The 72089-nt window shown below is 36.6% G+C and overlaps 1 protein-coding gene across 1 annotated transcript in view; it reads right to left on the bottom strand.

Moving 5' to 3' along the window:
- The window catches only part of LOC145694684 (uncharacterized), a 4314-nt gene extending 3103 nt beyond the window's left edge, over positions 1-1211 (bottom strand). Inside the window, exon 1 of the mRNA XM_081771190.1 lies at positions 8-1211. Within this exon, the coding sequence (XP_081627316.1) occupies positions 8-1061 (1054 nt within the window). The 5' untranslated portion in view covers positions 1062-1211. The remainder of the gene's footprint in view (positions 1-7) is intronic.
- Positions 1212-72089: the final 70878 nt, after the last annotated feature.

The following is a 72089-nucleotide window of genomic DNA, read 5'->3' as shown; positions in this document are numbered from 1 at the left end:
TCACTACCTGGTTTCTTTGTTGTGGCCTGGTCCTCCGGTCCACCGGAATCTGCTGCCATAAAGGAACAGTGCTGTTTCTGCTGGGCACCTTGTTTATTTGTTTTTGGTTTCCAGTGTCCTTCCCGAACGATCCTTTGTCCATTGCGCCTCTCTCTAGAGTGACTCCGGACCGCATCGGAGACGCTGGAATGAGATATAGGACGAGTAGTTTCCATTGGAGACAAATAATCCCTCCAAAATAGAGGAACAGTAAGATTCTTCTGTTCAATTATAAATTGTTTGGCACTCAATTTGATATCAGCTTTCCATTTTAAAAGAAAGTTATTTCCTAACAGCAAATCAAAATGTGGAGAGTTTATGATGTAAAATGTTTCACTGAATTCACAACCTTGAATTGAAAATTTAATTTCTGTGTTTTCATGAAGTTCAACCAAATGACCATCAACAGTGGTAGTCACTAATTCTGCTGAAGTAGGTTTTATAGGAACACGACACATAATTTGTCGTAAATATTTTCTGCTTATCAAATTGATACTAGAAGCTGTGTCCAATAAACAAGAGTTTGTGATGCCCGCAATTAGCACAATAATGAATAATATTTGTTTATCACGCTGCATATTAATTAGTGTTTTTGAAGGTGGCACTGATGTACGCATAGTTTTTCCACTAACACAGAACCGCTGAGTATGTCCATAACCAGCACATTTATAGCATCTAATAAGATTACGTTTTTCCGTTTGCAAGCCAGAAACTTGTTTTTGATTTTTAGAATGATTTTGTGATTCTTCAAAAATGTTCGGTATATTTATAGCAGGTGGCATTGTTTTAAGTGACATATAATCTCTTTGATATTTAACAAAATGATCGTAAGTTTGCGCTATGGTCAACAATTCAGAAACTGAAGATGGTATGGCTTCCCCAAAACAATTTTGATATATTTCTGGTAAAACCAGACTGGTTACAATATTACAAAATATTTGTTCAGTGTATGTCATACCAAGAACATTGGCAACACTGATTTTCTCTTGGAAAAATGTTCCAAGTTCTTCCCCATCATTCATTAATCGGTAGAAGAATTTTCGTACATATTGTGTACGACCTACTGTGGATATATATTTACATAACAAATTAGTACAAATTTCCTCCCAATCATTACAACGTGTAAGGAAAGAATGAAAGGTTCTGTTAAATTCACCCCTAGTTTGGGTTAAACTTGCTACCAAAATAGCTTCCAATTCTAAATCATACCTCCTTATAAGCTCATCTAACCTAACCAGAAAGATAAAGCAAGAATGGCTATCTGTGCCATCAATTATCGGTAATGACTTAATTTGCTGTTCCAATGAACGGAAAACACTTTGTCCTAGCAATTTATCAAAATTGCATTGTATAGCAGGACGTGCCATATTTGGCTGCATTAAATTCATCTGTGCCAATGAAGACGGCATTCTACTTTCATTATTAATGTACTGTTTACACTGCGTTTCATTTTCATTCCTATAAGACACAGTTCGTTCATTTTTCATGAACTGATCCTGCCTACCCTGTACATTGGGAGTACCTTTAGTATTGTGTTTTGAAAAATAAATGTTACGCTGATGTATATCTGGGCCTTGTCCAAGATTATTTTGGCCTACAGACTGTACATTCACTCCGCGTCGCATCGGAACCTTAGTCCAAGATACCTTTGATTGGTTTACATAAGGCTTACCTGCACCACTAATATTGCCACAACGTGGACATGGGTACCTAATTGTCTGTGAAAAATGTTCACTATTAAATGACTCACACGGAGCTTGTACATTTTGTTCAGAACAGTATTGTTCTCTAAATGAGTGTGCATTGAATTCTGCACCATATAACCCACTGGCTGTGTGTGCAGTTTGTTCAGCACGAAATGGCTCCCGTGAACCTCGTGCATTCAACTCAACATTAAGTGGCTCTCTAAAAACCTGAGCGTTTGGGTAACCCACACCAACTTCACTTTCAGTTTCAATATTTTGATTAAATTCACCTTTATCACTTTCATTACTCTCAGTTACTTCTTCATTATCTGAGAAAGAAATTAGGTTATATTCACTCATGTTTTACACTTAATATAATCTCTAAGGTGCTCACAACTTTCAATGATTTTTTTTTCCCCACACGATATCTCATCAAGAAGACAGCTGTAATTTTTTTATGCTTGCCCACTTGATGGACTTTGGATCTAGCAGCTTTATATATTATGTAACATGCTTGGCTTCTAGTAATTTCGTAAAATTGACGGAAGCCAGCACAGGTTATATAGTTAATATCGTGTGAAGTATATACGATTTGAAAATTAACAAATTTATTAACAAGAAAAATTTTACTTTTTTTTACACGTTGAGTAACAAATAGTGAATTCGTAACGAGTAACAACAAGTAATATATATATTTTTGTGCAAGACCGAAATAATAATTTAAATATAGATTTCTTCAAATATTTCTTTACCATAAAGTCCTTGAATACTCAATACTAGTAACAACTTTGTAAAAAGGATAGAAGTGAGCACAAATGATTCGTATGCAAATGGCCTCGTTGCAGGTTCACAATTTAGTAGGTTTATTTCTCCAAAAATATATTTAAATGAAGCCTTTTTATGCCGGGAAGATACCATAAGACTTCCTTTCCCATTTACATAGAATTTAAAAGGATATGAGTTCTTACATTATATAAATTATAACCTATTATAGACGCGAGCTAAACTACATCTCTACGTCTTACCTGCTAGATCCAAAGTGAGGCAGATTCGTAACGGCCCGGCTTAGTTCTCGACCTGGTACCGAAATTGCCCACCAGATGGTAGCTCACTTCAGACATAGGCCTATCAATGCTAGACTATCTCTCCCTCTATGTAGGTTTTATCTTTGCGCTCTTACAAATGTTCATATACAAAGCATACAAAAATTACATTTATTGGGACTATTACGTTACATGGTGGAATGAAGAAAGTGGGAGGATACGGGAGAGCCCCGAGAAAACCCACGAGCACGGTGTTTGTCCACCACAAAGTCCACACGGCGAGAGCTGGGTTCGAACCAGGGACACCAAGCACCGGAGGTAAACGCTCTATCACTGAGCCACCGCGCCCCCTTGAAGGAAAGAAACGAAAGTGTAAACATACATAACCATATCTGACTTTGCATAATCTATCCTAAACAACGATCACTAATCTAACAAGAAGAAAGTAGACTTTGGTAAATTAACTTCGGTGTCATTTTTCGCGAGGTAGTATTGCACATTTAAAATATGAATATTTAGGGATGCTCACGAGTCGACATGTGTCGAATCTCGACTGGAATCCGAGTCGAGACACACTTTGTAAAATTCGAGACGTGTCGAGACAAGCGTATTTCTCGACTCGAATGTCTCGAAAATCTTTTTATAATTTTTAATATTATTTTGAAGAAAGTATTCACTCAGAAACAGCCTTGAAACCAATTCCAGTATTTATTACTTTAGAAAGATACAGAACGGATTTGAAATAATAAACGGTCTCATTTGAAATAATAAACGCTGGTATACTTTCGAAGGCAATAATTTATTCCGAGTTAATAACATTTTAAACAATTTCAAAAACTGTGTTTGCATTTTTGAGACATGAGACGAGACGGGGCATTTCAAGAGACGTCTCGACTCGTCTCGGAAACCTACCCTCCGAACGAGGATATGATCAAGGTAGGGACTAAAGCATAGTTTCCAACTTTATCCAATGTAAATAAAGTAGGATTGAAACCCATTTTATCCCGTGTATACCAGAGGGTCAAGGGAAAGGCGATAATTATTTCATAACTTCACACACGGCACGATCAAGCACTGAATCTATTGAAATCTTACTACGTAATAATTATCGAGTGTCTGCACTTTTTCTATTAAAACTCATAGTATATTCTATCATAATATAAATTGTCACTCATGTACTGTATGCTAATGTAACTCATGATAAAAGTGTTTTGTTTTAAAACAAAATGAAACGGTTGAGTTGGGCTCTGGCAAGTAGAATACATGCAATTTATTACATCGCCTCCCAACCTACTTGGCCACACACTTAGGTTACATTCTTCACCTTTTTCCCATGGTATCTGAAGCATCGACTAATCTTAAATTTGCATTATCAATTCGGGTTTTCTAACAATTATTATGTTTCAACGTAATTTGGATACAAAATCCTGACTTAATTAGAATTTAAGAACTTTACAGTGTGCATTAAAATGATGACAGAAATATAGTGAAATCTCAGTTTCAAATTTTATGTCTACCTTGAATCCAAATAACTGTGCCGTCATTTCCTTCAATGTTCAAAGGAGCCGAAACTTGCAATAGATCTCAATTTTTCACTTGTATAATCTTTAATTTCCACTATTTGTTCATAAAATTTTAAAGAAAAAAATCAAATGAAATCTTTAAGTTTTACACCCCACGTTTATGCCGGTTAGGTTAAAGGAGACGGTGATGATGAGAGATGAATAAAATGGTGGAATGAAAAATGTGGGAGGAAACGGGAGAACCCCGACAAAACACACGAGCACGGTGTTTGTCCATCACAAATTCCACACAGCGCAAGCTGGGATTGAACATGGAACCCCAAGCACCGGAGGTGAACGCTCTACCACTGAGCCACCGCGCCTCCAAAATTTTAAAGAAATATTAGTTACTAACAAGTAACACTTCCGATGTGAAACATTTCGATTTTGATAAAATTTGGCAGGTAGATATTACACATGAAATAAACGAATAATGTATCCTATTTTCTGCGGAAAAACAGTTTTAATGGGCAAAAGCCCCCACGCAAAATTTTGAAAGTTGACGCCCGAAAGACAAAGAAATTGAACAGAAGTACACAAAATTTTACACACATATTGCAGACAAAATTAGGGAATGCGTGCTTCGTATTTTCCTTAAAAAAAACTAAAAAAAACGGTTACGTGGGGCACGGAACCCTCAAGCCTTTCATCACGAAATATTGAAAATGCTAGTAAGAGTATGTAAAATGTGTATAAGGGACATGAAGAATTTCAAGGAAACTTTGTGTAAGAACAGTACGCAAAAAATAAAGGAATACGGGTTTTTATATTCTGCGGAAAAACGGTTTTAGGGGGTAAAAGCCCCCACCCAAATTCTTTTCAAATTAAGGTCCGAAAGATCAGAGGAAATTAACCGAAGTCAATGGAATTGTGCACAGATATTGTAGACATAAAATGGGGGAATACGGTTTCTTGATTTTCTTGAAAAAAAGAAAACCGTTTAGGTGGGACACAGACCCCTCCAAAACTTTGATCGTGAAACATCAAAAGTGCTAATAACAGTATGTCAGAGGTGCTTGAAGGACATGAAAAATTGAAACAACACATTGTGTAGGGACAGTATGGAAAAAGTATACGAATACGGGTTTTCAATTTTCTGCGGAAAGAAGATTTTAGGGGCAAAAGCTCCCACCCAAAATTTTGGAAATTGAGGCCGAATGGCCAGAGGAAGTGAACTGAAGTGAATAAAATTGTTCATTGATACTGTAGACATAAAATTAGGGAATACAGGTTTGTTAATGTCCAAAAAAAAAGTTTAGATTATACGCAAACCACTCCAAAACTTTGATCGTAAAATATCAAAAGTGCTAATAACAGTATGTCACAAGTACTTGAAAAACATGAAGAATTGGAACAAAACATTGTGTAGGGACAATACGCAAAAGAAACGAATATGTTTTTTTATTCTGCGAAAAAACCGTTTTAAGGGGGCAAAAGCCACACCCGAAATTTTTAAATTTGAGGCCCAAAAGGCAAGAAAAACTGCACGGAATTGAATTACATTGTGCATAGATATTGTAGACGTAAGATGAGATAATTGGGTTTCGTATTATCCTGAAAAAAAGCGGTTGAGTGAGGCACGGACCTTCTACACCGTTGATTACTAAATATTAAAATTGAAAATAAGCATATGTCAGATGTTCTTAAAGAATATTTCGAATTGCAACGAAACTTCGCATATTCCAAAACAATAAATGAAACACATTTCACCTTCAGTGGAAAAACACTGTTGGGGCCTAGGTCCCATCTGAAAAAAGTAGATATTTCCGTAATAGCGCAGGAAGGAGTGGATCGAAACAAATGAAATTGTGTGTAGATATCATATACACCCTATTTGAAATAAGCCCTTTAGTGTTTCTCAAGTTTCTTTATCCGTTTTGCTTCAAATTTGGCAGATCAAGAGCAAACTGGAAATAAATCGACACGTATTTTGTTTATGCGAAAAACATTATAAGGGTTAAAAGTGCCTCCTAAAATTTTATTAAAAACGCTATACTGTTTGGGCTTGTAGTTGATCTGAAAAATTTAAAGAAATCGGATGGAGACACGACACATGTGAGACACGAAGGGCCATAGTTTACACACCCAATATCTACATACAATTTCATTCGCTTTGATCCATATCTCTCGCCTCTCAAAGCCTCGGTCCACTCAACAGTTTTTTTCTTTCAGGAAGAATACGAAACACATATTCTCTCATCTTACCTCTACAATACTTGTGCACATTTCATTCATTTCGGTCCATTTCTTCTTGTCTTTCTTGCGTCAACTTTCAAATTTTTGAGTGGGAGCTTTTGCCCCTAAAACCATTTATCCACAGAAAATAAGAAAACGCGTATTCGCTTATTTTTTGCGTATTGTTCATACGAAATCTTTCGTTCAAATCCTTCATGTTCTTTACATCTGACATACTGTTACTAGGACTTTTGATATTTCATGATCGAAGGTTTGAAGGGGGCCGTGCCCCACCTAACCGTTTCTTACAGCAAAATACGAAACTCGTATTCCCTCAGATTATATCTGCAATATCTGCAAAATTTCATTCATTTTGGTTCACTTCTTCTTACCTTTCGGGAGTCAAATTTAAAAATTTTGGGGTGGGCTCTTTAGCCCCCTAAAACCGTTTTTCCGCAGAAAATAAAAGCAACAGTATTCGTTTATTTTTGGCGTATTGTCCATACACAAAGTTATCTTGCAATTCTTCATGTCCTTTACACACATCTGACATACTGTTACTAGCACTTTCGATATTTCGTGATCAAAGGTTTGGAGGGGTCGGTGCCCCAAACAACCCTTTTTCCACGAATATACTTAATCCATATTCCCTCATTTTATGTCTACAAACTTTGTGCACAACTTCATCCACTATGGTTCGTTCTTTCTGCCTTTCGGGTGTCAACTTTCAAAATTTTTGGTGGGGGATTTTGCCCCTAAAACAAATTTTCCGCAGAAAATAAAAAACAGTATATGTTTATTTTTTGCGTATTGTCCATGTCTTTTACACACACATCTGACATGCTGTTACTAGTGCTTTCGATACTTCGTGATCAAAGGTTTGGAGGGGTTGGTGCCACAAATAACCCTTTTTTCCACGAATATACTAAACCCGTATTCCCTCGTTTTATGTCTACAATATCTCTGCACAACTTCATTTACTTTGGTTCATTTCTTTCTGCCTTTCGGGCGTCAACACTCAAAATTTTAGGTAGGGGCTTTTGCCCCCCGAAAACCGTTTTTTTTAGAAAATAGAAAACAGTATATGTTTATTTTTTGCGTATTGTCCATACACAAAGTTTCGTTGCAAGTCTTCATGTGCTTTACACAAATCTGACATACTGTTACTAGCATTTTCGATATTTCGTGATCAAAGGTTTGCAGGGGTCTTTGCCCCACCCAATCCTTTTTTGCAGGAGTATACGAAAGCCGTTTTTTATCATTTTACTTCTACAATATTTGTGCACAATTTAATTCACGTTGATTAACTTGTTTTTGCCTTTCGGGTGTCATCTTTCAAAATTTTGTGTTGGGGATCTTGCCCCCTAAAATATTTTTTTCCGCAGAACATAAAAAACCCGTGTTCGTTTATTTTTGCGTATTATCCATACACAAAATTATGTTGCAATTCTCCATATCCTTTACAAACATATGACATACTGTTACTAGCACTTTTGTTATTTTGTGATCAAAGTTTGGAGGGGTTCGTGCCCCACCCAACCGTTTTCTTCAAGGAATATTCAAAACCCTTTTTTGTCATTTTACGTCTACAATTTCTGTCCACAATACCGTTTACTTCGGTTCACTTCTTTTTGCCTTTTGGGAGTCAAGTTTCAAAATTTTGGGTTGGGGCTTTTCTCCCCTAAAACCGTTATTTCGCAGAAAATAAAAAAACGTATTCGTTTGTTTTTTCGTATTGTCCATACGTAAAGTTTCGCTGCAATTCTTTATTTTCTTCACACACATCTGACATCCTGTTACCAGTACTTTTGATGTTTCGTGATCAAATGTTTGGAGGGGCCCATGCCCCACCCAACCGTTTTTTCATTAAAATACGAAACCCGTATTCCTTCATTTTACGTCTGCAATATCTGTGCACAATTTCACTCATTTCGTTTCAGTTGTTCTTGCCTTTCGGGTGTCAGCTTTGAAAATTTTGGGATTGTCTTTTATATTAAACCTTTACATTATGTATTTTTTCTTTTTTATGAAATTCTTCTTCCGGATGGAAAGATGGAAATGGTTTTCTCTGATATCTGTTTCTTGCCATTCACCTTGTTTGAACTGCTTAAGTAAGATCATTTTCTAACTTTTGATGTCATCCAACTCCGTCACAATAATAAAGTTGTCATTCTTAACAATTTGTTTTATTCTCTTATTTGCAGTTTGCCACATTGATATATTTGTTACAAAATTGAGGTTTGGTCCAACACCTTTCGAATTCGCAACCAACCGAAGCGCCGAGCATTTTGGGTTGCCTGCTATTGCAGGAAAAGGAGAATTGCAGGTGGTAATGCACTTTTGGAGTCGTGTATACAACATTCTTACAGAATTTGAAATACCGAAAAAGCTAGATTTATTAAGTGTTTAAATGAATCCCAGAGTAAAGTCCGAGTAGAAAAATGCGAGCTTCCACGTCGAGATTGTCCTGAAACAAGGATATGCGTTATCACCGTTATTATTCAGCTTTGTTCCGGAGTACGCTATAAGAAAAATCAAAGATAGGAACCAGGGCCTAGAGTTGAATGGTATTCACCAGGTTATGCTGTATGCTGATGATGTAAATTTGATAGGAGAACAATCGAAAGAAATGCAGAGGCCTTATTAAACGCTTGCAGGGACATGAGTAAATGCAGAGAAATCAAAATACAAGGAAGTTCACAAGGATGCATTAAATTATGAATGCGTTAAAATATCAATTAATACTTTCGACACAGTGCATACCTTCAAATATCTTGGATTAGTATTACCAGCCCGAAATCATACCCACAAAGAAATTAAATGTCGACTGAAATCAGGAAATTCTTGTTATTATTCAGTTCAAAAGATTTTGTCGTTGCGAATTCTGTCAAGGAATTTAAAGCTTAAAATATATAAAATGATAATCATGCCTGTTATGATTTATGGTTATGAAACATGGTCGCTTACGCTGGGGGAAGAACGCAGACTGAAATTATTTGAGAATAAAATTCTGAGACGAATATTTGGACCCAACAGAAACGGGAATGGGGAATGGCGGAAACTTCATAAGGAGGAACTACATAATTTATACGGTTTATCACACATCGTTAGTCATCAAGTCTAGGAGGCTCAGGTGGGCAGGTCATGTACCCAGAATGGAAGAAAGTAGGAACGCTTTCAAAGTTTTAACTGGAAATCCAATCGGGAAACGTCCACTAGGAAAATCTAGGCCCAGATGGGAGGACAATATTAAGATGGATCTAGCAGAAATAGGAATACAGAGCAGAAACTGGATTAAATTCGATAAGGACAGAAGTCAATGGAGAGCTTTTGTGGCCATAGAGAAAGAGAGAGAGAGAATACATTTAAGTTAAGCACAACTGCACAACAAACATGGGTGAGTGGTTAGCTTTTGCGTTTCTGTCCTGAAGTCCGAGGCGTTTCTGTCCTGAAGTCCGGGATTCAAACTCGCATTCAACCATTTTGACAAAAGTTTTTCTTAATTCCATCTGTGAATGTAGAGATAGTGAGTGTACTGTGAGTCTTGGCCGACTTCCTTTCTAATCGCTTTTAAATCTTTGTTATTACTAATTACCAGCAGTGATGGATTTGCGAAGAGGGTTAAGGTGGGGATGTCGTTCGGATTGAAGCCTCTACCCCGAAATTACGGAATTTCTAAAACAAACTAAATATTAGTTTTGTCTTTACTCATAAACTTCAAGCTGTCCTCAAATAAAAAATTAGGAATTTTTAGAAAAACCAAACATTATTCAGAAAAACCCCTCCCAAATATTTTTCTAAATCCGATACTGATTATTTCTATCAAATGGTATTCAAGGTTGTGTCTGGAAGATTATTGTTAGATCATTGCACATCTACAGTATAATGGAAATGTGGAAGTACGCTCTGACAGATATATTAAAAAACGTACGATCAGATGGATATATTGAAAAAACGTAAGTTTAATTGTGTGCTAGAAGCTAGAGTACTAAGCTCTAAGAAGTTAAACACGGATGACTATAAAGAAATGATCTAGAGAACAAAAAAATGTCGATAATTCAGAAGTTAAAATAAAGTTAAATAGCTTCTAAAATTGCCCTCAAATACTACGTACTTTATGTTTACTTTAATTCATGAGCCATGTGCTCCATCCATCATGATGGTGAATTCCAGAGCGAAATATGGCATTTAGGTCATGGAATCTTATTTAACTTTAGAGTATACTATAAGAAAGCTATTTAAACAGAAAAATTATGAGAATGAAAAAAGCCAAAATTTCCAAAATTCTCGTTTTTTCCCAAAAAAAAACCGGCTTTTTATGTGCAAAAAACCATCGATTAAAAAACCTTGCTTAAGGGCAGAGTGAACATGGAACCTCCACAGAGAGTCATAAAGGCGTGTACGCTGTACGAGTTCAAACTGGGGTCAAACGCCGCTACAGCGGACGGAAGATATGCCAGGGTTCGTGACTACGCGGACATGCAGAAACCAGCACTGCACAATAAAAAGATCCTCCTGTGTGTTTGCTGGACTGCTCGCGGGCGTGTATGCTGTACGAGTTCAAAATAGGGTCAAACGCCTCTGCAGCGAGGCGGAAGATCTGCCAGTCTTTGGTGAGAGTGTTGTGACTACACGGACAGTGCAGCGATAGTTCAACAACTTTAAGGACGGCGATGAATCACTCGAAGATGCACCACGTGCCGGAAGACTAACACATGTACAAAGTGAAGATCTTCAGGCAGCAATTGAGGAGAATAGGGTCAAACATGTAAGGAACTAGGACTACAATTCAGCGTGAGTGGAGGAACCATTCGGCAGCACCTCCATCAACTTGGAAAGCATTGCATGGATCCCACATGATTTTACTCCGGGCCAGAAGGCAACGCGAGCAGACACCTGGTTTTCTTTGCTGTCTCGTCAGAGGAAGGAGCCATTTCTGGACAAGATGTTGACATGTGATGAGAAGTGAATCATGTACGAAGCTCCATGGCGCCGTCATCATTGGTTAGCATTCCATAAACCGGTTCCAAAATAGCCCAAACTAGCATAGCACCAGAAGGAGTCCTCCTGTGTGGTTGGCGGACTGCTCGAGGCATCGTGCATCAGGAACTGCTACCAGCTGGTCAGAGCATAATGCAAGTATGTACTGTCAGTAGTTGAACCGTGTTTTAGAAAAACTCAAAACTCTGGAGCCAGCACTTCTGAATTGCAAAGAGGTTCTCCTGTTTAAAGGACGTTAAGCCCCCACGTGGCTAGGATGACCCGGGACACCATTCTACATCTTCGATGGGAAACACTGTTGCATGGCCATACCCCACGGACATTTCACCGTCCGATTATCACATGTTCCATTCCTTGAACTTTCACCTTAGAGGACGCCAGTTCAAATCCCTAGTAAAGGTTCAAAATGCACTTGATACCTTCTTCGCTTCACAGCCCACCTAATTCTATCGCGATGGAATAAATGGCCTTCCAGAACGTTGGCAGAAGGTCGTCGATGCTGATGGGGACTATTTTTGATCTTCCAGGTACGTCTTAGTTGTCATATCGATGTTTGAAGTTGGTGGGTGAAAAAGCGACAGAAATTTCCTGGTTACCTTTATAATAGTAGTTCTTGTAGTAATTAAGATTTGGAAATTAATGCTGAAACTGAAATCGCAGAAGTCAGATAAAACGAAATTACAACTACTGAGCTAAAGTGAAAAGAAAAGGGTGAAGAAGTACTAAAGGAAGCTAATGAAGGACGAATCATGAAGATAATAAGAAAAGAAGAAACGGGATGCTTGGTCATCTTATTCGGTAGTTTGGTTGGATCACCGTGTTGACAGATGGAAAAGTAGAAGGAAAACCAGGAAGAGGAAGACGAAGGATAGAATATCTAGATGCAGTTACGAAGAAGATACCTTATCAAAGTATAAAACAGCTCTCCCAGGCGAAAGAAAAGTTTGAAAATTTCCATGTTGTCCACCAACCTAGATTGAGGTAAACAAGAAGAAGAGCTGAAGTGAGGGTAGCATACACTATGCAGGACTTAGGAATGAGGTGCGATGGGGATGGGGGTATGACTCAAAGTCTGCAATTTTAGTGGTGATGGAAAAATTAACCCTTTCAAATATCCTTGCCCCAGAATGTTGTTCCACTTGGTAGGTAGCGCACTTGCCTTTGGTGTGCGTAGTCCCCGGTTCGATCCCCAAAAGAAGAGCATTGGAAGCCTGATGATGATTTAGATTCCACCTTAAAAATAAGTCCACTTCTCATATAGCCTCGGCGATAAAAATGCTCGCTAGACTACAATAAGCAATATAAATATAAATAAATTTTTAAATAACTCTCTTTTTTGCCCCCGGAACGATCCTCTTGTTGATGACCACAGTGGGACCATAGCGCAAATAAATGGAAGTATATAAAAACAATATTCTAAATGAGAAATGATTGAACACAGGGCTAATAACTTTCAAACTGTTGTCTTAACAAAATAAATAAGCATAATAAATAATAGGATATCATGTAATTTACAAGACTGTAGGAAAGAAACAACTATGATGAGTTCAAAGTACTATACAAGTGGCATTTCCAACGATTGAGACTTAATTAAGTATTAATCCAATAAAGGCAACTAGTGGAAAATAATTCATTTTTCATAATCGTTTTGACACTAGTGTTGGAAAGATTGTGAATATGTGTTTGTGACAACAGATTCGTGGGTCTTTGACCGAAACTTTCAGATAACTTGCGCGCGCAACATCGTTGTGCACTTTTCAGCAACCAAACACGCCAGATGAACTGACAAAAAAAAAAAAAAAACTTACGTTGTGCCCGGGTTTTCTCCACCAGTTTTTTCATTGGATTGTACTCAAATGTTTTGGTGCTGAATTTCTTCCTGGTTCGGTTATAAAGAATATAGAATCGTCACTTCAACGTTCACCGTCAACATTTATATTTTTTTTCCTATTTTCATTTTCCGGAGTTCGTTGTGTAGGGTTAGGAGCGTAGAATATTCCTACGGGAATCACTCCTTTTATTTCCCTTTCCAAATTCCAAAAAAGCTGTGTTTTTATCTTATCCGTCCTTATCGTTGTCACCCTCTTCTTGTTTTTTCCCCTCTGTTTTCGTTCATCGCCGAGTTCTCTATTGGCATGGCATGAAGAGGTCAGTGTCCAAACGCAGAGTTGCCAGGACCGTGTATTAAAGAGAAATGTCACACAGACTTCCTGGTGTTTTAAATCGTTACAGCAACCTTTTCGTCTGATGTTGATGACGAAATCTTATTCACAATACAGCTAATATATAATATTTTTCGCTATTTTGAAAATAAGCTAGAAGACCACCTTGATTATCGAGATTTACGGGTGCGAGATATAGAACATTACATATTGAACCAGAATTACACTTAGTTCCGAGTCTCCAATCTTGAGGTCGAGTTCCGATTTCTGGATTTGATTTAGGTTTAGCGTCTCGTTCAGCAACGACGCTATATGAGACGTGGACTTACGGCTTAATGTTGGATCCGAACCACATGAGCTCCTGCCAGGAATCGAATCCGGGCCTCCCACGCCAAAGGCGTGTGCGCTATTCACATAAGTACGAGGTAGCTGAGGTAGAGCTTCGGAAGAAGAGTTGCGTCAAGGGGGCTTTGTGGTGGACAAACACTGTAATCGAGTTTTCTCGGGGTTTTCCCCGTCTCTCCCACTTTATTCATTCCACCATTGCTTCACTTTCTCATCGTTTACCCTAGCCGACAATTGCGGGACGTAAAATTGAAAGATTTCATTTCTTTTCAATTTTCGAATGAAGAGTGTATCCAGTAATGATTTCATACGATTTCCCTCGGAGAGAGGAAATTTCAGTGCAAAGGAGCTTAAAGTAGTACTGGAGTACTGGTAGTCCTTGCTGACCACGATCGGAGACTTGTCCCGTGGAGAAATTTCGTATGTCTTAGGGAAAATTTCTGCCGGGATCCCCACTGAAATCATCACTGATTGTATCCATCTATGGATGTACTCTTTATATATAAATATTAGATAATCTTGTCTTTTTCAAAATCTACCTCAATTTTTTTGCTTCAACACGCTTAACATTTTTCTTTGCCATATATGAGGTGTGTTCAAGAACAAGCAGAACTTTTGAGGTAGCGCACTAATCGGCAGAGGAAGCGCGCTGAGGCTACTAACCGCAACTAGTGGCAGGTTTAGACAACCACTTGTCATGTGCTGCTTTTCGCTACGACCGTTAGTAGTCGTCCGCGGTAATCTGTCCGTTCTGATAACTGTCATTGTCTTCTGATTCGTTGGTAGTGGACTATTGAACAAATAAGTAGACGTAAGTGATTTCTGAAATAAAAAGTAGCATTCAAAATTAAAAAGGTTCGCCACCCATGGTATATATAGTAGTAGTATATAGTATGTAGTGAATATAGTAAAGTATATGTTTCCATTTAAGTCTAGGTTTTCATAGATACTGGGCTTAACCATAAGGCTTGCAATATTTCCACAACTCAAACCACAGGCGTGTGTATACGCCATGACAGTCAGTTTTCAGTGGCAGTGAGAATGAGTGCTCAACAACTGTTGTATCAGTTTGAACTCTGTGGGAGCAACCTAAAATATTTGTCATCCGAAACGGGAAGAGGTAGTGAACCACGGCACAGCAATTCGTTGAATCCAAATATTTCATACATGTTGTAATAAATGTTGAAGATCAGTCAAGGTCCGACTGCCACAGGGTAACTGATTCTAAGGTCATACGATATGCAATTGAGAATATCCATCCACCCGCACACGACGATTGCCAAACAAACTCGGCATATCTCAGTCAATTGTAGTGCATCATCTTGACGAACTTGGGAAAACCATTATTAGCTGTTGAGTTTTGCCACACGAGTTGACGCAAGCTCAAGCTAAGAGTAGAGTGCCAACAACTGCTGCAAAATTCGCGTGAATTCGTGTCACACATGATGAAATACGGGTATTTTCCAAAATTTAAATAGCCGAAAATGATGGTTGAGCAAGGGCTTACTTGCGGAACCGGCTTGTCAAACAGGGTCGTAGCGAGCATAAAGGCATGCTCTGTGTGTAGTGGAACTACGAAAGGTGTTGAAACAGAAAAGGGCACAAAGGAAAGTAGGTGATATGATGTGCAAATATGATGGAAGATAAGATTTAGTTTCGACTGACGGATTGGATTTGTGTTTCCAGATTGTAATATGAGTTGTAGATGCTGAGATCGAGATTTTGTTGTGATTCGATAAATACCGATTAACGGATGTTATATTTTAAGGAGTAAAGTCATTGGTAGGTTGGTTGTTTGGAAAGTGAACACGAAAACTTAAGGAATTGGCTGAAGACCTCAGCAAATAGAAATTAAACTTTGTTTTATATATAACAATGAGTATATATATATGTCTGTTAAAAGAATTTAAATGTTTTTCATTATATATATATATATATATATATATATATATATATATATATATATATATATATATATATATATGTCTGTATTTTCATTTATGTTCTATAGTGTCTGAGGAAGGATATGTTAGATATCCGAAACCGTTATATATTATAGTTTAAAAATAGTGGATTTGAAGCTTTGGTCAGTGTTTCTTTTGTTAAAGTAAAGTCATCTGTCTCGGTGAAGATTAAGAATAAAGTGGCTTAATAAGATACATGGTGTTTGGTGTTAAGAAGTACTAGGTTACCTTTGATTTAGGATGCTTTGAAAAAGGCTAACAAAAGGGTAATTCACTTCGAACTCGTTGATAAGGGCCGAACCGGCAATGTCGACCTGTATTACGAACAGTTGGAGCGCATGTATTATAATACGCAAAAAATTTCTTGCGTTGGTAAACCGAAAGCGCGTCCTGCTGCAACAGGAAAAGGCAAAACTACAAATTCGGTTCTAAACACACGACAAAAAAAAAAAAAAAAAAAAAAAAAAAAAAAACCGGAACCGTCACCATGGGGGGGGGGGCAAGCCAGGGACGCCAAAGTAAAGGGGGACGCAAAATTCGAGAGGAAAAATGTTATGTTAGGAAAATTCATGTGCACATATATGGAAGGAGAAAAAGTAATAAAAAGTGCTCAAAATCAAGGAAAAGCATAATTTTTGAAAATTTTCTTACACTTCGCGCCAACCATGGTGGCACTTTGCGGCTGATCAGTCGACCTCACTCATATATACGGGAGCGCCGTAATATACTCTAGCCCTGGGCGCTGATTTTCCACGGCACAGCAGGCCCGTATCCACGGGGGGCTAGGGGGGCCGGGCACCCCCTAAACTTTGGCTGACCCCCTAAAAGTTTCACGGTAGGCTTGCAAATGAACTATAATATGGTGATTAAGTATAATGTGATTGGGTCGGGACCCCCCTAAATTTTTGGGCTGGCTACGGGCCTGCGGCACAGTACTGATCAAAATATTGCAAAACTTAGGACTATTCCTTGCAAAATTTTTGTAATTAATTGTAATTGTAACTAGTATTAAAATAGTTTCCGTCTTCTGGGAGATTCTTCCTTAATTAACCGTTCCTCCTATCGAATTAATCAATTTCCTTTTGCTCTTGATGATTATTAAATTGATTCCTTTTGTAAAATAATGTTTGTAAAGATTAAACATGTTAAATATCAATTGTACGATACCCCTTTCTTTGGTTCGACTATCGAAATATATTTCCTGCTGACAATTATTTTTTCGCAATTATTTCATAAATTTACAGTATTTAATGTAATTGTTACAATTTTATTCAAATTATTATATTTTTCTGTTATTCTGTTAGCGATTATTGTTCCATTCCTCATTTATGCCTGTTGTTATTTTATTTGAATGTCGAGTAATACACTTACTGTATAGCCTATAAACGTAACGTGTTAATAAAAATTGTATGAAAAAATAAATATTAATAATTTGTCTAACTTCAAAAAGTTATTCAAACCATTTATTAGCCACTAAGCCCTTACAGATTTGAAAAATTCTTGGTAACGATCACTAATTTTACAAGCATTATTTACCCCGTAGCTACAATAATCGCGATAATCAAGGTTATCTCTGTATGATCGTTGAAATTCCTTGCGAAAGATTTGGTGCTAAACATAATTTTTCTCGTTTATCGGCAACACTGGTAACAAAATTCATGTTCGACAACACGTGTTGAATGACACAGCCTTCCATAGATGGTCACTCAGGCACAAGACGAGAGAATGTAGTGCTCAACTCTTCCCAGTGAACTGGCTTCACATTGAAAAAAAAAAAAAAAAAAAAAAAAAAAAAAAAAAAAAGGTTGGTTGATAGCCGAGTGTCAATTCCAACAGAACGGTGGACATGGGAATAGTAACTGCCGCCCACACGGACGGTTTAAAGATTGATAGACGGAAGAAAACTTGTTGTATCCAGTAACAAATGACTGTCGGGGCATCTTCCGCAGATCAAAGGAATCGGTCTTGAAATGTTAAGAGCGTTCTTCTTCCTTCATTCTTGACCAAGCAAGACCTAGGAGCTAGGAAAGAATCCAGGAAACGCTTCTCAAATACACAAACACATAGGATACCAAAACCTTTATAAAATTCTCCATGGTCAGCTGTGTTTTATTATCCATTCCTCTCCTCCTTTAACATTTATTTCAGGTCTCAATTGTAACATACCCAATTCCAAGAAATGGATTTCTGTTTCACATGTTGTCGTGAATCCGTTTGCTTTATTTCTGAACCTTGTTGTTTGACGTCACGATTATAAAATTCCTTTCTTTCTCTTTCTGCTATTCGTTTTTTGTCTTAACATTTTGAGCCTTCCCCTTTATTGTTGCTTTCGTCAGAACAGGCTGCAATTTATAGAAAGAATTCTCAAATATAATATAGTATATATAAATCTGTATTAGTTTATATATATATATAGAACAAATAAGTTCACTCCTACATTGTCAGTAGATTTTTTCTCGGAGTTTTCCTGTATTCTCCCACATCTTAATCAACATGCACGGCAGTGCATGGCAGCTAAGTTCCGCGAAGAAAATGAAAACTGGCCTGCATTGCCGTAAGCATATTATACAGGAACAAGAGTTTTGAGTAAAATCGCCGATTTCGAGGCTTTGTAAAAACGATTCTATTAAGGGTAGAAACACGAAATTTAGAATTTAAGGAGATATCCGAGAGATGTACTCATATGCCAAATCTCACATTCCTACCTTCAACCATATTCGAGTACTGGACCCCTAAAATATGCAGTTTTCAGGCTCACTGACTCACTGACTCACTCATCAAATTGATTAGGTATTTCCCAATGAGATAGATACGTGAAACTTCGCATAAAGATAGCCTATAACAACTTGAGTATGGAAAAAGTCCGAAATCTCAGGAATATGCTATGGGAAAGTTTTTATGGGCAAAAAACTGTCCTTAGCCAGGAAAAAAATAGTTTCACTCACTCACTCATCAAATTGATTAGGTACTTCCCAATGAGATAGAAACCTGAAACTTTGCATAAAGGTACCCTATAATGACGTTAGTATGGAAAAAGTCCGAAATTTGAGGAATGTTCTATGGGAAAGTTTTTATAGGAAAAAACTGTCCTTAACTAAGCAAGAAATCGTTTCACTCACTCACTCATCAAATTGTTTAGGTACTTACCAATGAGATAGAAACCTGAAACTTTGCATAAAGGTACTCTATAATGACGTGAGTATGGAAAAAGTCCGAAATTTGAGAAATGTGCTATGGGGAATTTTTTATGGGCAAAAAACTGTCCTTAGCCAGGAAAAAAATCGTTTCATTCACTCACTCATCAAATTGATTAGATACTTCCCAGTGAGATAGAAACGTGAAACTTTGCATAAAGGTACCCTATAATGACGTGAGTATGGAAAAAGTCTGAAATTTGAGAAATGTGCTATGGAAATTTTTTATGGGCAAAAAACTGCCCTTAAACCAGGAAAAAAATCGTTTCATTCACTCACTCATCAAATTGATTAGGTACTTCCCAATGGGAAAGAGACGTAAAACTCTGCACAAAGGTACTTTATAATGACTTGGGAATAGAAAAAGTCAGAAATTTGAGGAATGTTCTATGGGAAAGTTTTTATAGGAAAAAACTGTTCTTAACTAAGCAAGAAATCGTTTCACTCACTCACTCATCAAATTGATTAGGTACTTCCCAATGAGATAGAAACTTGAAACATTGATTAGGTACTTCCCAATGAGATAGAAACGTGAAACTTTGCATAAAGGTACCCTATAATGACGTGAGTATGGAAAAAGTCCGAAATTTGAGGAATGTTCTATGGGAAAGTTTTTATAGGAAAAAACTGTCCTTAACTAAGCAAGAAATCGTTTCAGTCACTCACTCATCAAATTGTTTAGGTACTTACCAATGAGATAGAAACCTGAAACTTTGCATAAAGGTACTCTATAATGACGTGAGTATGGAAAAAGTCCGAAATCTGAGGAATGTGCTATGGGAAAGTTTTTATGGGCAAAAAACTGTCCTTAGCCAGGAAAAAAATCGTTTCACTCACTCACTCATCAAATTGATTAGGTACCGGTACTTACCAATGGGATAGAAACGTGAAACTTTGCATAAAGTTACTCTATAATGAGGTGAGTATGGAAAAAGTCCGAAATTTGAGGAATTTTCTATAGGAAAGTTTTTATGGGCAAAAAACTGTCCCTAGCCAGGAAAAAATGTTTTCACTCACTCACTCATCAAATTGATTAGGTACTTCCCAATGGGATAGAAACGTGAAACTTTGCATAAAGGTACCCTACAATGACGTGAGTATGGAAAAAGTGTGAAATTTGAGGAATGTTCTATGGGAAAGTTTTTATAGGAAAAAAACTGTCCTTAACTAAGCAAGAAATCGTTTCACTCACTCACTCATCAAATTGATTAGGTACTTACCAATGAGATAGAAACGTGAAACTTTGCATAGAAGGACCCTATAATGACGTGAGTAGACCTCTATAGAAAAAGTCTGAAATATGATAAATGTGCTATGGGAATTTTTTTATAGGCAAAAAACTGTCCTTAGCCTAGCAAGAAATCGTTTCATTCACTCACTCATCAAACTGATTATTTACTTCCCAATGAGACAGAGACGTGAAACTCTTCATAAATGTATCTTATAATGGCTTAAGTGTGAACAAATTCCGAAATGTGGGGAATGTGCTATGAGAAATTTTTCATGTGCGAAAAATTGTTCTTAGCAAAGCAGAAAACGGTTCATTTACTCACTCATCACATTGATTTTCTAGTTTCCAATGAGATAATGACGTGAAGCTGTGCATAAAGGTACCTTATAATGACTTGAGTGTGAAAAAGGACGGTAATGTGAGGAATTTGCTATGAAAATTTATCATGGGAAAATTAAGAAATGTGCTGTGGAATTTTCAATGGGCGAAAAACCGTACTTACTGAAACAGAGATCGGTTCATTTACTCACTCTCCATTGATTCGGTGCTTCCAAATGAGATAGAGAATTGAAACTCTGCATAATGGTACCTACCTTACTTAATGACTTGTGTAAGTAAAAGGTTCCAAATTTAAGGAATGTACTATGGGAATTTTTATGGTCCAAGAACTGTTCATAGCCATTAGGTACTTCTTAATGAGATAAAGATGCGAAACTCTCCATGAAGGTACCCTATAATGGCTTGAAAATGAAATTTGGGAAATTTGCTATGTAAAATTTTTCATTGGCAAAAAAAAAAAAAAAAAATCCTGTCCTTACAATCAGAAATCGGGAACGATTCCGTTATTGAACACATCATGTGTATAGTGATAGTGTTGTCAATCGTCCGAGTGGTCGAGTTGGTGCCCTCCTCGCTGGTCTATTGGCTACCACGTCCACCTTTGGTGTATGGGGTCCTGGGTTCGATTCCCGGTAGAAGAGCCTTTGGAGTCTTAACTCTCCTCAATGTTTCTGTGTTCGTGTCCCTGTCGTTCTAGGTTAATAGAAAAACCAGCTATGGTCACTGATAAAAATCCGTTATCCGGACAGCGGTATAGTGTACAAATATACGGGGTCCTTATGTTTACTACTGAAATCAATACTTAACATACTTTATCCATATGCTACATACGTACTGCCCTCTTTCCTGCTTAGATGTTACACAATGTCGTTGCAGGATGTTTGACATCTAACAGTCTTCCGTACATTACGTACGTCAGCTATAAGTTACATACGGCCATCTGTATGTGAGATCCTGACCGCCTACATAAAGTCTTTTCGTTCGTGTAGAAAGTACGTTTATTCGGAACACTTATACGGAAAGTACGTTCAAATATACTTTTTCAGTTATACGTTTAGTGTACGCTAAGTCCAACAGCTACAGGATTTACACATGTAACCAACGTTTTTACGTACGCCACATACATTTTTTCTCAGTGTGCGAGTAAGATAAGTGAAAGCTAGTAATAAGTAGTTAAGCAAGTTAATGAGGCATGTTCTATGAATCTGTTAACTTTTAGAAATGTGGGCTAAGACACGTACATACTGCCCTAGATTCGTGGTTGGAAACCCAGACAAGGAAAGCCAATATTTTTTTCTGTTCTCGGTGAAGATTTTTCCTTTATTGCAGTCATTGCTATTAATAGATATTGAAATTAATTTGATAAGTAAGATAATGTTGAGGTGAGAATATTTGAAGTTAAAGTTTTCGAAGAAATGAGAAATGAGAAATCCAATTGTTCGAATTTATGTGAGACTAGCAACAAAATGTAACTAATTTCATAAATATATTGGTACCAGGAGTTATATTATGGTTACCACAGTCGTTATGTAAAAATGTACTTGATGCTTCGTGCCTCTATCTGTGAACATAGTGCGAATCTCTTTCGTATCAGCCTTTTCATCAACAGTGAATTTCGTGCATTTGTTCTTCATATTTTCTGAATTTGCTTGCCCTCCTGGGGGTTCGTCCCCACACCCTCGCCTTTGTTCGGCCTACTCCTCACACCTCTTAAGCTCACAATTCTCGAATTTCAAGTTTATTTTCCTATTTCAACTATCTAAAAGATAAGAATTTGTATTCCAGGAAAACGCCTATTTAAATAACATGGGGATTTCTTCATCTCCCTTTAGACTCCTTAAAAATTAAAAATATTCACTTTTAGCAATTTTCCTGTAGGTTAGTTCCAGAAGGATACAATCGTGCCAAATTTCATCATTCTAATCCTGCCGGAAGTGCCTAAACATTTTAGAGTGTAGAAGACGTCCAATATAAATAACATGAAAAAGGTTTTTCTCTTACCCATAAAACCACTCTACAGTTGGAAATTTTTATTTCTACTGACTTACTTAGGTAATACTAACGAAAACGTTCAAGCATACCGAATTTCACATTTGTACTCCAATTTCAAGTACCTAAAATATGAGATTATAAGTCCAAAAAAGGCCCATTTAAATAGCATGGGGAACTTCTTCATCTACCCTTTAGACTCCCCAAAAATAAAAAAATATTCACTTTTGGCAATTTTTCGGTCGGTTAGTTCCGGAAAGCTACTATCATGTCAAATTTAATCATTGTAGCCGTACAGGAAGTGTCCTATAATTTTGGGGTGTAGAAGGTGTCTCATATAAATACCATGGGAAAGATTTTTCAGTTCCCCATAAAACCACTTTAAAGTTGGAATTGTTTATTTTTACTGATTTACATAGGTAATACTAACGAAAACGTACAAGCATACCGAATTTGAATTTTTTATTCCAATTCCATGTTCCTAAAACATGAGATTATAGGTCCAGAAAAAGACCCATTTAATTAACATGGGGAAATTCTTCACCCCCTTCATCATTTCAACTTTCCACGTCAACCGGAAGCACCCCATTAATTTTTGTCAGTTCATGTAGTTTTATATACAGTTAGGATATGTTGGTGGCAAATATAATTAAGATTAAAAGCTATTTGAAAGGTGTATATCATTGGAAAGAAAACCCGAGGCAGTATGAAACTGAGCAACATGCGCGTCATGTAATGAACTCCGTAATTTCGCAATGTGGAAAGGTAGAGAACAAATAAGTATATTGAAGCACCAGCTATGTCTAGTGATGTAGCAGCGAGGATTCAGCATCAACGAGGTTTTGGGCCCTGTTGATACTCTTCGTATTTAGGTAATGAAAAATGAGATATTAGCGATCGTGATTTTGTAGTTCGGGTAAATGAATTAGAATCTCGTTTGGACATAACTGTCAGACAGATATTAAATAGAATAAATCCTCCCGCTGTTCTAGTGGCTAGCATGTGCGCCTTTCTTGTATAGAGTCTTGGGTTCGATTCCCGGTGGGAGAGCCCTTGGAAACTAATGTTGCATGTGACACATTATGACTCCTTTAAAAATGTACAATTTTAAATTTAAATCCAGCAATATACCACAATTGAGAATCCCAATGTACGACATTGACATGGTGAACTACAAAAAGAAGTGAAATATGAACAAAAACACCAGAGGTGCAAAAAGTGCAGCCAAGTTCGTCAGCCTCAAAAAGTGTTGAGATGAGGATGGATGAGCCAAGTTCCTTGGCCACTGCCTCTCAAACAAACACTGGAACTTGGCGCGAGGTGTCAAGGAAAATGATGTTAAGGAACCTTAGGGATAGTGGTGGTGGGCGTGATGGATATGGGACCACCACCAACCTTAGGAATATCAACTTTTCTAAGACGCTAAGGCATATATACAGTATACTACAGTAAGATTTGATGGTTCGAAACCCAGACAAGAAAACCTTATATTCCTCCACGAAATGTCAAGTAAATTGATGTTAACGAGCCTTAGGGATGGTGTTTGTGAGCGTGGTGGATTTGGGAGTCACCACTAGCATTAGGGCTGAAATGTCCCGGTCGTGAAACTAGGAACATACATCTTAATGTATTCGAAAATGTTAGACCTCGCGCCAAGTTCCAGTGTTCGTTTCAGATGCAGTGGCCAAGGAACTTGGCTCATCCATCCTCATCTCAACACTTTTTGAGGCTGACGAACTTGGCTGCACTTTTTGCACCTCTGGTGTTTTTGTTCATATTCTAGTAATTATTTCATAACCGTTTACTCAAGGGCGCCGATCCTGGGGGGCGAAGCCCCCTCCCAAAGCTCATATGGTCCACCCATATATTTTTATGAATATGAAGCTTTCTATGTATTTGTTATGATTATACAACATTTGGCATAATTTGAATTAAATTTGTCTTAAAATCCTGATATATATATATATATATATATATATATATATATATATATATATATATATATATATATATATATATATATATATATATATGCCTTCTTAGACCCTTGTCTGCAACCACACATATCTGAATGCCCCTTCCAAAGTTACAGAGAAATCGGCGCCCTTGTGTTTACATCTATTAATCTCCGTCTTCTTTAGTCTAAAAAGCATAAGTGTGCTACGTTAATTAAAGATTTGCTTTTAGATTACTGCTACTCTTAAAATGCTGGTTATTTATTTTGATGCATATTATCTTATTTTTTGTATTTTATTATAAATATGTTTATATTGTACACAAGGGTTATCGAAAATTTGATAATTTAAAGCAGATACCTCACTTTAGGCTCATTATTTAATGACGCGATAAATTACTGGTACAACCACACTCCAATTCTCTGACAATTTAAGAGTATTTCACGTAACCAATGAATTTTCAGACTAAGAAATCCTACAATTTTTGTGTTTTACGTAGCCAATAACCGTGGATCACTTCGTCTATAAAATGAACGGTCAAGCTCTGAAATTTTATGGTTATTAACAAATGAACGAAATTATATAGTGTACTCTGCAAGCATTTTTCTATATCAGATTTGTTCAGTTCCTTGCACACAGCAGTAGCACTGGGAAACGTACAGACACTGTTTTTCATGACTCCGGAAGTTTTATCTTATTGGCTGAAATTGGCGGGAGATTGTAACGTGAATTAAGCCAATCAATTCTGAGGTTAATGAACTTGATTTTGAATGGGGCATACACCCCTATCCCCTAAAACTTGCGAGAGGTGGACTGATCCACACCCCTTAAATTTGGGAATTTTAAGAAACTAAAGCTTTTGGACGGCTATATGGCCCCTAGGCATGGAGTTTTGTGTATTTGGAGGTCCTAGCTCGTTTTTTAACGTTATTTGTACTCCATGACGTGTGCTTTTGGTCTTATGGGGTGGATGCTAGCTGACTTTCTTTCATGAGTATAAGAACCAGTTGTGTACCACTGTGCTTCCTTTAGATGGGTGTTGGGTAGGCCTGGCCCTATGCTTACATATGGGTGCTTATGAACTTATAGAGAGAGTAGCTCACAGTCCTTCATGACTCTTGAGGATCAGATGTGTACCCCTAATACTTTAATATATTTAAGAAACCCTTCGTTGCACATTTTGTTTATGTTAAAATATCAAGACTTGCTACATTGTTGCCAAACTTTGCAGGTACAATGTTGTCATTGCATCATCAAGTTGCTCATTACGGGGTAAGCCAATTAATTCTGTGAGTGTACAAGTCACCGCATATCATATTAGCTAACTCCATGCTATGACCTATGGAACTAAAGATATACCATATTGAATTGACACCTAGTCTTTCGTTCCAGCGCTGCTATCGGCTGAAGGAATTCCATTCCCTTTGGTTAATACTTTCTCTCTTAGCAACAGACGAACTCTTATTGGCTCAACACATGGGTATGTTGAGGGTGTGAGCTTTAGTTCGCATTTTTGCCACGGTTCAAGACATTTTGGCAGTACAATAGAAGATTCAATGCCGCATTTACGACATCTCTCTATTGCAGTGTTTCCCAACCGGTGTGCAGTGGCACACTGGTGTGCCGTGAATGGGCCGCTAGTGTGCCGCGAGGAAATCGAAACAAATTATTAATTCTGTAGCAATCAAATTGCAAGACTGGAAAAATGTATATTTTTATTTCACATTACTATGAACCTCTACTATGAATCTACAACTTTTAAGTTTCTTACCGTGTTACTTTTCTGTACACTTTTAATGTTGAAAAAAGTATTTGTTATCATTGTTATCACTATTATTGCTTCTTTATTGTTGCAATGCAGACTATTTCGTAACTTGAAATTTTAAAATATGATTCAATTCTTTCGACAAAGCAAACATGCATACAAATTACCTACATTTGTGTTTTAAAACTAAAAGAGATTTGTTTGTTCGTTTGTTATTTAGTGATCTTCCTTCTTAGTGAAAGGTTGGATACAGTTTTCGAAAAAGAAAGCATAGTTTTAAAAACCTGAGCCCAATATTTCATTGCAATTGTTTTCTATTTTTAAATTGGAATGAAAAATAAGCATAATGATTTACCATGGGGGGCAAACCAGTGATCAAGCTTTCTTCTGTGAGAAAGAGATCAGTAATCATAGAAAAAAAATACCACGGTATTTTATATTTACAAATAATAATATCTGTGAGTGTGCCGCAAGAATTCAAGTTACACCCGTAGTGTGCCGCAAGTTGAAAAAACATTGGGAAAGGCTGCTCTATTGACTTCTGTCTTTAGCCAACTGGATCCAATTTCTACTTGTTATTCTTATTTCCGCGAGATTCATCTTAATATTGTCCTCCTGTCTGGGCCTAGGTCTTCCTAATGTTCTTTCTCCGATTAGATTTCCAGTTAAAACTGAAAGCGTTCCTATTTTCTTCCATTCTAACTATATGACCAGTCCATCAAAGATTCCTATCATTTAATGTTTTAGATGATGTTTTAGATAAACATGTATAAATTATGCAGTACCTCTTTATGAGGTTTCCGCCATTCCCCACTACCGTCCCTCTTGAGTCCGAATATTTGCCTAAGGATTTGATTTTCAAATTACTTCAATCGGCGTTTTTCCCTCAAAATAAGCGAGCATGTTTCGCAATCATACAGCATAACAGGCATAACTATCGTTTTTTATATTTTATGTTTCATATTTTTCGACGGAATTCTCGAAGCGAAACAGTTTAGATTGAATAATAAAATGAATTTCCCACTTTCAATCGACATTTAATTTCTTCATGGACATGTTTTTGGTCTGTTAATGTTGATTATTGATATTTGAAAGTGTCATGCGGATAATAATATCTCAGATGTTTAATAATGGCACAAGAGTTACGTCGCACGAGCAATGCGATGGAATTGCATACAGTTTTAATAGTTAGGAAGCTCAGGAGAAGAGGGAATTTTAAGTAAATCAAGAAGAAAGTCCAAGGATTAATTAGGAAGATGGATACCAAAAACCCATAATGGATAAGAATAGCACGGAATAGAATAGAATGGAATGATTAATTGATTAATTTCTATTTACTAGAAAGCAGCAAGACTATGTTAGATGTTTTCTACAATTGAAAAGGGGATTTCAACCATTTTGATTCCCTCCCACTGGGAAAAGAACCAAAGAAAATTCACCAAAGGCCTATAGATTAGTTTGGTTGATTGGAGTTTAGCGTTTCCAGCACTGAGATCACATGAGACATGGATATACAGTATAAGCGAAATCAGTACAATGTACAGGGTGGCACATAGTTATTATATTATATTTGACTAACTGTAATATTTGTAATCCTGGACAAAAAAGTTTCGGTATGGCAACGCTGTACATCTTGAGAGTGGGGATACCGGTCACAGGATTTAGAACCGTTAGTATATACCAGACAAGATGGTGGGTCTGAAAGAAACATTCCCCAAATCGCTGGATCGGTCGACATGGGTCTGTAGAATGGCCAGCTCGATCTCTTAATTTCACATCACCTGACTTTTTCTTATGAGATGTTTTAAAACTCATTAGTTGTATCAGACTCATTAGTTAAACAAATATTTTTTTCTAATCTGATATTAGTCCCGAACATTCACAAAGCTCTTCATTTCCTTAAGCAACCTTTCTTTTATCTTACGAGCCATTAATAATACCCTTTTTCTTAGATATTTTCTTTGACAAAAAAATTGCTATTCAATACAGTTTTTCAGTGTAGTTGTCATTAAAAACATGTTTCAATAAAAACAGGAAGAGATTTTCTTAAAGAAAGAAAATGGCTATTATAAATTGCAATTTACTCCTTTGTTCATTCTCCAAATAAAAAAAAAGTAGCAAGAAATCAAAAACAAAAATAAGAAAGAAAGAAAGAAATAGGGCTTATTAATTTTCTGCTAGATAGCTTTGAGAGCAAAACTTTGTTGCTTCTTGCACCCCGAAGGCAATGCTGTTGTCTTTTGTGTTGAGAAGTCACAGTAAACAATGTGAACTTGCAGCAAGCAAACAGAAACTTATATAAGTATAGAACAGGAAGTTATTTATTTTTTAAGGTAAAAAGAGCCTGTGGTATCATTTTCAAAAGACCATCTCTTACACTACACAATATAACATTCTACTGGTCCAGTTAACATTTTAATAGGTTGGAAACTTCAAAAATTACTTTTATAGAGTTAATTTTAGAACAGCTTTCGGCGAAATTTACTACTTTGTGTGGGATGCACAAGGAAATAGCATTGTATGGTTGTATCTTTCTATGCTCCATCGTCCGTATTTACAGAGACTTGGAAGAACTTTTGTTGTTCATTACAGATTATTTCCAAGTTCTTGGTGTATGACGTCAGCCCAGAACACTTCTTTCAGGTCACATTAAGCACAAGGAATAAAGAAAAATAGCAAGAGCCAAGCACAAGTAAGGCTACTGGCTTGTAATGATTGATAGTTAATAAGAATGATGGCCCGAATCACTAGGTCACCTAGGTCACGATGTTTTTCCTGGGCACCGAGTGTGGGCCTCTTATTTTAGGCTCACTTTAATCCGGAGAGAGTTGGTGATCCGAATAAGCATGCTTTGATCCGGAGAGGGTCGGATCCAAATAAGCACATTTTGATCGAAAGAGGAGCCGGTGATCCAAATAGGTACGGTAACCAAGATAGATCCATTTACATGGATCGATCAATTATATCCACTCGAGCTCAAATTTTCAAATGGTCGATTGCTGATGTGATATTCTTTCTTAATCAAGTTACCATTAAAAAGATTGCTATTTCAAGTATAATGTCACGTTTTTTTACCATCTTCCCACTTTTAATAATTATGCAATAGACTAGAATACAGACTATATATTAAAAAAAAAATTAACGCTGAGCTCAACGGCATTGTCCATAGTTTACGCGCCAGGTTTCATTTTATTTATTTCCTTTCGATACCATAAGATTCTCGCTTGCTTAGATTTTGATATCTCTCATAAGAAAAGAACACATAGTTTTTATTTTCTGCGATTGCCACACACATGTTCTGATAGTCTTTGCAGTTTTATTTCAAGGGTAGTGCTTTACCATAAACACACACACACACACACACGCATACAAGAGGAAAGTACATTAACTGCCTTGAGGTGCTCCTGTGTGACAGTTTCATGGACTCCGGGTCTGTGCAAGTAGCGGGTGAAATCAGTTTGGTAATACCACTAATACCACCTCAATCTATCGCTCGCTGTCATAAAATACTTTCCACACGATACCACTCGATGATACATGACAAAGTTATGTTATTTAACTGGTATATTACTGTACAGAACTAAATTTAAGTACTTTTCTGTCTACGTTTTCATTCAAAATATTACATGCTGATCTCTTTTAACTGGTATCAACATGCACGGCAGTGCATGGCAGCCAAGTTCCGCGAAGAAAATGAAAACTGGCCTGCACTGCCGTAAGCATATTATACACGAACAAGAGTTTTGGGTAAAATCGCCGATTTCGAGGCTTTATAAAAACGATTCTATTAAGAATAGAAACATGAAATTTAGAATATAAGAAGATATACCAAAGATGTACTCATATGCCAAATCTCACATTCCTACCTTTAACCATATTCGAGTACTGGACCCCCAAAATATGCAGTTTTCAGGCTCACTGACTCACTGACTCACTCATCAAATTGATTAGGTACTTCCCAATGAGATAGAAACTTGAAACTTTGCATAAAGGTACCCTACAATAACTTGAGTAAGGAAAAAGTCCGAAATTTGAGGAATGTGCTATGGGATTTTTTTTATGGGCAAAAAACTGTCCTTAGCCAGGAAAAAAAATAGTTTCACTCACTCACTCATCAAATTGATTAGGTACTTACTAATGAGATAGAAACCTGAAACTTTGCATAAAGGTACCTTATAACGACCTGAGTATGGAAAAAGTCCGAAATCTGATGAATGTGCTATGGCAAATCTTTTATGGGCAAAAAACTGTCCTTAGGCAGGAAAAAAAATCGTTCCACTCACTCACTCATCAAATTGATTAGGTACTTCCCAATGAGATAGAAACTTGAAACTTTGCATAAAGGTACCCTACAATAACTTGAGTAGGGAAAAAGTCCGAAATCTGAGGAATGTGCTATGGGAATTTTTTATGGGCAAAAAACTGTCCTTAGTCAGGAAAAAAATCGAGTCACTCACTCACTCATCAAATTGATTAGGTACTTTCCAATGAGATAGAAACCTGAAACTTTGCATAAAGGTACCTTATAAGGACCTGCGTATGGAAAAAGTCCTAAATCTGAGGAATGTGCTATGGGAATTTTTTTATGGGCAAAAAACTGTCCTTGGCCAGGAAAAAAATCGTTCCACTCACTCACTCATCAAATTGATTAGATACTTCCCAATGAGATAGAAACCTGAAACTTTGCATAAAGGTACCCTACAATAGCTTGAGTATGGAAAAAGTCCTAAATCTGAGGAATGTGCTATGGGAATTTTTTTATGGGCAAAAAACTGTCCTTAGCCAGGAAAAAAACGATTCACTCACTCACTCATCAAATTGATTAGGTACTTCCCAATGAGATAGAAACCTGAAACTCTGCACAAAGGTACCTTATAATGACTTGAGTACGGAAAAAGTCCGAAATTTGAAGAATGTTTTATGGGAAAGTTTTTATAGGCAAAAAACTGTCCTTAGCGAAGCAAGAAATCGTTTCACTCAATCACTCAACAAATTGATTAGGTACTTCCCAATGAGATAGAAATCTTAAACTTTGCATAAAGGTACCCTATAACAACCTGAGTATGGAAAAAGTCCTAAATCTGAGGAATGTGCTATGGAATTTTTTTTATGGGCAAAGAACTGTCCTTAGCCAGAAAAAAATCGTTTCACTCACTCATTCATCAAATTGATTAGGTACTTTTTAATGAGACAGAGACGTGAAACTGCACAAAGGTACCTTATAATGACTTGAGTATGGAAAAAGTCCGAAATTTGAGAAATGTTCTACGGGAGTTTTTATAGGCAAGAAACTGTCCTTAGCCAAGCAAGAAATCGGGAACGATTCCGTTATTGAACACATCATGTGCATAGTGATAATGTTGTCAATCATCTGAGTGGTCGATTTGGTGCTCTCCTCGCTGCTCTATTGGCTACCACCTGCGTCTTTGGTGTATGGGGTCCTGGGTTCGATTCTCGGTGGAAGAGCCTTTGGAATCTTAACTCTCCTCGATGTTTCTGTGTTCGTGTCCCTGTCGTTCTAGGTTAATAGAAAAATGAGCTAAGGTCACTGAGAAAAATCCGTTATCTGGATAGCGGTATAGTGTACAAATATACGGGATCCTTATGTTTACTACAGAAATCAATACTTAACATACGTCATCCATATGCTACACACGTACTGCCCTCTTTCCCGCTTAGATGTTACACAATGTCGTTGCAGGATGTCTGACATCTAAGTCTTCCTACATTACGTACGTCAGCTATAAGTTACATACGGCCATCTGTATGTGAGATCCTGACCGCCTACATACAGTCTTTTCGTTCGTGTGGAAAGTACGTTTATTCGGAACACTTATACGGAAAGTACGTTCAAATATACTTTTTCAGTTATACGTTTAGTGTACGTTAAGTCCAGCAACTACAGGATTTACACATGTAACAAACGTTTTTACGTACGCCACATACAGTTTTTCTCAGTGTGCGACCAAATAAGTGAAAGCTAATAATAAATAGTTAAGCAAGTTAATTAGGCACGTTCTGTGAATCAGTTAACTTTTAAAACTGTGTGCTAAGACACGTACATACTGCCGTAAATTTCGTGGTTGGAAACCCAGACAAGGAAAGCCAATATTTTGTCTTTTGTCGGTGAATATTTTTCCTTTATTGCAGTCATTGGTATTAAATAGATATTGAAATTAATTTGATAAGTAAGATAATGTAGAGGTGAGACTATTTAAAATTAATGAAGTTTTCAAAGAAATGAGAAATCCAATTGTTCGAATTTATGTGAGACTAGCAACAAAATGTAACCAATTTCGCAAATATATTGGTACCACGAGTTATATTATAGTTACCACAGTCGTTATGTAAAAATGTTCTTGATGCTTCGTGTCTCTGTCTCTGAACAGTGTGAGAATCTCGTACGTATTAGCCTTTTCATCAACAGTGAATTTCGTGCCTTTGCTCTTCATATTTCCTGAATTTGCCCTTCGGGGGTTCGCCCCTCACACCCTCGCCTTTGCTCGGCCTACTTCCTCACACCTCTTAAGCTTACAATTCCCGAATTTCAAGTTTCTTTTCCTATCTCAACTATCTAAAAGATGAGATTTTGTATTCCAGGAAAACGCCTATTTAAATAACATGGTGATTTCTTCATCTCCCTTTAGACTCCTTAAAAATTAAAAATATTCAATTTTAGCAATTTTCCTGTTCGTTAGTCCCGGGAGGCTACAATCGTGCCAAATTTCATCATTCTAACCCTGACGGAAGTGCCTTAACATTTTGGGGTGTAGAAGACGTCCAATATAAATAACATGGAAAAGGTTTTTCTGTTCCCCATAAAACCACTCTAAATTTGGATATTTTCATTTTTACTGACTTATTTAGGTAATACTAACGAAAACGTTGAAGCATACCGAATTTCACGTTTGTATTCCAATTTCAAGTACCTAAAATATGAGATTATAAGTCCAAAAAAATCATCCTATTTAAATAGCATGGGGGATTTCTTCATCTCCCCTTTAGACTCCCTAAAAATTGAAAATATTCACTTTTGGCAATTTTTCTGTTGGTTAGTTCCGAAAAACTACAATCATGTCAAATTTAATCATTGTAGCCCTACAGGAAGTGCCCTATAATTTTGGGGTGTAAAAGGTGTCCCATATAAATACCATGGGAAAGATTTTTCAGTTCCCCATAAAACCACTCTAAACTTGAAATTTATTATTTTTACTGATTTACTTAGGTAACTAAAACTAAATAAAACGTACAAGCATACCGAATGTCATTTTTTTATTCCAATTCCAAGTTCCTAAAACATGAGATTATAGGTCCAAAAAAGACCCATTTAAATATCATGGGGAAATTCTTCATCCCCCTTCATCGTTTCAACTTTCCACTTCAACCGGAAGCACCCCTTTAATTTATGTCAGTTCATGTAGTTTTATATACAGTTAGGATATGTTGGTAACAAATATAATTAAGATTACAAGCTATTTGAAAGGTATATATCATTGGAAGGAAAACTCGAGGCAGTATGAAACTGCACAACATGCGCGTTATGTAATGAACTCCGTAATTTTGCAATGTGGAAAGGTAGAGAACAACTAAGTATATTGAAACACAAGTCATGAAAATGAAATCTTTGAGTTTTACGTCCCACGGTTATGCCGGTTAGGCTAAAGGAGACGGTGATGGTGAGTAATGAATGAAATGGTGGAATGAAGAAAGGGGGAGGAAACGGGAGAACCACGAGAAAACCCACGCACACAGTGTTTGTCCACCACAAAGTTAACTTGGCGGGGGCTGGGATTGAACCCGGGACCCCAAGCACCAGAGGTAAACGCTCTACCACTGAGCCACCGCGGCCCCCACGAACACAAGTCATGTCTAGTGATGGAGCAGCGAGGATTCAGCATCAAGGGTTGTGGGCCATGTTGATACTCTTCGTATTTAGGTAATGAAAAATGAGATGTTAGCGATAGTGATTTTGTAGTTCGGGTAAATGAATTGGAGTCTCGTTTGGACATAACACTCTGACAGATATTTAATAGAATAAATCCTCCCCGCTGTTCTAGTGGCTAGCATGTGCGCCTTTCTTGTACAGGTCTTGGGTTCGATTCCCGGTGGGAGAGCGCTTGGCAACTAATGTTGTATGTGACCCATTATGACTCCTTTAAAAATATACAATTTTAAATTTAAATCCAGCAATATGCCACAATTGAGAATTCCAATATACGATATTGACATGGTGAACTACAAAAAGAAGTGAAATATGAACAAAAACACCAGAGGTGCAAAAAGTGCAGCCAAGTTCGTCAGCCTCAAAAAGTGTTGAGATGAGGATGGATGAGCCAAGTTCCTTGGCCCCTGCATCTGAAAGGAACACTGGAACTTGGCGCGAGGTGTTAATGGAAAATGTTAAGGAGCCTTAGGGATAGTGGTGGTGGGCGTGGTGGGTTTGGGACCACCATCAACCTTAGGAATATCAACTTTGCTAATGAGCTAAGGCACATATACAGTATACTGCAGTAAGATTGGTGGTTCGAAACCCAGACAAGGAAAACTTATATTCCTCCACGAAGTGTCAAAGTAAATGATGTTAACGAGCCTTAGGGGTGGTGTTTGTGAGTGTGGTGGATTTGGGGGTCACCACTAGCCTTAGGGCTGAAATGTCCGGGCCGTGAAACTAGGAACAGACATCTTAATGTATGCGAATATGTTAGACACCTCGCGTCAAGTTCCAGTGTTCCTTTCAGATGCAGTGGCCAAGGAACTTGGCTCATCCATCCTCATCTCAACACTTTTTGAGGCTGACGAACTTGGCTGCACTTTTTGCACCTCTGGTGTTTTTGTTCATATATTACTGTACAGAACTAAATTTAAGTACTTTTCTCTCTACGTTTTCATTCAAAATATTACATGCTGATCTCTTTTAACTGGTATATTACTGTACGGAACTAAATTGTAAGTACTTTTCTCTCTACGTTTTCATTCAAAATATTACATGCTGATGTCTTTTAACTGGTATATTACTGTACAGAACTAAATTTAAGTACTTTTCTGTCTACGTTTTCATTCAAAATATTACATGCTGATCTCTTTTAACTGGTATATTACTGTTCAGAACTAAATTTAAGTACTTTTCTCTCTACGTTTTCATTCAAAATATTACCTGCTGATCTCTTTTAACTGGTATATTACTGTACGGAACTAAATTGTAAGTACTTTTCTCTCTACGTTTTCATTCAAAATATTACATGCTGATCTCTTTTAACTGGTATATTACTGTACAGAACTAAATTTAAGTACTTTTCTGTCTACGTTTTCATTCAAAATATTACATGCTGATCTCTTTTAACTGGTATATTACTGTACAGAACTAAATTTAAGTACTTTTCTGTCTACGTTTTCATTCAAAATATTACCTGCTGATCTCTTTTAACTGGTATATTACTGTACGGAACTAAATTGTAAGTACTTTTCTCTCTACGTTTTCATTCAAAATATTACATGCTGATCTCTTTTAACTGGTATATTACTGTACAGAACTAAATTTAAGTACTTTTCTGTCTACGTTTTCATTCAAAATATTACCTGCTGATCTCTTTTAACTGGTATATTACTGTACGGAACTAAATTTAAGTACTTTTCTGTCTACGTTTTCATTCAAAATATTACATGCTGATCTCTTTTAACTGGTATATTACTGTACAGAACTAAATTGTAAGTATTTTTCTCTCTACGTTTTCATTCAAAATATTACATGCTGATCTCTTTTAACTGGTATATTACTGTACGGAACTAAATTGTAAGTACTTTTCTGTCTACGTTTTCATTCATTTGCTGTTGTTTACATAGGCATAACACACACGAGAGTCGCATTATCGGCAGAAAAATTGTTTGCATGATTGCCAAAACAACTTTTCTTTTCCTCATACCTATTTGCAGTCTTATAATGAAACTTGATAAATACATATCCTTGGACATTTTCCAGGTACCTTTCGTGCAGATACCTCAATGTGATAGCATATGTTTGAAAATGGCGATTCTCGAGGAAAACTTCTGTAAAATTTCCCGAAATTATGGATCTACTGTATACTACTGTTGACATAATACGAGAAATTTCACGAGTCTTGAGAAACACTAGATAGTCCAAATGTTATGTCTTAAACACTGTTTTAGTGTTACATATATATATATATATATATATATATATATATATATATATATATAACTATAAATTGATGAAGTGATTCTGTGAACATAATGAAGAACACGTAAACATTATTACGCAAGTTTTTATATAATACACTCCAATAATAAATATTATTTAAATGATTCTATAGGCCATGACAGTAGAATAACCTCGAAATCTCATAGAGTGTAATCAAAGTACGTAAGTAATTACGGTACAAAGCAACTTCCGAAATAGACAGCTTATAACTTCAGGCATATAGCCAAACGTTTGGGAGCAAATAGAGGCCTGATCTCCAAACGAACTCTTGACCCTATTATGTGTTTATTAAACGATTTTAATAAATACGTTAAAATAATTAAAACAACTAGAATTAATCATTCACTTTGTTACTCTCATTTACTTGATTGAATGCACAGAATTGTACATTTATTACTTTACTATTGCATTACATTGCCTGTTTTTGATCTCATTCCTTCTTCGAGATTTTGTTTACAAGTACCATATGCGTAAAGAATGTTACAGTTAGGAAAACGCAAGCAGCAAGACACATAATCTTCTGGTCAACAGTGTAGTTTGCTACATGTACAGTACATAAATAAATAAATAAAAATTTATTCCAGGAAAATAAATGTATAACAATTACTTCCGTTAAAATAAATAAATAAATAACGATTACTTCCATTAAAATAAATAAATAACAATTACTTCCGGAAAAATAAATGAGTTGAATTGATTTTGAGTTTAACGTCCCGTTCAGCAGCGAGGCTATATGAGACGTGGACCTACTGATTAACGTGAAATACGAACCACATGATCTCCCGCCGGGAATCGAACTCGGGTCTCCAACGTCAAAGGCGCGTACAGGAAAAATAAATAAATAGAAATTATTTCCAGTCAAATATATAAATAACAATTGCTTCCAGTAAAATAAATAAATAACAGTACTTCCAGCAAAATAAATAAATCAGAATTACTTGCAACAAAATAAGTAGCAATTACTTACCGCAAAATAAAAATTGTCATTTGTTATTGGTAACGAACGATGTACTTTTTAGCGTCACCATAAAAGTTCGTTTTTCTATATTTTTTTAATCAAAACTACATATCAGAATTATCCCGTAAGCATATTGTTTTGTTTGGCTCGTTTTAATTTGTTTGTTTTATCGATTTTAAAATTTAAATCTAAATTTTTCCCTCCATTTCATGAAAATTTAACATGGGACTTTACGTACACTGACACATATATTTTGTTCTGTTCAATAATTTTATGTATCCATTGTAATATGTCTCAACTCTGGACACTCATTTTTCGTTAAATGTTAATAATATTGTATAAATTTATCATTTACATCTAGATAAATGCAAACTCAAACAATACACTTATTCTACCTAAACGAATGTTGTTTCTTTATGAATAATTGATAGATACAATTCCTACAACCTGTTATTCTAATTAACACTTTCAAGATTCATGTTCCTATATAGTCCAGTCAAATTAGACCAAAAAAAAAAAAAAAAAAAAAGCTAAACCCGGAAAAAAATCATAACAAGCTGAAATTTTGCACATACCTTTGAGAAGGTGTACATAACAACATACTGAAAGTTCTGAAATATCCAATGAAGTATGTGGACGCCATATTGGAAAATGGCCGCCAAATAGTAGTTTCTAAAGGTAATAGCTGGTTCTCAGTTTGGTAGCTATAACTCATGTAGTATTGGTACTATTAATGTTATTTTTAATACATTCGAGTAACAAAGGACTAAGCTTACAATCCATGTATCACATCAGTTTACTTCACATGCGGGAAGTAAGGGAGGGATTTCCTTTTAAAAATCTCCAAAATTTCCCTTTTTTTCAATTAGTTTTCTTACATACTAGCCCAGAAAAAATCATAACAAGCTGAAATTTTGCACATAAGCTTTGAAAAGTTGTATATAACAGCATATTAAAAGAATGAAACATACGGTGACAGGTTTGGCCGCCAAACTGTGGTTTTTAAAGGTAATAATTGATTCTCACTTTGATAGCTATAGTTCATGTAGTATTGGCACTATTTATGTTATTTTTAATACATTCGAGTAACAAAGGACTACGCTACACAGTCCATGTATCACATCAGTTTACTTCACATGCGGGAAGTAACTGAGAGATTTCCTTTTAAAAAATCCCCAAACTTTCTTTCTTTCAATTAGTTTTCTTATTTATTAATCCAGAAAAAATCATAAGAAGCTGAAATTTTGCACATTCCCTTAAGAAGGTGTATATAACAACATTCTAATAGTCCTTAAATATCTGGTGACGGGTGTGGACGCCATATTGGAAAATGTCCGCCAAGTAGTGTTTTTTAAAGGTAATAACTGGTTCACACTTTGATAGCTATCACTCATGTAGTATTGGCACTATTGCTGTTATTTTTACATTATTCGAATAACAAAAGACTACGCTTACGGACCACGTATTATTCTTATCAGTTTACTACACATTCGGGAAATAACGGAGGGATTTCTTTTAAAATCACCAATATTTCCCTTCTTAAGAATAGTTTTCTTATACATTACCTCAGAAAAGAATTATACCAAGCTGAAATTTTGCACATACCTTGGGGAAAGGTGTATATAATAACATAACAAAAGTCCTGAAATATACGGTGAAGGGTTTAACCACCATATTGAAAAATGGCCGTCAAACAGTGGTTTTTAAAGGTAATAACTGGTTCTCACTTTAATAGCTGCTATAACTCACGTTGTACTTGAACCATTGATGTTACTATTAGTTCATTCGAATATCAAAAGACTACGCTTACAGACCTTACCAGTCTGCTACACACATAGGGGAAGTAACGGAGGTATTTTTTCAAAATCACCAAACCTTACTTTCTTCCGATTACTTTTTCTTAATCAGTTGACAGTCTCGTCCTCTGAGAGTGGCAATTAAACTTACATTAAATACATCATAAAACACAGTATAACATCCAAGTTTCATTGAAATCATAGTGATAGAATCGGAGTAACAAATAGAACTTCTTTAAGTACTACTCCTTGACTACGCATAAAGCGAATAAGGCGTTCAGTCTAGCAACATTCCTCAATTGTTATGTTTTCTTCTTCAATGACAGTTGTCACATCTCAAGAGAAGTTCCTTGAGATGAAGAACAAATTTAGATTTAATGAAATACTTTCTAAGCATCTCACGGCTGCTGGCACCAGTGTTCTTCTAGCCTCTGGAGATGCAGATACCCCGATTGTGCGTACAGCAATAGAACTCTCTCTCAGACAGGTATATCTAGTATAAATTATTGGGGAAGATATTGATCTGCTTGTACTTTTGTTCTCATTAGTAAGTGAGAAAATATAAAAATAACCAAGAAAGTTCTGTCGCTTTTTGCGAAGGTCTGTGTTCAATTAGCCCTGAGTTGAGTGCGAATGAAGATAAGGTGAAGGTCAGTTGTTGGTGTGGGTATATCCAACATATTACTTGGTTGTCCCAGTTCAGCTACACCTTGAACTTGCGTAAGGACAGAGTGAACATCGGACCTCCACACAGCAGCACAAGGGCGTGTATGCTGTAGAAGTTCAAACTAGGACAAACGTCACTGCAGCAGGCGGAAGATATGCCAGACCTTTGGTCGTGACTATTCAGACAGTGCAGCGGGGGTTTAACAAGCTTAAGGACAGTGATGAAACACTCGAAGACGCACCACGTACCGTAAGGCCAAAAATGCACAAAATGAAGATCTTCAGGCTGCAATTGAGGCGAACAGTGGGCAGACATGTGAGGAACTGGGACTCCAATTCAATATGAGTGGAGAAACCATTCGGCAGCTTCGTTATCAACTGAGATGAGAGTTGTGTCGGTGGGTTCCACATGATTTGACTCCAGGCCAGAATCCAACGCGAGCAGACACCTGTGTTTTTTGCTGTCTCGTCTGAGGAAAGAGTCACTTCTAGACATTCTGTTCACATATGATGAGAAATGGGTCCTGTACGAGGTTCCATGGCGCCGCGAGTATCGGAACTGGGTGCATCGGTATACTGCTCGCAGCATCGTGCATCAGGAACTGCCACCAGCTGGTCAGAGGATCAGTGCAACTGTATACTCTCAGCAGTTGAGCCGCGTTCAAGAAAAACTCAAAATCCTGGAGCCAGTACTTCTGAATCTCAAACGGGTCCTCCTGTTATACGACAACGCTAATCCCCACGTGGGTAGGATGACCCGGGACACCATTCTACGCCTTGGATGGGAAACACTATTGCATCCCCGGACATTGCACTGTCGGATTATCACCTGTTCCATTCCTTGGACAATCACTTTAGGGGACGCCAGTTTAAATTCCTAGTAAAGGTGCAAAATGCACTTGATACCTTCTTCGCTTCACGGCCCAGCAAGTTCTACCGCGATGGAATCCATGCCTTCCAGAATATTAGAAGAAGGTAATCGATGCTGATGGGGACTAATTTTGATCTTCCAGGTACGTCTTAGGTGACATATCAATGTTCGAAGGTGGTTGGGGAAAAAATGACAAAACTTTCTTGGTTAACTTTATGGATGTTACATTCATTAAACTTGGCAGGGGAAAGACCCTTCTAAAGTCTTCAGTTCAAGAAAATTACAAGAAAAACTTGAAAACATGAAGACACATTTAACATTTTTATATGCTGTCATAGGTGCGATAGGCATCAGCTCCTTGCCGCCAAGGAAAGTAAAAGGCATACCATTTGCTGAAGAAACGCAAAGACCTACACAAACATGTCGGCATTTTTCAACAATGAGAATGCGATTCCTGAATCCGTCACTGCTCCTGGTGAATTGTTTCTTCTTAATTGGTACGGTGCTGAAACGTCAGTGCTTACCTTAGATCAGCTTCGTTATCGAACATTCATAAAAGCTATTACGAAATATCCCGTCAAGGGAAATTCAGTTGGAAACTTTGCCACCTACCAGTGCAGCAGTGCGTCACCATTAATTTCGGTTTACCATCAGGTACAACAAGCTACCCCCTACTACCAGGGAATGGCAGAGGATTGAAACGTGTTTGGAATTAAACATAACAGTGAAAGCTCCAGCTCTGGCATTTCTATTTTAACTTATATACTGTGGCCACAAGATGGGGTGTGAACGCGTACTTAAGTGCAGAAGAATAGGACTGATACCTCGTTGTGTGTACATTGTAATGACAGTGGTTACACCAATTCCTATTATGAGGAAATCAATCCCGATGAAAATACTAACGTGGACACTATGGAAACGTGTGCTCGTGGGTTTTCTCGGGGTTCTTCCGTTTCCAACCACTTTCTTCATTCCCCCATTTCACATCTCTCATCATTACCGTCTCCTTTAGCATACCCGGCATAACCGTTAAAGATTTCATTTCGTTTACTATTGAAACGTAATAATCGTTATTAAAAATCCAGACTGCATTTAGGAAAACTGTTCATAAATATTCACAAAAGTCTCGGACAAGGACTGATAACTTGACACGACCTCAGCAAAAGAAAATGGACATGAGATTTGGAACATGGAGTATTAGGAGTCTTTATAGGGGAGGCGCGTTAAAATCCGTAACGAGTGAGTTAGAAAAATACAGGATGGACGTAGTAGAAGTTAAGGAAGTTGGATGGGAAGGAAATGGATCTGTGAATTCCGGAAATTTTACGTTCTTTTACGGGAAAGGAAATAAAAATCACCAGTTAGGAACAGGGTTTTTCGTTCATAAACGAATATTACCAGCAATTAAACGGGTCGAATTTGTTACTGACAGACTTTCTTTTATTACTCTTAAGGGACGGTGGTGTGATATTATTGTTTTAAACGTACATGCCCCAACTGAAGATAAGGATGACGATATAAAAGACAGTTTTTACGAAGAAGTGGAACGGATATTTGACCAACTCCCGCGATGCCATATGAAAATTCTATTAGGGGATTTCAATGCGAAGGTAGGACGAGAGGATATTTTCAACACGATTATAATAAACGAAAGTCTGCATAAGGAAAATAATGACAACGGTGTTAGACTCGTGAATTTTGCAACATCCAAAAACCTAATCGTGAAGAGTACAAAATTCCCACATTACGACGTTCATAAATACACTTGGACATCACCAGACGGAAAAACACATAATCAAATTGATCACGTTTTAGTAGATAGAAGAAGGCAATCTAGCATAATTGATGTCCGGTCGTTTAGAAGGGTTGATTGTGACACTGATCACTACCTGGTACCAGCGATAATACGAGAGAGGTTATCGTTGAATAAAGGTAATATTCATTGTCCGTAAACGGAGAGATTCAATTTAAAGAAATTAGAAGATAGCCAGGTAAGAGAGAAATACCAGATTGAAGTTTCGAATAGATTCTCGGCTTTAGAAGATTCGGAGTGCACTAGTGTTGAGGATACCTGGATTAAAATTAGAGATAGCATTAAAATCTCAGCAAAAGAAAAATTGGGACACGCGGAAATACGTAAGAACAAACTATGGTTCGACCAGGAATGCATAAAACTAGCAGAGAAGAGAAAACAGGCAAAATTACGCTGGCTACAAAATCCGAATGAAATAACTACAAAAAATTTCGCAAATATCAGGCGGGAAACTTCCAAAACTTTTAGAACAAAGAAACGTGATTTTCTGAAAGCTAAAATTAAGGAACTTGAAGACAATAGTAAAAATAAAATCATCCGGGGCATGTATAAGGGAATCAACGAATTTAAGAAAGGCTATCAACCTCGGGCTTATATATTAAAGAAATCTGACAGTACAGTTCTCACTGACACGGATAGCATCTTAAATAGATGGAAAGATTTCTTTGACGATTTGCTTAACACGCAACCAAAAACTAGTGTGCGTGGAGAAAAGGAGATACACACCGCAGAACCGTATATTCCAGAACCTCACCGAATAGAAGTAGAAACCGCTATAAAGAAATTAAAGAAACACAAATCTCGGGTGTAGATGAAATTCCGGCTGAGTTAATTTTAGCTGGAGGCGAAAAATTGTGGAACAAGATACACAAACTCATCTCCTTATCTGGAACAAGGAAGAATTGTCACAAGAGTGGAAAGAATCAATCATTGTTCCAATTCACAAGAAAGGCGACAAAACTGACTGTAATAATTATCGAGGCATTTCTCTTCTGTCAACATCCTATAAAATCCTTTCAAATATTATATTAGCAAGACTGACCCCATACGCAGATGAAATTGTTGGAGATTATCAGTGCGGATTTAGACGAAATCGATCAACTATCGATCAAATATTTACCATTCGCCAAATACTCGAAAAAAGTGGGAATACAGTAGCCCGGTACATTAACTATTTATTGATTTTAGAAAGATGTACGACTCGGTTAGGAGAGAAACATTATAAACGTTCTTACAGAACTTGGAATACCGAAAAAGCTAATTAGATTAATTAAGATATGTTTAAATGAATCCCAATGTAAAGTCCGGGTAGGAAAATTTTTGTCCACCAGCTTTCACGTCGAGAATGGCCTGAAACAAGGAGATGCGTTGTGGCCATTATTATTTAACTTCGATCTGTAATACGCTAAAAGGAAAATCAAAGATAGCAACCAGGGCCTAGAGTTGAACGGTATTCACCAGGTTATGGCATATGCTGATGATGTAAATTTAATAGGGAATGATAGGAGAACTATAGAAAGAAATGCAGTGATCTTATTAAACGCTTGAAGGGACATGGGTTTAGAACAGAAGTAAATGCAGAGAAAACTAAATACATGGAAGTGCGTCGGGATTACAGTGAGTGCAGCAAATTATGGATGCGTTAAAATATTAAATAATACTTTTGATAAAGTGGATAGTTTCAAATATCTAGGATCAATATTAACGGAGGAAAATCATATTCACGGAGAAATTAAATGTCGACTAAAAGCAGGGAATTCGTGTTACTATTCGGTTCAAAATCTCTTGTCGTCGCGAATTCTGTCGAGGAATTTGAAGCTTAAAATATACAAAACAATAATCATGCCTGTTGTTCTGTATGGTTGCGAAACATGGTCCCTTACTTTGAGGGAAGAACATAGACTGAAAGTGTTTGAGAACAAGATCCTCAGACGAATATTTGGACCCAAGAGGAACGGGAATGGGGAATGGCGGAAACTTCATAACGAGGAACTACATAATTTATATGGGTTACCCAACATTGTTAGGGTCGTCAAGTATAGGAGGCTTAGGTGGGCGGTTCATGTAGCTAGAATGGAAGAAAGTAGAAACGCTTTCAAAGTCTTGACTGGAAGACCAATCGGAAAACAACCATTAGGAAGACATAGGCGCAGATTGGAGGACAATATTAAGATGGATCTCGCAGAGATTGGAATACAAAGTAGAAACTGGATGCAGTTAGCTAAGGATAGAAGTCAGTGGGGAGCTTTTGTGAACGCGGCATTGAACCTCCGGGTTCCATAGGCCATAGAGTTAGTTAGTTAGTTAGTTAGTTAGTTAGTGTACTGAAAAACACTCTGTTATTTACCAATTCTACAATTATGATTGTCTTTCATTTCGGATGCATGAAAACATTGTACAAGCCTCTGTAATTAGAACTATTGTAGACTGTGTAGGTTATCAGATTTTTTATTTCTTATAATTGTTACTATTGATATATTAGAGAGAATTTTGTGACTCGTAGATGGTTTGACTAAGATTAGGGGTGAACTAGCCTCCGATAGAACCTGCTACACCAGTTGTATAAATATTTGTTTCTTTTCTATCATTATGATCCCAGTGAAACTTGGAGGCTGTATTTTTGCATATTATGGTGCATTTAATGTAAGTTTAATTGCTACTCTCAGAGGACGAGATTGTCAACTCATTAAGAAAAAGTAATCGGAAGAAGGGAAATTTTGGGATATTTCTTTTTAAAAAATCTATCTGTTACTTCCCCCATGTGTGTAGTAGACTGGTAAGTGTCTGTAAGCGTAGTCCTTTGTTACTCGAATGAAGTAAAAATACCATCAATAGTGCAAATACAACGTGAATTATAGCTAATATTAAAGTGAGAACCAGTTATTACCTTTTAAAACCTCAGTTCGGCGGTCGTTTTCCACTATGGCGACTAAACCCCATCACCGGATATTTCAGAACTCTTAGTATGTTGTTACATACACCTTCCCAAAGGTATGTGCAAAATTTCACCTTGTTATGTTTTTTCTTCCGGGTTAATGTATAAGGTTAAAGTTTTTTTTTTTTTTTTTGTACAAAAGCGGTTTTCTCTAAACAGAACTGCTAAATAACAATCGCTAGAATTTCTATAGCTTTAAAATCACAAACAGATAACAGGAAACAAAATAAGGACCAGAAAAGAAAGTTGACATTGAATGTTCTCACCAGGTTTTTGTAATGCTGGCTTATTACACTTTTACTGTGCTTTTAGTGATTGTATTATTATTATTATTATTATTATTATTATTATTATTATTATTATTATTATTATTATTATTATTATTATTATTATTATTATTATTATTATTATTAATCTTATACAGAAATGAAAAACGCACTAACAAATTTAAAGGAAAATGGGATATAGCCTAGTATAAGTTACCATTTTGTAACGAGAAAAAATAAAAATAATAAAGGAACTATATTTATTTCCTGCTATTTGAAAATGAATGCAGAAGGAGCATCCAAATTAAAAATGGCGTTAATTTTATGCTAATGTTTACACTGAATACAATTATGAGTGTGTTATTATTCAGAGCCAACAGCATGAATTGCTCCCTGGCATCGTACTAAAAGTTGTAGCAAGTGTAGGCAAGTATTAACCTCATTCCATAAAGGAAACAACGACCTTTTGCATACATGAACAGTACTGAACAGCTAAAAGTTGCCGTGTTCACACAACTGGCCGTTACATATATATATATATGCTGAGTGCCCATAGTAGCTCAGCGTTTATGACCCCTGTTATTAACTAGATGATCTTTTCAATTAAACTTTGTCGACAGTTATAAACCCGTACCTATTTTCCTCGTCAAAAAATTAAATATACCAGAGATACATGATAATATTTTCATGAATTTTTTTATATAGTATGATACTACATCGTGAAACGTGTTACAGCAAACGCTGATTCTCACATTTTTGTGTGAGTGGTCCCGAGTTTGATATGCAGTATTAGCAGGTGTCTCAAATAAAAACCCAAGTGTTTGTTCTTTTTCCATTGTAAGCAGTAAATGCCGTCCCATAAAGGCTGGGTGCTCAAAATCTTTGAGTTTAACGTCCCACTATTGTGTATGTTAGACTAAAGGAGACTATGATTAAAGCAAGTGAATGGTGATGGAAGAATTGGTGGAATGAGAAAGTGGGAGGAAACGGGAGTATCCTGAGAAAACCCACGAGCATGATGTTGTCCACCACACACTTACTTCGCCGGGGATCGAACCAGGGGCCTCCCCTTCTCTCCCGTAAGTTTTATCATCAAAACGAAGTAATAAAAACTTTCCAGGTTCGAACTTCATCTATGTTGAAACTTTTGATTGAGATCGACCGGGTGGTTCAAGAGTTATTAACTCACGAACATGGTCACTTTTATTTTTATATTTATTGATTTTTGTATATCTACCCCTCCGCCCCATCTCTTACGTTGTTCCGTCAAAGTGAAATGGTAAAATCCATCCCAGGCACCCCACGTCATCTATATTGGAAATTTCATCGAGATTGATCGTTTGGTTCAAGAGTTATTAAGTTTTATTTATTTTTATAATTGACCCCTCCTCCCCCTCCCCTAAGTTCAACCGTCAAAGTGAATAGCTAAAAACACTCCCAAGCCAGAACTACGTCTAAGTCAAAAATTTGATCGAGATCCTTCGGGTGGTTCAAGAGATTAAGAGTCACAAATATAATCATTTTCAATTTGGATCTGAAGTTTTTTGTTCACAGACACCGCTATTAATATATAGATAATAACTCACATATAAATAGCGTTACTTATATGTGTGATGTATTAAAATGTTCCTTATTTTATTGAGTTAAACAAAATATAGATTAGTATGGTTTACGCCTATATTGACGTATATCAGGGAGAAAACATGTAATTTGGAGAAAAAAATGATAATTTACATCAGTATCAATAGAGAGTGTAATTAGTCTTATTAATTGAGAAGTGTGGATGTGGAGAGTACAGATGATTGGATGTATGATAACTGTGTATTATCTTAATTAACAATTTCTATCTTCATCTCTTACTTTGCACCATCATCATTTATTTGGATCTCGTTTCCCTAATAACTCCACACCGATCACTCCAACAACTAGAACTTGGAATGAAGATAGTAAAACTTTGTCTCTAGAATATACAACGATCAGTGTTGTTACGCTATGACTATGAATTCATCCCGCAAATCCAAATGTTGCAGAAAATTGTTATTAATCTCAGAGACTGGCAGTTTGAAAATTCAAAAACAAGGGATACGATCAGCAAACCAGCGTTCCCGTGTATTTATACAGAACAGAGATCAATATCACAATTTCGCATCTTTTGTGTATTACAATATTTTTACCAAATCAACTAACCAATGTACAATTTATTGCAAATGTAAAAGCAAACTTAGCGGGTAACCTACATTTCTTTACATTGAATTTCAATTTCAAAATTTCCAGCTTTCCCGTTGATCTATCGTGAAGTTTGTCTAAAGTCCAGAAGCCATAACGTCGTTGGCTTTCCGCACTTGGACCTGCTCGTCACTAGGGGGTGGGGGGTGGTAAGAGGATAGCCAATCACCACTCGCCAATCACCATGCTCAGCAAGCCACGAGTAACTAAGCTAACAACTCCCCGTAAACGTCACTACAACTTTTCGCGGGAAGCCAACGAAGTTATACCTTCCGTACTATAGTAAAATTTGCTCCTAGTAGATAATGAATTAAACTATTGTTTTCATAATAATAAAAAAAATAGTACTTTATTTAATGATAATAAATAAAATACAAATACAAAAAACAGACTATGTTCTGCTTTCATCTCGCCACGGACTCCATGAAACAACTTGTACGGCCGTACCATGGGGCTGCCATTCGTAACAAAGAAATTTTCTGCCAGAATATTATATGTTGCTTTTTGTCAAATCCAAAGACTTAAATGCATCTTATTTCAACCAATTCTTCTTTAAGAAAGGTTGTCATTTAGAGACTCAAAAAGATTCGGACGTCGAGAGAGGCTCTACGACACATTCATAAATACAGTTATGACTTGATGACTCGAGGTACCAGAAAGTGATTCTTATAATTCTGAGCATAAAAAACAACACAAACACGGCATAAGTTTCAAGTCATCTGTCAAAGGTGAAAGTATTTGTAATTCGTACTCTCCAAACAAAGGATCATTGGTATTCAGGAATCTCAAACAAAAGGTAGAATACAATAAGCTGCATTGGTTCAAGACAACACCAAGATCGTTCCATAAAGAAAAAGATTGTGAATGATTTCTGTGATTTTCAGAGGAATTGTTACCAAAAGAGAATACAGTAAATACAGAATCAATATTTAAGCTCATTTTTGATAACCGCAACAGACCTTTACAAAGTTACAATCCTGACTGTGGTGGTTTTGTTATGTCGTTCTGTAAAACAATATCTCAAAAAACTGACTGTTTATAAAAAATTCAATCATGGTTGAAGATATGTCTGAATTTCGTACTTTGTTAGCTTACAAAATATGTGTAAACAATTTCCCAGTATCTCACCTTAACGAATTGATTCACGTTAAATAGCGTTCTTTTAACTGGTGCTCTTCACTACACAGATGCCCTTCAATAAAAAAATAAATTTTCATATAATACTTTGAAAATCTCTAATATATATCATAAATTTTGATTTCGTTGTGTAATTGTCCTCAGTTCTTTTCTGCTTTTCTCAAGCTTGTGTCACGTTTCCTTGACGTTAAGCTCACAAATTATGGCAAGGACCTACGTCATGGAAATCTAGTCGAATCTCAGCCGACAGAACATGTCTCAGTCAGGTGTTCCACGAATCTAGTTTAGTTTTATGTCCCAGAGTTATGGAAAAGACAAATCAAAAATTCTTATTGTATGTAGTTTTGAGTTATACGTCCTAGAGGCATTTTAAAGACATCGTTTTTTGTATTGTATGTAGTTTTAAGTTGTGCATCCCAAAGTTATGAAAAGCCGAAATCATATGTTATGTATATCGTACTATATTCTTGTGGCTTTTTTTAAAAAATTTTTTGTCGAAAAGTTATGAAATAGAAAAAATCAAGGGTGTCCCAGAGTTATGAAAAAGTCACACCATGTGTTTTGTATCATATTATATTGCACTTTTGAGTTATGCATCACAGAGATATAAATAGGATTCATCAAATATGTCAAATTGTATTATATTGTATTTTTGAGTTTTGCGTCCCACGTCTGGAGTATTATAGTACACTAAACGCATAGAACCCTGAACGTTCGAAATGGGGGATGAAGAAGAATTTTAACAACTTGCTGGAAGAAACAGGACAGTAATAGGGGAAAATATGAAGATACGATAAACAACACGCCACTTAATTAAGAAAAAATGAACTAGTTATTAATTTGAGAAGGAAAAAACCTATTCTCAAGATGGTAGATAGTATGGTAATAGTTGAAAAGCAAGACTGAGGTTGCAGGTGAAGAGTGGCTGACTAGTTTGAAGAGGAATCTAGATGAGAACCTCATGCACGGAAACTTCTCAATTATGACAAGCAACGGGTAGAACATGTTTTAACATGATGATAATTCTGATGTAGCTATTAGATTAAGTACAGTTTTCCATGCTTAATGGAACAATATAAATCGATCTAAAAACTCCAGTCAGTATCCGCAATAATTGTATTGTAGATAAAGGAATTTTGGAAGGGGGAAATATCTTGAGAATTGGCGTGTCTGTGCTCAGGTAGCTTGATCACGGAAAGGTTACAGGGTTCGACTTATATTTAGACCACGAAAGAGGTCGACAATGAGACGGAATTCCTCTGTTGTTGGGACTCCTAGAGACAGAATGAAAGAAAATGGAATCAATAGCCAAGGTGCACGAAAAGACTTTATTTTTGGAAACAGAAAAACCCGTGAGAAAAATTTACTTAGCTAGTTTTTTTTTAATGGTTACTTCAAGTATTTCCAATAATATGTTGCTTTAATCAATGAGATTCCTACAGGGTGTAACAAAAGTCAAGAATTATATTTTAAAAAGTGTTGACTTCGACATGAAAAGCGGGTTTGGTATATAAACGGCGTGACAAACATCTTGGCATTTGAAGGCGGCGCTCCAAGTTCCCTTTAAATGCTGCTAGTAAATGAATGGCCAGCGGTATTGCCACGTTTATTTTGTACACATCCACGTATATCTCCTGCCACCTGGTCGCGCTGTAGTTTGTCTACTTATCCATAGCCACGCCCCTTAGCACTCGGCAACGTCGCGTAAGAGATTGCGTTTTATTCGTTTAGCTGAAATGCCAAGATGTTTTTCACAGGCTTTAGATTAATACAACGTACTTCTAATCCTGTCGGAATAACATATGAACGAACGCAAATAAAAAATAAATGTATAAGTCCTAATCTCTGACGAAACTTCAAATCCCTAAAAGGGACCAATGGAAGGTTTTTTACCCAGAGAAACAGCAATATTCAGCAGAATTGACTGTCGTACAAGACTCCCTTTAAAGGAACAAGGTCAATCAGCATTAGATAGCTCACCTCTAGTGTAAGTTGTTTGTGGTTTGATCCCAGTAGATGTGAGTCTGTGAGAGACATCATTGTGTCTGTAGGTTCTCCCGGTGTTCTTCTTAGTGTTGTCCACGAGACGAGAAGAGAAATGAAGTTTTCACATCTCGTCTCGATTCTGGAAAAGATTTTGTCTTGTCGTCTCGTTTTTTTAAACTAATGTACAAAATTTATGCCCTGGCGTTTTCTTAATTCATCTAAAAGTTCAGACTGAGTCCAGGAAATAAAATTTATTGATCCGGTTGGTACAACTTGTTGAAGTTCTTCGAAGTACTCTCCTTGGCAATTGGCACACGGCTGCAAACGCGATTTCCACACAGCGTATATGCGTTCTGGAAGTCAGCTTCCGCCAATCTTCTCAGAACGTCCGTCGTTGCTGCTTGGATGGCCAAAATCTCATTCAAACAGCGATCTTTTAAGGTTCTTCTGAGCTTGAGAAATAGGTACACATGCGCTGGGCTCAGGTCGGGTCTGTAGTATGGCTGCTGTGACAACGTGACAACACTGATTCTAATCAGTAATGACATCACAACAAACACGATGCGTTGTCGTGATGGGACTTCCATCATTTGACAATCTCTGGTCTGATTCTGTCTCTCTGTCGTTTAAGAATTTCTACGTAGTTAAAGGTGTTGATAGTCTTTCCTTCAGACAGAAATTCTTTGTGTACCACCCCTTTTCGTTGAAGAAGACAATGAGTATTGTCTTGATCCTGGACTTGTTTGCTTCATTGGTTGCTTTCAGGGTCGTATTGGAATACCCATGATTCTTCACCTGTGTCTAGAAAGTCCGGCTCACTTTCTACTTTCTCCTACATTTGACGGGAAATGTTGATTTTCCTTTTGGCCGTCATCTAGCACTTTTGCACCAAATTCGCACACATCTTGCGCATGTTTCAACTTTCACTTACAATTTCGTGCAGTGGCGTAGGGAAGGAGTGCAACCAGCCCCCCCTCCCCCGAAAGGGTTCCGACAATGTACTTTGGTACTTTGATGTTCGTAATTTTTTCTCGGAAAAAAAAGCAATTGCCTTTCATGTTCTCTATTTGAAAACAAAACACGTCACTAAAGAGTTCCAAGACAAGCTGTGTTCGCCAACGTCGTCTTTATTCTTTAAAAATGCTTGCGTTTTGGGGATATGGAAATCGAGTTTTCCAGGAATTCCTACTGTTCAAAGGGAGAAAGGAAAAAGAGTGAGGACATATATGCATGCTGGTGACCTTGATGTTATTGTTCTACTGTTTGACAAATAGAATGAGCGTATTTTCACGTGTCTTCTTTGACTCAAAGACTTTGCAGACTGAGCCAGGCAATATTGAAAAGTCTCAGTTCCTTTCTGATTCAAAAAAGGAGCTTCAAAAAAAAAAAAATACTTTACCTTAGTTGAAGGGTTAAGAGGGAAATGGACATATTTGAAGCAAAAAGAAATCACTGACCTTAACAAAAATAACAAAACATATGACCTGTCATCGCCTATTTTGAATCATTCACCGCCGTTCCCAATAGGATTCACTACAAGAAACCTCGCTTTAATACCATTCACTTCTAGCCGCAACTGGCATCAAAGAAAGTGGCGATCAATGGATTTCGGTAAATGATCAGCAAGCTAATAAGGAAAGAAAGAAGGGAAGGCTAAAAGCAACGCTGATGCATAGAACGGAGGAAAGTATTTTAAATATGGTCGCATGTGTTATACAGGAAAAAAAAATTGCTCTCCCCCTGGCTTCTGTTTTCTTCCCTACTTGACAAATGTTATATTGTTTGGCTTGATGAATCCTTTTCCTTCAACCTTTAGAAAATCGACTTAAAACTATTGCTTTTGCAAAGCTCTGTTTTCTTTAAGCCCCAAACGAAACATAATGGCAGAAAGAGTCGGAAAGTGTTGCTATTTCACTGCTGGCTTCTTATCTATATATGCTTAAAATATATAAAACGATATGCCTGTTGTTCTGTATGGTTGCGAAACATGGTCGCTTACTCTGAGAGAAGAATATAGACTGAAAGTATTTGAGAACAAGATCCTGAGACGATATTCGGACCCAAGAGCAACGGGAATGGGGAATGGCCGGAACTTCATAACTAGGAATTACCTAATTTATACGGTTTACCAAAGATGGTTAGGGTCATCAAGTCTTGGAGGCTTAGTAGGCAGGTCATGTAGTTAGGATGGAAGAAAAGTAGAACGTTTCAAAGTCTTGACTGGAAGACCAATCGGGGACACGACCATTAGAAAGATCTAGGCGCAGATGGGAGGACATGGGAATACAAAGTAGAAACTGGATCCAATTGGCTAAAGATAGAAGTCAGTGGAGAGCTTTTGTGAACGCGGCATGGAACCTCCGGGTTCCATAGGCCATAGAGTTATATATTATATATATATATATATATATATATATATACGCATACCTGAACAAAAATCCTGGCTACGCTACTGATTTCGTGTAGCAGTGTTCTGCAGGGGTGGATCCAGGACGGACTTCTGGGGGGACGATGGGGTTGTAATACTGCTACTTAGAGCTACTGTTAAGAGCTCCAAACTCTGGGATGGGTTTTATTAATAAAGAAAATTAAAAAGGTTTCCTCTTCTGGGGGGGGCGATTGCCCCGATCGCCCCCCACCTGGATCCGCCACTGATATTGTGAATATATTCAATTCTTCGGCACTATTTTCACACTCAAATGGTGGTCTTGGTCTAAGAATCCCTTCACCTTGAGAAAATTTTCGGCTACATGACTTGTCAAAAGGCATCCAGAGCGTTCATTGTACTCCATGTTTTTCAGTTTGTTCCTTAAAATCTCCATTTCCTACTAAAATCTCCATTCATACTATAATATTCACTTCAAATACAATCAAACCTATCAACTAAACCAAGTTTCATCAGTTCTGTAGTCAAAAGAAAATAGTTTGCTAATTATTTAATCGTTTATAACCAGGGTAGAAAATAAATGGGAACTAAAGGGGACGATACCACTTAGTAAACTGAAGTGTTAACTCAGAAGAAGGCAAAATATCAGTGGTAGGGAAATTTGGATGATGATCTTGATTTGTTTCTTCTCTAACAGCACAAGTACATAGCAGGCATATGCCTATCTTGTTCCCTCAGGTACATGGGAATGTGCCCAGTATGTCTTATGTACCTGTGAGAGAGAAATCGCATGGATGGGAAGTGATAGTCACAGTCTATGTCCGTCCCTAGGTACATGCCTCACATGTTCTAGGTATGTTCCCCATGCGTAAGCGTCAATGAACCACAAAATTACTCCCCCAAAATATGTTAAATCGTCGACATGCGTAATGTGTTTAATTAAGGTGAGTCTAAAAAACAAGTGAAAAAACTTACCCCAGGGTAGGGTGGGGGCGAACAACAAACCTTTAGACTACTAGCCGCGTGCTCTTCCGACTTGGCCACGGAGGCGATAAAGAGAACGTCCCTTGTAGAGGGATAAATTATTGAGGTCTTTTGCATTCGGCTAATCAGAGTGCTCCTTTGACCGCGTATATTCGACGATAACCGTTTGGGATCAAATAAAATCTACTCGCCATGTAATTTTATAATAAAATGACAAGTGCCTCTTTGCTTTATTCCATGGTTCTTCCGTATTCACTTTCATATGATTTGCGACAGTTGCCATCTAATAAAGTTGCGTTTGTTGCTTCTATTACACAATCGCTTAGAAACAGAAGCAACAAATGCATCAAATGTAGGAGATGAATTTAGAACACCTAAATGTAGCATGCCTAGCATATCTTGTGTTGTTAGGGTATCTGAAACAGTATGTACCTAAAGGACGTACATAGAACATGACAGATATATATCCCAAGTGACGACATAAAAACAAATAACTGTTAGAGTGAGAAACTGAGTGAGGTATATAAATGCTATATTTGTGGTACATAGTTGCAAATATCAATTAGGTGTAACAAGTACCTAAAACTGTAGGTAGCTGAGGTACATACTTAGCACATGAATATCATATGTGCTAAGTGTCGGGTACCTAAAAAATAGCTGGGACATCTAAATGCCACATGCCTAGAACATCTTGTGCTATTAGGGTTTGTTGTTCTGCATCAAACGCTATCATTTTTGCCATATCAAAAGTTATGATGGAAGACTTAGTGGTATACGAATGTAGGAAGAAGCAGGAGCACCCGAGAATATCCAGAGATACAACACTGTCCACACGAAACTTACATAAACTGGAAACGAATCAGGGATCCCTCGCACCAGACTTGACTACTCTACCTCTGAGCCAAGAGTCTGCTAGAAAATAATAGTTTCTAATGATAATGATAAGAAATCGAGAGTGTATTATCCATTCTGGAAGCCTAGTCTACATCATATATATATAATCTCTATTGTACAGTAGTACAGTATTAGCAAGCATTCACGGTTAAGAATGTTCCCAGAAAGTTGCAAAGTTGTATCATGTAATACAATTGTTACTGATCGTACATTGCATAACTTATTAACTGCGGTAAGTGTATTAAATACTATAGTGGGTGAGTAAGTTAATCTAATACATTTTGACACGTACTTCGGAAAACTGAACCCCTTACGAAAATCCGGGAGGAGCAAATGCCCTCCCTTGCCCCCCGCAGAGGAACCTAAGGTCACGAAACTTTTTAAAGGTATGTACTGTATATACTAGTAATTGTGGAAACAAGCAGATAGATTGCAGCCATTCCAATGGTTATGGTTTTCCTTATGACAGCTAATTAAAAGTAGTTGCTTTATTATTGTCCAACTGGAAAATAGGTCAATTACAAAAAGGAATACAATATTTGGGTTGAAATCATGTCTTATTGACCTTGTACTCAGAGAAGGTTGATTTAATATCTACTTTTGGACAAAAATGAAATAATAAAAAGAGCAAAGTTTCTCGTTAAAAAGACACCCTTTGCCCTAATTCTAAAGTACATAGGTTTATTTCTGACCTACTTAGATAACAGGCATTTTTCTCTGTCTTTTTTTCTTCTTTTTTTTTAACACAAGAGCATATCTGCTACAAGAATATAGCTTGTTATGGTTGGTAGAACGTCACCATAAATCTGTCTTAAAGCTTCACAATGTAAGCTACAGATGACTCTGAGGTCGTTTACCTACCATTCGATTTGGTAGTCATTGCACGTTCCCACAACTAGAAGACAGGGAAAAAAAGAACATTTATTCCTTCCTTTATTTGTTGTCAAAATATCTGTTTGGAAATCTTTCATATTGTGCATTGTCACGAATTTTCAATTCAAAGCAAAACATTTGAAATCTAGGTTGCGCCATTTCGTTATGGCGCGAATAGAAGATAAAGTATTTCAGCGTTAATAGTGTATGACAGTGACATCTGTTGGAAAGGAATTCGTAGAAAGGACGACAAACACGCAAACTAAACATTCGGAGTCCGCAAATGCAATCATTTTGTTCCTCCGGGGACAGAGAGAGAAACTTGCATGGTTAAGACTGGAAGAGGTTAAGCTGATTAACTTCCAGAACAATTCGTTCCATTTGAATTTCTTTATCGTGAAGGTTTTTGGGTATTTTAAAATCAATTTATCGAATATTTAACTACTCTAGTTTCTAAAAGAAATCAAACAATAGGTACATTTTCTTATTTAGTAGTGAATATTTTTCATAAACACTATATAAATAAATAAATAAATAAATAATGTAATCCACTAGAATAAAAATTATCAACTGCATTATATTGGCAACGAACAAAAAATTTAACAACATAAAAAATGTTTTCTCTCAATTTTCTCGAAAATTATGCACTAAAATTTACCCTCAAGCATAAATTATACACTAGAATTTACCTTCAAATATAAATTATGCAATTGAATTTTCCCTCAAATATAAATTATGCACTAAAATTTACCCTGAAATATAAATTATGCACTAGAATTTACCCTCAAACGTAAATGATGCACTAAAATTTACCTTCAAATATAAATTATGCAATTGGATTTCCCCTCAAATATAAATTATGCACTAAAATTTATTCTCAAATATAAAATATACATTCAAATTTACCCTGAGGAAGAAATTATGCAAAAAATTCATTCTAAATATAAATTATGCATTAGAATTTACCCTCTAATATAAATTGTGCACTAGAATTGGCTCTGGAAATATTAATTATGCACTAGAATTTATGCTCGAATATGAATCACACACTAAAATTTACCCTCCTCAAATATGAATTATGCACTAGAATTTACACTGAAATATAAACTATTCACTAAAATTTACCCTCAAATATAAATTATACACTAGAATTTATCCTGAAATGCACTAGAATTTACATTGAAATATAAACTATTCACTACAATTTATCATCAAATCAAAAATGGAGTGTGTTAGTGGGTCATAGGTAAAATGAGTCAAGATTTGTGAGTCAGTGGGATCGTGGATCAACAGAATATGATCCACTGTGACTCACCGATCCACCCTTATTCACTACCACCCACCTACTTACTCTGCATTGTAGACATCTACTCACTGCATTGTACTAGTGCATTCTAGACAACATCTTCTGAACGTTGGTGAATTTGTGTATGTTTTACCTTCAAGCCATCCAGTTTGCTTTCTTTTTCATTTGTTTCTATTTACTTACCTGAGGTGAGTGTATCTAAGTGAGAAAAGAACTTCAGGCATTCATAGATATTGATATTTGTAATCGTAATAATAGCAATAGGATTTACTACTTGGCTTTCGAGACAGTCGAATTTTACATTTATTTCCTTTGTGTTGACTACTTTACCTTGATTTGAGACTTCTTAATTTCTTCCTATTTTCCACTGAAAAGTATCTATAATTCAACAAGAAAATAATTATATATGATAATTAAATTGAAACTCATCCTAATATGCCCATGATAAACACTTTACCATTTTGCATCGTAAAGGTCAGATCCATCGGTATTGTACTAGAGCAGTGCTTGTGCGATTGACCGTAGAATTTCAAACCCTGATTAGTGATAATTCCACAGCTTTATTTTATTACAAGCGTAAACTCTTTAGTCAGTGAAGAGGAGGGCATGGATTATAGTTCAGATTTAATGATGATGGATTTTAGTGGGTGGTAAGACAGAGTGAGTCAAGGTGCGTGGTAGGTCATGGGTCAGAGTGGGTCACGGTGGCAGATGGGTCAGTATTTCGCGGGCCAAGTTTTCATTGTTTGATTCAAGTATAAATTATGCACTAGAATATATCCTCAAATATATAATTTTGTTAATGTCGATGATTATCAATCGACATATGAGGCGTTGGATGGGAAAGTGGCTTAACTCAGTTTCGAGATATTGTGAGATGTTGAGACTTTTATTAGAATCGTTATAGAAAAAGCGGACAAAATCAGTTCTTTGTGCTGCCATCTTTTGGCCTATAGTCTAGTCTTTTAAGGCTGAGATACGCAACTTTGTCATCCAACAGGTTATGCTTTCAAATTCACGGAAATGACTTAATCTCATTAAAAAAAAAAAAAAAAGTTACCCCACTTTGAAATTATTTCGTTAAACCGTAATGGTTTGTTCGAATTGATAGATTATTGGATTTTGTATTACTTTATGCGTTAGTGAGTTTATAAAAACCTATTATTTAGACCTATACATAAAATGTTAGGCTCTGAACCACGTCGTAACGTCAATCCAGGAACGTCATTTAGGGGGCAATTGCCTTCCTGAATTTGATGTAAACTTGATGTAAACTGTACTTAGAGTATCTATAAAATGTAAACTGTACTTATATCATTAGTGAAGAATCATTCCCCTTTCCTCTTTGCAAGAAACACCTTGAAATCTCGCTTCTGTTTGAATCTGATATAGACTGTATTGTAAAACCAACTTCCGGCACTTTCTACTCCTATCAGCAAACGGAGTCACAGAAAGTGGCGATATGTTTATTTGTTTATTTTACGTCCCATGGGGGACACACTGTCTCAGTGGTTTGGAGAAAACCCAAAAACCACTTTGATGACTGCTTGTTTTCATCGATGACTCTTTTCCTCTATCTGTGTACATAATAATATTTCCATAATCTAATAATAAAAATCAAGTATATAGTTGTTTGATTTGATTCACAACTAAAATGTTATATCTTACAGAAATTTGAGCTCCTAGGCAAAAACTAATACTATATTTGAGTTCAGAGTATCGAATTCATACGAAATCAGTTCCAAATACTCCGGCACCAAATACTCTGTTGTCCTGTGTTTTAACAGTATGCTTTTCTCTTTTCAAGTGATCTTGTAGTATAACGTGTATGAGTACTCAACACTGAGATTTTGTGTACAGTGAATGCTCAATCTATTGCAGACTAATGTTGGTCATTATAAATGTTGGTCTGGGAGTATAGCCTAGGGTGCCAGAGTGTGTTGATTTAGCCGTGGGTAACCAGCGATTATGGCAAGGGTATTTGATGTGCCAACAATACATAATCTATTTGTAAACAAAAAAATATATGATGTATGGATGAGTGATATATTTCTTCTTAATAATCCTTTCAAGAAAACCACAATATCTTACCATGTTTTCTATCATCTAGGGAATATTGTAAACGTAGTTATGCTTTTAGTATAATGTGAATATGTATTTGTATAGTTACATTATTGACATGTTCCATACCATATGGTAATCAGCCAATGTGGTCATTGAACGCAATACAATTGAATTCAATTTCGCCGGTCATACAACCTCACGCGTTTAACGTTAAGATTAACTTATTTTATATACGTCTTATAGTAAAGATGATGTTCTATGAAAGAAGTAACACGTGAACGTAAGGCACACAGGCAACACTGAAGCTTTTTTTTTTAAAGTGTCAAGTTTCATATTCTAGATGACGTTCGCGTCAAAACAAAATATGACGTAGGAAGATGAGTCGTTGCGTCCTTTATGCTTATAAAAAGAAGTTGTGTGGGTGTATAGGGATATAAACAAAAAGATACAAATATACAGCTATCTTTCTCTTCAAAATTCAGTGAAGTAGAATCAATACGTTGTTTACAGATTTAGCTCACTTCTCTTCAAACAAATCTTTGTTTATTATTTAATATACGTTGAGACAAGAGAAAAACTATTTGCCTAAATTAATAGAAAGATTCACCGAAAGGTACAGTATCTAGGAGAATATTATATTTTACGTTAAAGAAAATCATGGATTAGTGACTTCTTTACACTCCTTACCTAGCGGAAAACTCGATTTAAAACCATCATCAAAAACGTACATAGAAGGCATGTAACCAGCCTAAAAACGTAGGGTGGGTCGACAGAAGTTAGGGGAGCCCGATCCAACCATATTATAGTTCATTTGCAAACATACCGTGAAAATTTTAGGGGTGCAGTAAAAATACGGGCCTGGTAAACAGGAACTTATATCAAAGGGATCCAAATCAAATACACGGATAAATTATATTTGATTTACAGAAGAGTCGAGGTTTTGGAATAGGTCGAGACACCCCCTGCGTACGTCCCTGCCCTTTATAGAATAGAATATATCCGAAAATTAAAAGTAAAGCTTTAACCTTATAATGTGCAACGTCCTTCCAGCAGGGCGTGACGTTCTCTAAGTCCTACCATGTTTATCTATAAATTAGAGTACTTTGTGTACGTCCAGCAGAACACAGAGTTCTCCTGGTGGAAAGAACATGAACTCTGGTTTTAGCGCAAAAAAGAATCATGTTGGTACGACTGTTAGTTCAGTAATGCCGGGATGTTTTCTAAAGGTGATCTTGTGTACGTTTACGCTCCCTATTTTAATCTACCAAACAGCAATAATGTATGGAGTAGAGCGAATTTCGGTGATAACTGGGAAACAGAAAAAATGTTTTGGAATAATCATGTATACTTTATTGTATATTTTAAAATGCGTACTGCTGGAAGATTTCCGTCCTTCCAGGAAGGACAAACTCACGTGCTTTCCATTGAGGAGGTGTGTCCTGCCTGCAGGACGGCGGCTCGTGTACAAAAGTCCTTCCGGAAGATCCTTCCAGCAGGACAGAGACTTATACGTTCTATCATTAACGAGCGAATCTCATTTCACAGCGTAAAATTACTGCAATAAATTCAATACTCTAACTTGAAGAAGTACATCTATGACTACTGGTTGGAAGAGATTAATAAGATCAGATATAGAACCTGTTCCTCGTACGCTGAATCCATGTCAGAGGGCTGTTATTGCAATCTCTTATTGTTTTGGCTCTATGGAAATCAATGTTGACACCACAAGTAGTTAAATTTCTACCACTTCCGGTTTTAGTAGAGAGTTGTGGGTGAAGATAATACCTTTTCTTCAGACGCTGAATCAATTCACAGAAACACAAATATCTATCTATTTATTCTGTGACGATCAACGTTATAATCGGAAATCATTGACTTCTACCATTTAAGGTTAATTCACATATGCTCTGTTCATACCACGGCCGCGACCATTCACACATATCATGCCAGGCTGTGTCGTGCCATTCCACTACTGCTTTCTTCACTATTTCCCTTGGTTTTGATCAACTTCGTGTCGCTTCGTTTGCTCCGAAGAAAGCCGAAGGATCGCAGCCAATGAGCCACGACCGGGATGGTTTCTCTTCAATTTGGCCTGTCGGGGCACGGCATGGTAACAACACACACGTGGCACTTTATGTGTGAATTGAAAAACAAAACCCAATAAATTTTCAATGTCAAAGCGTGAAAAGAAACTTCGTGGACCACAGTATGTGTAAATTAACCGTTATAATTTCAATAGAGGGTCAACGGAGAAAGCGAAATTGTTTTTTGGAATACTAAATATATTCGAAATGATGTTTCATATCTCTTACCTATTTGAAGATTAACGTTGAAACCCGAAAGAGTTAATTTCTAGCGCAGGCAGTTTGAATAGAGGGTTAAGGAAGAAGATAGAACGTGTTGTTAGGACGTTGAATCGATACTAAAAAAGCATTTGTCACTATCCCTTACCGTTTTTGCTCTGATACCTGTCGACAGGTAGACAGACGGACATTATTTAACTGCTGTAGAAGACTTCTGATACTTTGGGTTACTTAGGTGAATATCATCATGTAGACAATATTAGCGCTCAAGTGCATAATTTCAGTTTGAGAAACTACCAAACAGGCACATACGCAGACACTCATTTCGGTTTGGGGGAGGGTTCAAATTCAATACGAGGATAATTATATCAAAATTTGAAAAATTACACCCAAATTTACATAAAAGTCGGAATTTCGGGGGACCGATCACCAGGATCCATCCCCTGCGTACGTCCCTGCTACCAACACTGTTCACGAGCTGTTTCTTTGCAAACATATTCATTACTTATATTGTAGCACTTCACGCGATTTCCGGAAGTTGCCTTTCCGTCATTCGTCTGAGACATTGTGGAAGAAGGGCACTCTGTTTGCTTTGAAGAAACAAAAAGATCGTCAATTTTAACAGAAACAGTTTGGTAAGTACTCCTTTGTTCTCCTTGTTCTATACACACAATATAAGTGTCACCACATAAGACTTTTACTCGTTGCAAGAAAATCTGCTTCTTTTCATTAGTACGAAGTAGAGGAATGAATAACCGAAACATTGCAATCCAGATAATATCACTATATACACTCGTTAACAATATCGTCATCCTTTCATTACAGCTACTTCAAGTGAGATGATTCAAATCTCTTGAAATAGTCTGGAATAAAGCCACAGATACATTTCGACGAATGTATCCGGGGAATCTTTAAACAACCAACAGTTTTCAAGGCTTTTAGCTCCAGTATGGTGCAGGGTTCATAACGCTATTTCAACAACTCTTCAAAACGCTATTTCAGATTTTGAAGAAACGGGAACCAATCTATATGATCCAAATGTGTTCGCAGAAACTGCGTTTGCTCCTAGCGTAATCTCTGAGAGATTAGATGGTATTCATAAGTCTTTACCTAATAAAGAACTTACAGATTCCATTTCACAGAAAGATAAGCGTCCAGCTTCGACAGATGGGTTCTCATCTCAGAATTCTTTAAACCATGATGAACGTTAAAGCTCGAGGGTAACTTCTCATACCAAAGAAGTATGGTTGAGACTTTGTCGACATCAGAGATACATCATCCAAAGGTCTCCAGAAAATCATTTAACAGCAAAGCAATTATTCTGAAGTGTGAATTGCTGGTAGAATTTGAGAGATTTTCCACAGGTATGTCCCAAAGTTTAAAGAAAATCAGGAAGATGAAATTAAATGCAGTTGGACCATCAGGCAATTCGAAACAGGTGTTTGTCAACTGACACTCTGTGTGTCAAAATCACCCTGTTACAAAGAAGAAACGCCACATGAAAGACAATTTTTGTTGTGATTATGAAGAGTATTGTTACGGATAAAAAAGCAAAAAATCCAGAATTGTTTGTGTGTAATACAAGATGATTCATAAAAATGTAAGTCAGGAAAGTTGTGTGTCAGTAGCAGAACTCTGCAAGGAGTGTGTAGCAGAACTCTGCAAGGAGTGGATTGTTAGGCAGTGAATAGGATTTTCTTTCTTTCTTTTTATTACCCCAATGTATTTATTTTACGTTAATCTACTCGCTGTACATAAAGTTAATGGCTCATTGTGCATTGTTATTTGTTGCAGATTAATTTATTGATTCCGATTATATTCTCTTTTAATATTGGCTTGAAAATCTACCACTAAAATTCAAATATATGTTTCTATTTTGTAGATCCTGGAATTTATAAGTAGCGATATTATCTTCAGATGCCTGCAATATCACGGTTTTACCTAATGTAAGAAAATTATTAATGAATTATAGTTGGCCCCTACATTCAGCTAATGGTCATTTTAGTACAAAGTCCTAGGCTGTTGCTGTTTGAAAACGAATTATTTCCAATATTCCGAATTGGTTGCGATATTCGCATCATTTACCCTATGTATCGCAGTATGGAACTCTAAAAAGACATAGGCCTACAGGTTTCATGTTGTACCTAGTATATCAAAATAAAAATTGAGCGTTGTGGCACAGGAAAGAATGCAAGCTAATCATGGATTGAAATGTGTCCATCTGCAAGCCTCTGAGAAAGTAGACCCATAAGGAGAGCAAGAAAACATGAAGTGATAACATAAAGTTGGCCTTTGAGAAATTAAAACAATTTGTAGTTGAATCGGTTTAACACCGAGTATAATTCAGTGCTGAAATTTTCTTCGAGCAACAGTGTATTTTTGTTTTCTGTAAACTAGGAAAGTACTTACAAAAAACGTCAATTTAGTGATCCAAGTTAGTTTTGGAAAAATTTGGCAGGTGGATACTAGACACGAAATAAGGGAATACTTTTTTTAATTTTCCGCGAAGAAAACGGTTCTTAGGGGACAGAAACCCCTCATCCAAGAAAGTTTAGAATGTGCACCAAAAGTTCAGGAAGGAGTAGGCCAAACGAATGAAATTGCGCACAGATATAGTAAATGTAAAGTAAGGTGATACGGAAAGGGAAAATGGAAAATGAATTTTATTGAGATTAGTTAGCGTGAGACAGTAGTATTGGCGATACCCTATCGAAGTTTGGACTTTGACCCCGACCTTTGTGACGTCATAGGTCAAAGGTCAATGACCTTAGCCCAGGGTCAATGACCTAGGGGTACTTAGGACCACCCCCTTTAAATTTTGGCAGGGGTACCTTGGCCCACCCCCTAAATTTTGGCAGGGGTACATAGGACCACCCCCCTTAAATTTTTGAAATTGCCAAATCTAAAAATTCAGTATGGTAGCCTAAAACCACAGTATGTACCTCTATCAGTATTGGGGGTCTATGTCGTTCCCTTTTATGGGTAAAAAATTGCCAAAAATTGAATTTTCGGAGGTTTTTGACCTAATTTATCCCCTTGGATGAGGTGTTTTTTACCCTATATGGTTATATGGGCGTATACAGGGGTCCATTAGCTTTCATAACATATGGGTATATTAATGCACCCCTTGAAAAATTTGGGAGGGGTACCTTAGTCCACCCCTTAAATTTTGGAAATTGCCCAATTTAAACATTGGGTATTATAGTACAGGACCCTAATATGTATCATGATAAATTTGGGTGGTCCACCTCGTCCCCTTTTAGGGGTACAAAATTGCCAAAAATATAAACGTAAGCAATACGTTATACCACGTGTTTGGTTTTCGGCCTAATTTATCTCCTTGGATGAGGTTCTATTACCTTATATAGTTATATGGGCGTATACAGAGGTCCATCCCCTTTTATAAGACATAGGTATATTAATGCACCCCTTGAAAAATTTGGGAGGGGTACTTTGGCCCATCCCTTAAATTTTAGAAATTGCTCATTTTATATATGTGGTATTATAGTACTGGACCCTAACATGTATTATGATAAATTTGGGTGGTCCACCTCGTTCCCTTTTAGGGGTACAAAATTGCCAAAATATAAACGTAAGCAATACGTTGTACCACGTGTTTGGTTTTCACCTAAGTTATCCCCTTGGATGAGGTCCTATTACCTCATATGGTTATGTATAGGGGTCTATTCCCTATCATAAGACATAGGTACATTTGTGCACTCCTTTAAAAATTTGGGAGGGGTACCTTGGCCCACCCCTTAAATTTTAGAAATTGCTCATTTTATATATGTGGTATTATAGTACTGGACCCTAACATCTATTATGATAAATTTGGGTGGTCCACCTCGTTCCCTTTTAGGGGTACAAAATTGTCAAAATATAAACGTAAGCAATACGTTGTACCACGTGTTTGTTTTGGCTCAATTTATCCCCTTGGATGAGGTCCTATTACCTTATATGATTATATGGTTATGTATATTGGTCCATTCCCTATTATAAGACATGGGTATATTGATGCACCCTTTAAAAATTTGGGAGGGGTACCTTGGCCCACCTCTTTATTTTGGAAATTGCCCAATTTAAACATTTGGTATAATAGTATAAGACCCTAATATATATTACTATAAATTTGGGTGGTCCATCTCGTTCCCTTTCATGGGTACGAAATTGCCAAATTTTAGTACAACCACGTGTTTCGTTTTTGACCTAATTTATTCCCTTGGATGATGTCCTATTACCTAATATGATTATATGATCTTGTATAGGGTCCATTTTCTATCATAAGACATAGGTACATTGATGCACCCCGGGAGGTGTACCATAGCCAATCCCTTAAATTTTGGAAATTTTTCAATTTAAGCATTCGCTATCATAGTACATGACCTCAATATGTATCATGATAAATTTGGGTGGTCCACCTTGTTCCCTTTCATGACTAAAAAAAATGCCAAAATATAAACATAAGCAATATGTTGTATCACGTGTTTGGTTTTTTGGCCCAATTTATCCCGTTTGATGCGGTCTTATTACCGTATATGTTTATATGGTCATGTATATAGGTTCATTTCATATCATAAGACATGAGTACATTGATGCACCCTTTAAAATTTGGGAGGGGTATCTTGACTCATCCACTCAGTTTTAGAAATTGTTTAATATAAGCATTTGGTATTTTCGTACAGGTCTTCAATATGTACCACTATAAATTTGGATGGTCCACATCGTTCCCTTTCATGGGTAAAGAACTACCAAAAATCAAATTTCGGAGGTTATTGACTCCTATTTAGCACGTTATATGGTTTATTACCTCTATATGTTTATGTTCTCTTTTAAATTTGGGAATTATAAAATAACATAATTTGGTAAACGTTTTCTAGGACCCATTGGTGTTTCTCTTATGGCCAAATATTCAAAATTTAAAGGTTATTAACCGGCTTTATTATTAAATGAGTACAGGATTTATTACTTTTTCATAAGACACAGGTGTATTTGTGTACCAATCTTAAATTTTGGGAGGGGTACATTTCTTATTGTCATATCAATAATTGGTAATTGTTCTTTGGGTAAATCATTGTGAAATATTAGTATGATCACGTGATCAGTTATTGACCTATGATGGGATTAGGAGTCCAGGACATTGGTACATTTAAACTTTGTAGGATAATTTGAGAATGCGTCATTGGTATTGATTATTACAGCCAAATATAAACGTAAGCAATACGATGTACCACGTGATTGACCTTGATGAGGTAGTGTACAGGGATACATAGCTAACCTTATTGAATCTTATGACTCATAGTCTTTAGGGAATACATGCTACAACACTGGCAAAGTTATTGTTGATGTAATTTGATTGGTTGATCACTATCTTTCGTGCAATCTGATTGGCTGATCACTATCTTTCGTGCAATCTGATTGGTTGCTGATTTTCAAATCTTTGCTGCATTCAGTTTTAAGTTTTGTTTAACATTTAAAAATCGTGGTTTCGTTCAACATTTTGGACTCACTGATAAATATGATCAAAACCGTTTTATTTGTTAATCGAATAGTTAAAAACCGGATAAAGTTTGACGGTTAACCGTGAAACGTAATTTTTTTAGTTGAAAAATTTTTTGTTTGAAAGTTTTTGTTTGAAAACTCTTGTTTCAAATTTGTGTTTGAATTTTTTTGTTTCAGAATTTTGTTTGAAATTTGTTTCAAAATTTTTTGTTTGAAAATTTTTTTGTTTGAAATTTTTTGTTGCAAAATTTTGTTTGAAATTTTTTTGTTTAAAATTTTTTGTTCGAAATTTTTGTTTTGAAATTTTTCGTTTCCAAATTTTTTTGTTTAAAATTTTTTTGTTTCGATTTTTTTTTTCGTTTCAAAATTTTGTTTGAATTTTTCGTTTCCAATTTTTTTCGTTTCAAAAATTTTGTTTCAAAGTTTGGTTTGACATTTTAAAAGTTTGTGCACTCATTAGTAAAGAACCGGAACTGTTCAGAACAAAAACCTCTGGCAACATTGTGGTGCAATAGTACACGTCAGAACATGATGTTGCAACGTCATCAGTTTTGCATCATATATAAGTATCGTTCGAGTTAGTATTCATGATAACATCATCATGGCTACTTGTCTACAGTTTCTAAACACACGTGATGTGATGAAATCATTTACCAAGATTACTGATTTACAACAGAATGTACCTTATAGAATCTTAGCTAGCCAAATGATCCCTACAAAGTTTGGATTAAGAATCGTAGTGAAGCTTGAAAATGATAAGAATATAATTTTACCAGCAAGATATTTGGGGATGCGGCACAGGATCGACACGGCACAGGATCGACACGGCATACGACCGACAATTCAGCTCAGAAACCTGTTTCGGTCCTGTGCCGTGTCGATCCTGTGCTGTTTCGGTCCTATGCCGTGTCGATCCTATGCCGTGTCGATCCTGTGCCGTTTTGCTCTCACGCCGCTGCTCTGAAATAATTTAACTTTTAATCATGTGCCTAAAAAAATAATATTTTTATTATCTGTTTAATCTTTGCTCTTACAAATTATAAACTCCTGTCGATTCTATGCCTGTGCAAGTTATATGCATAGAATACGTACGATCGAAACGGCATAGAGCCGACACGGCATAGGATCGACACGGCACAGGATCGACACGGCATAGGACCGAAACGGCACAGGATCGACACGGCATAGGAACGAAACGGCACAGGATCGACACGGCACAGGATCGACACGGCGCAGGACCGAAACGGCATAGGACCGAAACAACGCACGATCATCCCCACTGCGTAGTATCTATAAAACCAAATATTTATTTCTCATAAAAGCAATCAGAGACCTGTCAATTGATTTTAAAATATAAGAATTATAAGATATTTACTATATGAATATTAATAATTGTGAGTGACAAAAGAATGATAGTGCTAAATGGACAAAATATAATTTCTTGTGTGCTTGGTCAAAAGCATTTCTATATGTATGGAATACTTATATTTATTATTATTATTATTATTATTATTATTATTATTATTATTATTATTATTATTATTATTATTATTATTATTATTATTATTATTATTATTATTATTATTATTATTACGTTTTAACTCGTTTTGAAATCATGGCCTGATTCCACTAGAAAGCGAAAGCCATGAGAAATGTAAGCTAAGTAGTAATATGGAATACTTTTAATGTTGCTCACTAGAGGAAACATGCTCGCATGTCTTCTCGTCTCGATATCGAGACCACAAGAGACTTTTTTAATAAGAAGCTCAGTTGGGAAGTAATAACTGAGCCGATGGCTCGAGCCGGTTCGCTTGGGGTGAACCATCGGCTCGAGCTGGCTTGGTTGGATGAACCATCTGCTCGGTTCGGCTCATCTTGGCCGAAGGCTCTTGCTGACACGGTTCGGTGAGCTGTTGGCTCGGCTCACTTCTCGGTTCGGGTCCATAGTGAGTGAGCTGTGAGCCCAGCTGCTCAAGTTGTTTACAATTGTAAACCCGGGCCGAACAGTTTTGAAGATATTTGGCCAGTGCCCTATAACTTTTAACAATGTTTGGCTCGAGCCCGAATACTCAACCTAAACCCTCAACCCAAATTCACAAGCTCGTGAACAATATCCTTGACTCCTAGAATTCACGACTACCGAGGTTAGCAATCAACTAGTTTTTTAGTATTCAAACACAGACCGCGTTTCTTTCATGTTTAAACACAGTGTTGTTATAATTATAATTATTATTATTATTTATTATTATTATTAATAATAATAAAAGTTGTACTAGTAGTAGTACTAGTATCATTGATAACCTATATTGTCTATGCAAGATACTTGAAGAGAATACTCGAAACTACAAACCAGATTTGGTTCGACTCGACCCGAATTCGAGTCGAGTTGGAGGAAATTTTTCGAATTGCGTTCAAAGATGTCTGTTTTTAGTCGAATCGAGTTTCAAAGAATACTCGCTCGTACTCACTCGTGCCCATCGTAGGATGACCACATTCTAACAATCGAAAAGTAGGACACAAGTATAATAGTACTGTATATGATATCTTACTGCGTCGGCAATACGCATATCATTATTTCAATTAATGTTAACCTTAAGTTAATGAACATTTTTGTTAAGAAGAAGCACTGAACAAAATTATTAAAGGAATTAAACACAACTCCAAATGCTTTGATGAATAACAAATTGGTTTATTTTATGAACGTACAGTCAAAGTTCGTGTTGGGCTAAATAATAATAATAATAATAATAATAAATTTCGAAGCGTGGTATTATTTTAAGAAATGAAAGAAAATTTAGACCGGCACAAAGGAACTTCTATTTAACTTGGTTAGCATCACTGTCATAAGTTCAATAAGAAACCTTTCCTACTTTACCGATATCTCAACAAGGCCTTCTCAGTAAAAGCGATGTATTGTAAAAAATGGTTTGTTGATTGTTCTCCATCCCTAGTCTTCTGAGGAGTGTTAAAAAACACAGCGGTTCATCATTCAGGAAAAGAGTGTGTTTGATTCAAAGTATTGTGAATAAAGAATGAAACATTAAGATATTGCAAATAAATTAACTCTGGACATTTCGCAGGACATTTTAAAGAAGAAGGATATTTCTCGATTTCCTAGACATCTTCGCAACACGCAGGACAGCTCTTTGAAAAACAGTACTGTACTGCGAAAATCAGTACGTCTGGTTACCCTAGCCCATCCCTACGAGTAACGCAGTATGGCATTTTAGCCAATGTTACCTTATATGAAAATATTCATAACTTATAGCTGTCAAGTAAAAATGTGTCCTTGCATTTACATAAAGCAATTCAGAAAGGGCAATAATAATAATAATAATAATAATAATAATAATAATAATAATAATAATAATAATAATAATAATAATAAAAGCGATAGTAATAGTAGTACGGAAAATTGAAGTGATAACATTTGTTCACATATTCTAAGTTTCAGACCTAAAAGTAACGCGTTACTTTCGAAGTAAAGTAACAGTTACTTTTTGGGGGCAAGTAACGCGTTACATTTTAGGAAAAAGTAAAGTAACTTGTAACGCGTTACATTTTTACATGTAACTTACCCAAAACTGTCCATGGGAAAATTGTTCACTGCTCGGGCCAAGATTGTTTCTGACTGTCGACAGATGGATGCCGTTTATGGCAGACCTTTGCCTGAAGTACTGCCCAAAGTTTGTAGTCCAACGGGTTAAGATCCGGGCTGCTAGAAGGCCAATCAGTGGTAGAAATGAAGTGAGGGACGTTCCGCGCCAGCCAGTCCTAAGTTGGTTTCGCTGTGTGGCCTGGAGCGGAATCCTGTTGTAAGGTCCACCTTTCTCCAGGGAACATGGTAGCAGATAGTGGTTACACTATAGGTGTTAGCACTGTGTCCTGGTATACCTTGGCAGATGTTTTAACACCTTGTTCGCAAAAATACAGCTGGGTTGTGCTTGAGTAGCTCACTCCCCACCAAACCATCACTGAGGCAGCATGATGTGTCGGGTGTCATCCAGAAGTCCTAAACGGCAGAACTCCTTAAAATATAGGCACTAGACCTGAATTTTAGTACTTCTGCAGTTTAGAACTTGTGGCACGGTATGATTTTTAGGATTTCTGCCGTTTAGGACTTGTGCCGCGATATGATTTTTAGGACTTCTGGCGTTTAGGACTTCTGCCTTTTAGGACTTGTGCCGTTTAGGTCTTGTGCCTTTTTCATTCACTTGCTTTAGTTCTGAAATTCGCCACCACCCCACGAAATTGCGACGATGCAGCAACTAGTTGGCAATAATGTCACGAACGTAGCTAATTCCAACAATAACAGCTATATTTGTACTACTAAGATTATTATTATCACTATCTGTTCTGCACTTATACGTGAATTACATAATACAACATATTTCATTCTAAGAATTAATTACATAATTAGTTAAGAAATTCGTTTCTTTCGAATGGAGATACGAGAATCCC

The sequence above is a fragment of the Thermobia domestica genome, chromosome 9 (assembly GCF_964235325.1).
Source record: "Thermobia domestica chromosome 9, izTheDome1.hap1.1, whole genome shotgun sequence".
NCBI classification, from domain to species: domain Eukaryota; kingdom Metazoa; phylum Arthropoda; class Insecta; order Zygentoma; family Lepismatidae; genus Thermobia; species Thermobia domestica.
The sequence above is the reverse complement of the archived record's forward strand: the minus strand, read 5'-3'. Positions and strand labels throughout refer to the sequence as shown.